The sequence below is a fragment of the Ziziphus jujuba genome, chromosome 6 (genome assembly GCF_031755915.1).
Source record: "Ziziphus jujuba cultivar Dongzao chromosome 6, ASM3175591v1".
Taxonomy (NCBI): domain Eukaryota; kingdom Viridiplantae; phylum Streptophyta; class Magnoliopsida; order Rosales; family Rhamnaceae; genus Ziziphus; species Ziziphus jujuba.
The window spans coordinates 26,152,187-26,211,434 of NC_083384.1; the positions used below are offsets into that span (position 1 = coordinate 26,152,187).

Here is a 59,248-nt window from a genome sequence, read left to right on the forward strand (position 1 = left end):
ACATTGATAATTTATATATATATATATATATTATTTTTTTAATTTAAAATTAAACTTATATGTACTACAATTCATAATTTTCCTTCATAATCTTAACGAAATAAGACAATAAAATAAAGAAAAACAATTTTTTCTTCTTACTCTTATCAAATTATTGATGGAAACTACACTTTTTGTTTTTGTTTTTTTTTTTTCCTTCCTTTTTTGAAGCTGTGTATGATCAATGCACGGTTTCCATAAAACTTAAAAGCCGACAAAAAGGCATCGAACAAATTTTTTTTTTTTTTCCCGGTCCAATTTCAAATTGCAAACCTTGCTCATATTTAATTTCAGTAGCTGCTCTTTTGATTCCACCACTTGTAAGGGCCCACCCACCCACACCAGCTCTTTTTGTACATCAGAGTTTGTAAAATTAAAACAAGAAAGCAGAAAAAGCAAACCCCATGTGAAAAAAAAAAAAAAATCCAAAAAGTTATACATTATCATTGTTTAATAAAATCTATTAGAGAATAATTTTTAATAAATTTTGTTTGTTAGATAGATATCATCTATATTCTATGTCATATAAATTTCAATTGATAGAATTATTGAAGATGTTTTTATAATAATAATTTAATTTATATATATATATATATATATATTTTAAATCGTCAATATTAAATAACAAATAAGATCTGTATAACAATCAAAATTTTTTTTTTTAGAAATTTAATATAAATCTATAATTAAAAAGATATATTTATCATTGTTAGTGTCATTATGAATAGTACCAAATATTATCACTACTACCTATATGTTTATGTCGCATGATTATCTTAACAAATTCGTTTATGAATATAATTAGCATTTGCCATATCAACATATAGAGATTCCATCCATAATGATAACAAATAGATTTTTTTTTTTTTATTATTATTGATAAATGAAAATGGGCTTCCTAGTGGGATTTACTAGCCAAAGAACTACTCCAGTTATTGTACCATTGCTTATTATCTTTGCAACCAAAGATATGCAGTCTTTATAGCCCCTTCCCCACAGCGATTTGTGCATGATGAAGTACATTACGAGGCACAAATGAAGTTTACCAAGATTGAATCCGCAAGGTGATGAGACAATCATTTTCCTACCATGCTTACCCTTCTTAATGAGTATCATTGAAAACAAATAAAGAAATTATTTATAAATTGATAATATGAATGCATTGAAACTTTATTTTAGGAAGAGAGTTGGAAAAAAAAAGATTGAAAGAAAGACAGACGTCAGAACTGAAACAATAAGAACTATATTGAAGTAATAGCTATCCAATCGAAACAACAGATCCTGTTAAGACATGAGTGACTCATACAAGTATATATCTATATATATATATATATATATTCCAAATTGGATATGATTATTGTGTAGAAAAGAAGAAAAAATAAACATAATGATTATAAACATAATAATAGCAAGCTAAAGTCTTCGCTTCCCTGTATGAATTTTTCTCCATTTACTCTGATGATATAAGCTGTTACTATTATAATTATTATTATTTAAGAAACTTTGCCAATTGATCACAAAGAGAAGATTGTTAGATAGGGAGCTTTTTTATTTTTATTTTTAGTTTCTTCTTGATAGCTATTTTTAGTATGAGAAAAACAATTTAAATCTAAATATGATAAGGATATTTCAAAGTTTATCCAGATTAAAATATAAAAATAAAAATTCTGAGATTTTAAAACGAATTATTATTTTTTTTAAATGAAGGCATATTTATTCTTATCGAATAGCTATTATCAAATTCAAAAACTTAAAAATCAAATCTATAGAATAGAAATTATATTTATTCCATAAATCAAGCATGCTATTAATGTATTTAGGTTTTTTTAAATTTATTAACGGTTAAACAAAAATTACTTATTAGTATAGATAGAAAAATAAATTTTAATGAGAATGTATGCAGAATATGATGTGTTATTATAACTTTTATTGTATGAATAGAAATATCTTATATATCAGGACGGTTTTGATTTTCTGCCGAGGAAAGTGTTGGAAACGTAAGACTTATGGAAACAAATTCCCAAGTATTGTATCATATGGTATATATGTTCCAATTCTGTGAATATTATCAATTTTTCCTCTGCTTTTGTGAATGAAAAGCACAAGCTCTCTTGCTATAAATAGTATGTGGAACTTTTAGCATCGTATATTTAATAATTACAGTGTCATTAGGTAGAGATGACTATTTAACTCAAATTCAATTAATTCCAAATTAAAATGTGTAGGGTTTGAGTTTAAATTTTCATTAGTTCATGAATATTCGATTGGTTAACCACCATATCCTAGATGACCAAAAAACAATAGTAATAACCTTTTAAAGGAGGGCCCTTTTTTTATATTTTTTTTATAACTGTTATTGTCATTGTTATAGTCTTGTTTTTTAATTTTATTTTCATTAACTACCATCTAGTTAGTTTTTTGAAGTTCATTACTTGGACAATATGGCTTTAGTGTATATCGTTATGAGCTACCTTTCTTAAGAGGTCACGATTCGAGTCCAAAAGCGTACTTTAAATTTTCATTGGATCACTATTTGCTGGGTTAATCACCATACCCTAGATGACCCAAAAACAGTTTTTTGTTACTGTTATTTGTTTTGTTCTTTTTATTTTTATTTTTGATTACTACTATCTAGTTAGTTTTTTGAAGTTCATTACTAGGACAATTTAACTTTAATGTATATTGTTATGAGGAAAATTTCTTGTTAGGTCACAATTCGAGTCCAAAAGCTGTTGGCATTTTATTATTTTGAGAAACTTATCATAATTACAGGTGTAAAGCATCAGTCCTTTCACCAAAAGAAAGGTGTAGAAGATTAGTTCTGAATAATATTGTAATATAATAAAACATTGTTAGGTTTTGGTGTTTGAGTAAAATTGTTGGGCTTTTCTTTTGTTTGCAGAAAGAAAGTAAAATTATAGACAAATAGTTGACCCACAAACTGATGTATTTGTTGATACTTCATGAATGGACACATATATCATTCTAGTAGTGACATGTAAGTACAAAATAGCTATCAAGAAGAAACTAATGGTGGCACATAAATTTGATAACATCACATGTTTCACAGAAATAACTAAGTTCTAAATTTAGAAAAGCAAATATATATTGAAGCCAAGATTAAGAATATTGGTGCATAATTAAATAAGGAAGTCATGTGATGAAATTCATGTACAATCTCTAAAAAAAATGCATAAAGAAATTATAAATGATTGCAACTACTACTTAGAATATTAAATAACAATTCTTTGCTCCAAATAATAATATTTACTACTTAGAATATTAAATAACAATTCTTTGCTCCAAATAATAATATTGATTTCAACTACTACTTAGAATATTAAATAATAATTCCTTGCTCCAAATAATACATATTGATATTGTATTGCATTGTTTATTATCGTATTTTAGAATATGGAACATATTGGTCCTCGAATGTAAAATAGATTGATAGTGTTTATTTTCAGGCAGGGAATATTGATTCACAGATCTGTGTAACCCACCAGATATGTTTTAGGTAGCATGTGGGGTTGTCGGATGGGACTACATAATGGATAGATATAAATATAGCATGTGGGGTTGTCGGATGGGAATACATATAATATATATATATATATATATATACGACTCAAATCATAATTTTAATATCATCATTTATATTGTTTTTTTTTAACATTTTTAAATCACAACAATAATTAAAATTTAAAATTATATTTATTAATTATTAGATTTCAATAAAATTTAATTTTCATAAATAAAATTTTAGTGCGTTATTAAATATCTAAATCTATATTTGATTATTTTTAAAATTTTAAATTTTAATATTTAATATAATTTTAAAACTAAAAAAAAAAATTAATATTAAAATGATCATGTGATCATGATATGAAATTGATTGTATATATATATATATTTGGGTAAAATACATTATTAGTCCCGAAGCTATACTGTCATTTACAAGTTGATCCTGAAGAATTGTTTTTGGCATTTTAGTCTCCGAACTCATTAAAATATTACACCATTAATCCTTCTATCCAAATCATATCTTTTTAGAGACCAATTTATAATATAAGATATAATTTGTGATCAATTTATAACGCTTAACATAATTTAAGCATTAAGTGTGATAATGGATTAACACACATTTAATTTTCAAATTATATCAAGTGTTATATATTGATTTCCAAACTATATTTTATGTTATAAATTGGTCTCTAACATAAGATTTGCACATGCATGTAATGGTGGATTTTGGACGGGCTAATTCTAAGGGACTAACAATGTAACATTTTAACAAGTGCAGGACTAAAATGCAAAAAAAAGAAAAATAAATAAATAAATTGTTTAAGGACCGATTTATAAATAATGATATAGTTTGTAGACCAACTGCCTGATTTACCCTATATATTATCAGTAATATATTAATGCCAATGTATAGTAGTCATTATTAATATTTTGCCCTGAATGTATAGTATTTATTTTTGTATACCAAAAACATGCATGCTAATATTTTCACGCACTACCATTACCACAGTACTAAAATTGTGCTAACATAAAAAATAAAAAAAAATAAAAAAAAAAGAAAAAGAAAAAGAAACTTTGTTATAAATTTATAAAATTCTCTTAGCTCTTGTTCACTTGCAAATTTTTTTATTTATTTTACTTATTTTAGGTGGGAATTTGAGGATGTTGAAATCCAAAAATTGTCCATCTAAGAAACCGTAGATTTTGCCAATAAATTATCTTCCAAGAAAAACTTGTGAATGTTTTGATTGCAACACTTTGCCTTTGTTCTCACTAATTTTTTATTAAAAAATTCAAATTTAAAATCATCATATAAGGGAACCGTTATGGAGTTTTTCTTAGGTCTTCTTTGGAAAGTATTAAACTTAGTGGAAATTTCAAATTCTCTAATAAAGTGAAATTTTTTTTATATTTGTATAATTTTCAAAGGGTGTATTGTGTTCCATGAAAATTAATTCTCACAACTCAAAAAAAGTATGGAGAAAAGTGTTATAAATATATGAATAAATATGAACATTACTGAAATCAATAAGGATATGTATTATTAAGAGGTTTTATAATATTATGTCTCCATCATCACTTTTATTAGTAAACCTAATCTTTGTCTATGTAAGGAGAGATTTGGATATACATAACTAATAAATAAAATACTACGGTTTCCTCTTTATGTTCTTTGTGTCTCTAATTCTTTGTCTCTAATCCTCTTTATATCTTCTTCATATTTCTTTATTTTATAATAAATAGTTATTTATCTAAAAAAGTATTATTTTGAGATTATTTGAAAATCTAGTTTTATATATTTTATTAAAAACAAATTTACCTTCTATTCTAAAACACAAATTATTTTAATTACTTATGACCCTAAATCTTGCATCACTAATCAAAGATTAAAAAAATATTTTACATGAAACTAATTCTCATATATCAGTTTTCTCAAAATTTTGACACTTCACAAATGGGTATTTATTAGAATGCACATTTTTAAAAAGTTGAGTAATGAGATATATATATCTCTTTCTGTGTCTCTCTCTATATATATATATATATATAATCAAGCTCATATCAAGATAATTTGATGTTGTTTTAGCTTTTGGATCATATCAAAAAATATAATTTAAAGTTTTAAAAGTAATTAAAATAAAGAATGCTAGACTTACTAAAATATTAATCAAATTTGTTAACTAAATAATGTGACCGGTGATGTGTCAATATTTATTTGGCTTATTTTTTTAATTTATTTTTCCTTCTAAAGGTTTACTTATCTATATTTAGGTTATATGAATATGCCAACTAATAATATCTTAATACAATCATTTAGAAAATAAATTTGATAAATATTTTGATACTTGTAGTATTATTGATTAAAATATGAGTTTACTGACATATTAAAACTTTATTTGATAAAATTGAATATCATTTATATCTCATAATTAATAAATATAATTTTAAATATTGAATGTTAATGATATCTAAAGGTTGAAAAAGGGAAATTTCAATGTTAGTCCTGATATTAAAGACTTCATTTGAGTTTAACTATATATATATATATATATATAATTTTTCTCTTGTCCAAAAAATTTTCTTGTACTCATATAGTAAAATACAAGGCATAGAATTACATGTAATCCAAGGTCTCCAAAACAAAATTTTATTCAAGATTCTAGGGTGAGAGAATATTTATATACACTAAGTGATAAAGTATCATTATTTTATTAATTTATATCTAGTTATATTTATTTTTTCAAATATTAACTTATCTATACTTAAATTATATTAATTTTTTAGTTAATAAATTAAATAAGAACAATGCTAGATGTATCAACTAATCTACCAAAATATTAATTAAGTGATAAATATTATTATATTATTGGCTTATATTTAATTACACTTATCATTTAAAAAAGTTTATTTATTCATATATAGGATATATTAAAATTTCAACCAATAAAATAAAAATATGTAACCTTAATTGCCATGTCATTTTAGTAAAATATTCCATAGATTAGTTGATACTTATAACATTATTCTTCATAAATATATCACCTACGACCATATAATCTTAATAAATATGTAAGTAGACTTTTTGTTACCTTAATATATATATATATATATATATATATATGTATGTATATTATCACCTGGAGAATTATTTACAGATCATGTCTTAATAGATTACTGTTTTCCTAATTATTGCAATATTGCTTAACAGCATGTGCTTCTTAACAGATTAAAGATATCACGATTCATGACACATTAATTTTCTCCATATAAGAGCTATGGCATACATTCTATTGTAGTATATAATCTATTTATTTCGTAGCTGATATTTTGAAGGTTACGTACCAACTTTTCTATCTTCTATTTTTCAATGATTTTTTCTTCCAATAAATTTTCATTGCACTTTTGAGCTTTATTATAAAATAGGTTTTTGATCTCTATCAAGCTCTTGGGACAAAAGGTTTTATTTAAAAACTAAAATGGTTGGTATAAGGTCCCATCGAACTAGAAAAATTCGCAAACAAAGGAAGACAAACGCAAAAGATAAATCATAATTAAACTTTGTTTTCTATCTGTGAGCACTACTATGAAAATGACTCAAATAAGTATGCTAAACAAATAATATACCACATTTCCATGTTTTTTCAATTATTACTTTTATTTCATTCTTAGTGGAAAAGAGCATTTCTAGTTTAGATGACAAATGGAATTTAATTTCAAAATATCCGTATTAAAAAAGATAAAACATTTATTTATTTATCTATGTGTGTGTGTTTTCCATATAGATATGATTAAACTAAGCACAGACATCATTGTCATCTTAGAGCCAGGGATGTTGATCCTCTTTGGAGCTTGTATAGCGACCCATTGTTGGATATTTTATATTAGCTCAATTTATTTATCTTCAAACCCTGAAAAGTCTTTGCCTGCAATGACGAATCCAAACTTTTTTTACAGTAGCACCATCGTACTTATTACTTCCTAAATTATTGATTAAGATATACATGCACGATATATTTTGTTAATATATTATATTTCAACTAAATAAATGAGTTACTATCACCATTTTTTTTTTAATTTTCAAAAACAATTCTTTTCTAATTTTTCTATAATTTTTTGGAGAAAATAAATTTCAATGGTTTCGTGCTGATTTGACATTCATAATAAATAAATTTCAATTATTTGGTGGTGATTCGACATTCATAATAAATTCACAACAAATTCATATACAAAACAAAATCATATTAAAATTTTGTTACAAAGTAATGAACCAAATTCATTGATAACTAGAAAGAATAAATTAACAAAAAAATTGGTTAAAAAACTAAAAATTGTTAAATCAAGAATTAAAACGGAAGAAAAATAACAATTAAATGAGTATAAAAATTAATAAAAAATTAAAAAGGAAAAATATTTGAGGGGGGCATTTTGAATGTGGCAGTGCTCATTGGTGTCTTGTGTAATTGACCAAGTTAATATAATTATAACAACAAAAAATAATAATAAAAAAATCCAAAAATACAAAACAAAAAAATAAATAAATAAAGCTGACAAAATTAAGCAGCTTGGTCGTTGTTCAAGACAGAGAACCCAATGAGTCTGCTTCTTTCCATGGATGAATTAAGATGTCCGTTTATTTGTTTTTTTTTTTTTTTTTCTGTACTCATTTATGCATGTTAATATGAATTTAATTATTATTTAAAATTTTTTATTGATAAAATTATCCATTAGATTAATAGTTGAAAGTTTTATATTAAAAAACAAATGTAGACAAGAATGAAAAAAATAATAATTAAAAAAAATAAAAATAGTGCATATGTGCAAGTCTCTTTCTTTTCTACAATAATTGGGTTTTCATGACCCCATTCCTTCACCAATACCGACGCCAATAATAACGAAATTATTTGCAAAAATGCATTTGGTCTTCCACAAGAATGGGCTTGCAAATCCTTCAACCCCACCACCAGCACCTAGATCGCACTTTAATGTTTTCTGATAAGGATATTACTTTATACAATGAATAACAAAAAAGAAAGACAGAAAGAAAAAAAAAAAAAAATGGTGACCCCCATAATTTAAAATGCACACCATGTCTGTCTATGCAAAATTTGGTCCAGTTTCGGGTATTTGTTGTATCCAGTCTATATGTAAATTGAGAAAAAAATAAGAAATAAAAAAAAGAAGAAGAAACTTTTGTGATTTTGTTCCACCTAAAAATAGTATTTGACATTGTATCTTTGATGGCTTTATGCAGAAGGTACCTCACTTAAAATCTAGACACCAGTGCCTTTATATTCTAAGGAGATCCTCTTATTACAATTTTGGATTTGTTTGAGTTTATTTCAACTAGACACTTATTTTTCAAAATTAAATTTAAATGATTGATTTGATAAGTTTTTTTTTATTTTTTTTATTTTTCCAAACTTAATCGAATCTAAGAACTGAAAATATATTTTGAATGATTTTACTACTAGATAAAACCTATAAATACTTAACAGACTTTTTTAATAAAATACTATTAGATCAATTAAATAAAAAATTAACCATATATATATATTGTGATTTTCTTATTCAGAAAATTTTTCTCTCTCCAGCACACCATATTAACATTGATGTAACAAAAATTTTTTGGATAAGAAAATCTTTGTATATATATATATATATATAGAAAAAATTTATGATGCAAACGTTCGTATTTTTTTATCATCCTTAAGGTAACAAATTTTTGATAAAATCATCATTTATATATAATAATATTGATAATAATTTTTTAAAAAATTATAATCATTTTGGACATCCACAGAATAAAAAAAAAAAAAATGCAGTGCAGTATAAAATAACCATATATATATATAGAGGACAAGATTACGGTGCAGACAGTCTACATACGGACTAACACTAATGCTTTTAAAAAAAAATATCAACTTTATTATGTATGTGTAAAAGTAAATTCGATATTTTTTTTAAAAAACATCGACTTTGATATTGTTCCGTATGCAAACCGTATCCTAGCTTTACGCGTTATATATATATATATATATATATTCTCCTTTGAGAACACTTTTGCCCCTATTTACCTTTCAAAGACTAGTTGTAAAGTTCCTTAATAATGCCATACTTTCCAAATCAAAACTTTTCATAATTTTTCTCAATAATACAAGTGACAACCAACGTTCTAAGATATGCTGTACACAACCTTACAAAGATATGCATGTGCTGTGGGTATCACGTCGAAAAGTAGAAAAACACAAACAACTATTTGTGTGAGGCAACGTGGTCCGACCCTTTTTTGTGTCTTCTCCAACTTTGAACCTAACCTTCAAACTTCATTTTTTTGTAGCTACTCCAACTTTAAAACCTAACCTTCAAACTTACCTTTGTGTGAGGCAACTCATTTGTAATTTTCTTTTTTCTTTTTTTTGGATGAATATAGACTTATTGGTTGCGTAGCTCAGTGATGGAGACCAATCTGAGATCTATCAATTTTCTTTTTTTGGCAGAAACCAAGAATAAAATATGGGTGGTTTAAAATATTCTAGCTAAATCCCAATCTATCAAATTGTTAGGGAGGTAGTAGAATATATTCTCTATCTTATTCTACTAAAGCTTTTGAATACTAAATTATATAACAGTATGTTTTAGTCATTAAAAAAATTGAATGAGATTTCCATGTAAAAAATAAGTAAATTTAAACCTATAAAATAATGTAAAATTAACCCACGTTGGAATTTGAATGACAAGTAGAATGGCCTTGAAAGAGACATGCATTGTGGATCCCCAAGTTTTAAAATTATCAAACTTTCAGAGTTCTGTTTGCAAATGGAAACAGTTCTACTGTTTTCATAAAGAAATAAAATGATATTTCACTTTTTCACATATAATACAAAAGTTTTTTAGTATAGAATTTGAAATTTTCTTTTTAGATTTCAAACACCTTAAAAACAATATAAAAGTTTTTTGGATTTTAAGCCAACTATAGTTGCATCATGGAGTTGTAAATATTCTATTAAAATTTTAGCTCAAAACATTGATGTAGCAAATGAATATTGATGAAAAACTTTGAAATCATAATTAAACCTCTGGATAATTAATTACTCACCATGCATGCATATAATATATATATATATATATACACACACATATTTTGTTTACCTAAAACACAAAAATTAAAACAAAAACAAACAATAAACAAACAAAACAAAACAAAAACAGGCATAGCAAGTGAAAAGGCTGGACGGAAGCTTGAACCGAATAAATGATTCCATCGTCATTTAAAGATACAATATGAAATTGGGTTTTAAAACCTTCACAGGCTTCTCTTTGCTGCTTCAACTAGATCTTTTTTGCCCGGTTTTGATTCAAGGCAACAAAGATGGAGTTAAAGGAGCAAAAAGAAGCTTCAACAAAGGTTGTATACCTTATGAGAGAAACTAACGAAAGCTAATACATTCACTACCCCCCAACCCCCAAAAAATAAAAAAAGAAACCCAAAAAAAAAAAAAAAAAAAAAGGCTTCCTTCTTTTGAAGCCATGGAAAAAGGTATGAAAGCTCCAAAACTCATCAATGAGTCAAAAACATTTTTTAGTTAGAGGAGCAAAATTCATCTGCACCATTTTTTCCTCTTTTTGTGGTTGGGGATGTCGAGTTGCAGCCCCCATCCAACCTCAAAATGCAGACTCCATTTTGGAGGTCAACCAAATTAACAGCATAACCATGTCCACTGGGATCCAATCTAGTGACAGCCAGCTTCCTCAAAACCCTGTTGTGACAACTTCGACCAGTAGCTTTTTGCCCTTACAGGAGCTACAATCTCGAGAGCACCATGAACACATTTGTGGTACGAAAAATCTTCGGATGTTCCATCTGTTCTTAACAACATAAAGCAGCGCGAGTTTTCATGATCAGGGTGATTCACAACCTGTATAATAATAGGTAGAAAAAGCATCAAGAAACTCCATGGAAGCAAAACACAACTTGAATAATCATCCGTATAAATTTCACAAAGAACGCAGCTATGGACCATGAATAGCAACTAGTCCTAACACAATTTCCCTCCTTTTTCAATTCTTTTAATGATTCTAAAACACAAAGCTTACACCAAATATTTTGTTTTAAATTTTCATTCTCATCTACCTTAATGTCCTGAATTCCAGCACCAACTTTAACATCTCTTCGGGGATGAAAGTATAAAGTCATCATCAAGGTTGACTTGTCTGCATCATCTAGCTTGTGATCTATGGGATACCTACATCCACAACATTAAGAAGTTAGGGAGTCCAGAGAGAGAGTGAGCCAATGAATGAATAAGGACCAGAAATTTTCAGGAATCATTAACAAGATCCAGTACCATACAGAGACATTAATCTGAGATAAAATTTTTCGACTTTTGATGCTCTAACTAAACTTCTTATTTGAATTACAAGGTAAAATATATATAAAAATAGAAAATAAAAAAATAAAAAATAAAGAGTTCCATTTAGCAAGAAAATACATGTAAACTTATAAAGATAAATTACTAAGCGAGGCATCAAACACATCACAATCATACAAATATAAGTAAACTCTACAAACATGATGTGTCACTTACTTGTGCAAGATATGCTTCAGTTTATGTGACAGATTCTGAACATCTTTCGGCGTAAAAAACTTTCTTATGAATGATTTTGCAATACCCAATTTGGTAAATCCTTTCGAAACAGAACCACCAAACCCATATAAAAACTGAGTATCATATTTGTTGGATGTATGATTTTGATCAGTAGACATTTTAATTTCATTCTGTTTATCAGAACTGATTTGACTACCCAGCAGGTCATATACATCAGCAGGCTTTGCAATTTCATGTCCCTGAAGAATGATAAATATAGTATTAAAAAAAGAAATAAAAAGATGACCATTGAAAGGCTAATACTACATGTGAAGAAAGGTGACTAGTAACCAGAAAAGTAGAATGTTACACAACATAAGAGGCAAAGTGATAGATTTCTCAGCATATTGCTTTATTAAATTGAAACAACTCTAGTAAACCACAGCATATCGAGAATACAAATCTTGTTCTATATATTGTAGACTAACTTTAGATACCACTTGGAAGTGATCATCGGAAACAAAGAGGGAAATTTAGCTAACACAAACACTTAGCATAGCATCTAGAAATGTGACAAATAATAGAGTGGCACGAACTACCAGCATCAAATAATAAAAATCCCCTATTTTAACCAGCATTTTTGAGAATTAGAAGTTTGGATCAACTTACAAATTCCAAATGCTTAAGTAGGTTGGAACACCGAGATGTGAAGTATGGATTTGAAGATAAAGGTTTTTATTTTCTAATGCAACAAGTTATTTTGTTTTTGATAAGTGATATAGTTATTTTCCATATAATCAGTGCATCAAATCCACTCCCTAAATCCTGCTTTCACTTATCTAAACCAGGAATATTCATGGAAACCCCATATCTTAATTTAATTGGAAGTCTTTCGAATCCCTTAAAAGCATCCTCTAGGTTTATAGGGTGCATTGGTTTATTTCTATTATTGGTAAGATCAATATAAAAACCACATTACCATCCACCAAGAAGTAAGATCTACCTTTCCAGAATATATAATATCAAACCGTCCACCGGTCCCCATAGCAGGCACCTTTCCCCATGCTAATGCATCTAGACTACCCTGAAGACGATCTGTGACTCCAGCCTTTGCGGCTTTGATAAAGTGAGCACCAGGTGTCTGCATCATAACACAGAAAGCATACATGAATTACAAATATCTTGTTTAATTTGGAAACGCCATGACAACATTAGGTTAAATAAATATACATATATATATACACACACACACACACACACAAAGTAAAGCAATGAATATGAGAACTAACAGAAAAGCATGCTCGCATAAAGGGTGATGAAGAAGATGCATGTTCCTTTTGCTGTGCAATGCCTTTTGCATTCAAGCCAACAAACTGTCCTGTAACTGACAGCGAATCCGCAACAAGAAGCAAATGTTCGGGAAGTATAGTCTTCCCAATATCAGATATTGCCGACTCCAAATTCTGCAAATCGAAATGCATTGATGAAGTTTAAATGTTGTATCTAGTTATTCTCCCTCACCACTTAATCCAAAGGAGAGAGACTAAAAGAAAAGAGCAAAGAGAACTCACATTGAGGAAATATTTCCATCCAGCATCTATTCCATAGGAAACACAGAATTCTTTGATATTATCTGGATGACTACGAGACCAATCAATCATATCCATAATCGGGAGAGAATCATTCAATAGCATACTCCAAGCTCTTGTTCTACTGGTGCTTCCTGACATAGACACTCTTAAGTAGAGTTCACCAGAAGAACCATGAATTGCTTTTGATATTTTTGGCCTATCCTTCCATAAAATATCAACCTTTTTGATCTCTCGGAATCCTAAAGAATAAATTGCAATAAAGAAAACATAATTAACCACCAAGTACAAGTGCAAGAAATATGTGTTACTGATAAATTAACTTAAAGAATTCATCTCATTATGTCCAATTTCTACAAGATTCAACAATTTAAATAAGGTTGACACTAGATTTTATCCTTGCCTTAATGAATTATGAGTAAATATGTCTAAAAGAATAACATGAATTTACAACATTGTCTATAATCACTATAAACCTTTCTTCTTCTTTTTTTTTTTAGTATTGAAAACAGAATTCTGGTATGGAAGTTTTCATTAGATTCATAAAGCCTAATGAAGATAATTTTGCGTTTGTGCGATTTATGATTTATTAGCAGCCCCTTTAACAATACACAAATTCTAAAAGTTGAACCATTTCATGACAGCCTCAATGGTCTTTGTTATACACTTTCCCAAAAATGTTCAACACAATTTCCAATAAACTTGTAATTTTAAAACTCATTTAAGCTATTGAACATGTATTCATCTAGCAGACTAATTTCTGTGTCCTAACTTTATAATAGAAGGATCCTCCCCAGTATGTGTGTTTGTATGCTTATAGTATTGAAACACCCATTAAGCAGATTTGAATCCCACAAGTGACTAAAAGTACATTGTTAAGCTATCACCAATCCTTAAAGCTTAACTTAATAGAAAGTGGATAAAGTATGTACGTAATAACAGACAACAAAAACTAAACATGAATCAACAGAGTGATTGGGTATTATAGTTTCTATTAGGAAAATCCATTACGTTTGATAAATACCCATAAAATGAGATGTAAAATAAAATAATTGTGCATACGATATAGAAAACTGATCCTAGGATTAAAGACCACATTTTTCAGTCAGAAAACGAGGCAAGTGAGTCAAATATAAGGCAATCCTGTACCAGAAATGCATGTGCCTAAAGTACTCTCTAGCTTTAGGCATGAAATTAAAGAATTAAAGGACATATTCTTGTCTATTATTAAAAAATCCTAGAGGCATAGGCATTGACTGCAATTTCCAAGAGAAGATAAAACATAGAGACCGCTCACAACATACCTTTTATAACAGTTCCAAGCAGAGAGGGAATCACCACATTTTGAACCATATCCAACTCTATCGAAGAATTTTTAGAGTTTTCAGGTATACTGACAACGATACAGCAAGGATCCTTATCTTTCTCATGTGTGTCAGCTTCAGAACAGTTCCTGTCATTTCATCAGCCAAGTCAAAAAGGATGAAAAGCTCCAGGCAGGATTCGATAATGTTCTCATAGATGAATAGCACCTCAAATCTCCCATGAATTATAGATACAGCAAGTTGCAAAAATCATTTTGCTAAGATGACTTGAATGAATAAGGTGCAAAAATAAAATGTACAGCAACAGTAGAAGTATTGAAGTAGGGACTTCAAGAAATCAACCCAGCCAAGAGATGGAGGGAGTAAGTTAAAAACCTTTAGAGTACAACAGTGAATTGATCTTGTCACACCCAGTTAATTTGAATTTTTTCTATTAATACATTTCCTGAATAAAAGGCAGAAATTTATGCATGAATGGAATTTAACTCGTAAAAAGACAATTGGACACTTCAAAAAGTTCAGAACTTAAGCAAAAAGTGGTTCTAGTGAAGAGATTTTAAGAGCCTCATTAGGGACCTATCCACTTGTAAAATAGTAACTGGGAACTACTATGCAAGTTGATAGAAGGAAAAGTATATCCCATTAAAGACACAACCAAGCTCAACTGGAGAAAATTTCTTCACTTTCATAACTCAAATATTAAAATAGATAGGCAGCAATATAACAGAAAAGTAAACTAAAACTAAATACAAATTAACGTCCTAAACTTTTTCCTATAATATGGAGTATAGAACATACTCCCAAGTATATATGGATATAACAATACAATCTTCAGCAGTTAAGAAGTAAATCCATAAACGGATAAATAAACCCTTGGTAAGATCAACTAAAATACCTAAGGAGGAATAGCTTACCTGTTCATTATCTGCAACTTTGAAAAATTTGTTTTTGACTCTGTTTGGGCAGACTTACACCGTAGATGAAGGGAATCAATTATAGAATGCACATTTAGTCTTCTTCTTCTCAGTATGTCCTGAAAGGTATTATAAACTTATAACAGAGAATCAAATATGTGTAAGCAAAGAAACTTTATAACTTTCCAGATTATACTACCTTGCATATATGAAAGTGGCAAACCCAAGGACTGAGACATGTCTTGCTTCCGGTCTGTGGTGAGAACCTTATACCAGCAGAGAACAAGTGACTTTTAAACTTTTTTGCCCCAAAAAAATAATAAAAAATAAAAGAGTCCACCAACCTTAATGCAAAGGTTCAAGAAAGAAAAAGAACTAAGCAAATATAAATAAAATAGAAACTAACATTATCATGACAGTAGAAACAACTTCTGAAAATATTAGTCCCTCCAAATGATCCTTGACCTCTAACGCTCCATACTCAAAACCATGTCTCTGTCTTCCAAGTTCCTCAGACAGATATAGTGACATAGTTTGGTCAGCACTACTTTTTTTTGAGCCGCATTCCAAGACTCTCTGTATGATGAAATCACTCAACATCAGGCAGGCATTTCCAGAACAGTACAGTAATTGCATTTACTCAACTAACAATTATATCAAGCGCCCTAGCATTTCCAACTCAGAGTAACATTTACATCACTTAAAAACGTGGAATCTTTTGTTTTGCTTGCATATCTAGAACACGGAAATGCTATCATTTCTCAGCCCCTACTATAGATTTTTTGCTATCATTACAATAGCTCTGAATGTTCCATCCCCACTTCGCTCCCCCTCCCTCCCCAGGCAGGGCCAAGAAAAAGGAAATATATCATATCTTGTGCGAGAAAACTTAATAATACATTCCAGCAATACAAGTGTTAAGGTATGTGTTATTACTAGTAGAGTAAATACATGCATTTCCTACCAGAACTCATTCACCATAGAATCAATTATAATTTTGAAAATCCACCCTTGTGGATGTTAAAAAGAAAGCAAATATGTTGGTCCATCCTATAATAAATATCACCCAACCTTCTCTTCATCATGCCATTCTTTCTTTGTTTCATTTTTTTTTTTATTTTTTTTATTTACTCATTTAGTGATCTTTATGAAGGGGGAAGTGGAGGGGAAGGGTTGGTGGGGTCTAGGGAGTACTGGAGTGGAAATGTGGAAGAAAGAATAGTGCTTTCTGACGTACTTCTTAAAATTGTTGAAAATGTTGATTTGGCGGTAAATTTCCAAATTGTTTTAAAAATGAAAAATGATTGTCATTATAGTCATTGGCCTTCCAGTGAAACATATAATAGTAAGTTCAATTGAGAGGCTACCTCATGACTTCCCCCAAAAGAAGCAATGAAGCAATTTATATAGTTGCATGAGAGAGAGAGAGAGAGAGAGAGAGGAAGCACCTTCAGATTTAGCAGAGGAGAAGTTTCAAGTACACTTATTGGCTGATCCAAAGCACTGTATGCAGCTTCAGAAATGGCACAAGCAGACAATGAACCAACAGGTTCACTACCTAATACACTGCAAACCGGAACATCACTGCTATAAGCAAACTGAACAAGCTGGTTCCCATACGCATTTCTCACCGTTCCATCATAAGCAGCATACAAATCACGCAAGAAGTACATAAGCCTTCGGTGCAGAGTCCCAGGAAGTTCAGCATTGTCACTGAAAGAACTATCTCTACATGTAACTGAATGAACAAAACATTCTAATGGATTTAAGCCAGAGAGGAAAGAACTTTCAACGACGGCACAAGGGATGTAAGACTTGCAATATTTAGGAGAAGCATCCACCTTTTGGGTTAAACCACATGCCTTGTGATTATTCCACGCAATACATGAGAGCTGATGGGGAAGCCCAAATGATAAAGGAATCAGGGAATGTTGCAAGCCAAGACACATGCAATTTTGAACTAATTTCAGCAAATTCCCTTTGCTTCCAGCCTTAAACATAACCATCAGGGAATTGTCTTTACCTCCATATTTGTAGGCCAAACTTTGAATATCCCTAAACACTTGCTTGAAAGCATCAATAGAAACTTGGCTAAGTTCAGCCGATGTCTGCTTCTTATAGAGCAAGTATTCCATCTGAATAGAAACATTCCGTTGATTATCCTCTGTATTATTCTCTATTAGGAATTCCTGAAAATAATTGACTAGCCGTTTGAACGCACAGGTCTGCTCAGCTTCTTGCAGACCAAAGAAGATTTCATCCATCATCTTTTCCCGTGAGTGTGAGTCAGCAGTGAGGTATAAATCTGCGAGAGAAACACTCAAGCCCCTCATTGACAACCATTCACAAAGAACTTCCTGAGCAGCATGCAAGATGTCAATTACATGACCGAGGCAATATTTTATAAGACTTTGGAAAAGGTTGCCATCTATATCACGCAACCAAGAAGATCCTTCAGAAAAAGACACAAGCTCCCCATTTCTAATACAAACACCATTTGAAGCATCAACATAATCAAAGCCTGAAGGCAGGAGCATGCTGAACAATTGCTTTCCAGTCCAAACTGGACCATCAAGTGACGGAGCTTTAATAATTGCTGGCAACATCCGTTGATGCAAACAGAACATTTCGAGCTGTTGCATTTCAAAAAGATTCAAAAGTACACTATCCTCCATTATCAAATGAGCAGCAGTTAAACTGTCTTGACTAAATGAAAGCAGGTTCCTACCACTTTGCCTATTAGTTAATTGCCTGTCTAAAGCAACAAGCTCCCTGAGCTCAACTCTGGTATCAACCGATTGAGGGACATAGCCATGAAGGCAATCACCATCAAAATCACCACGAAAAGGAGAGCAGCATATTGGGTTTATTGATACAACAGATGTTATTGGAAGTACCTTAACAGATAGAGCTATAAGGGAATGCTGATGTATGGAAGGAGGCCTATTTATCAACAAAATATCTCCATCACTTAGAGGCCTATAAATAGTGTCCCCTATATGCAGTTCATCGGTAGGGCGTACACGGACCAATTTATTATTTCTTCGAACATAGATCTCTCCCTTCTCAATAAGGCGTAAATTCCAACAGCCATCCGACTTGTCCAAGTTCCATCTGTTCAAACGCTCGGAAACATGCATTCTCTCTGCAATATGACATGGTATGCCAATTTCATTGAGCTTTATGTTTGGATCACCAACAACAACCATGCGGAAACAATGATCACTTCGCTTCCCAAGGATCACATCTTTGATCCACCTCAAACCACATGTTTTAGAAGGAGAATCTCTAATGCTTTTTTGCTGGCCAATAACCAAATCTTTACTTGGATTTGGTCCTATGCTTAGCTGTGATGTGAGTTAGAAGCATTATCATAAGCAGGAAGCTTAACGTTTAAGTATTTAACCAAGATTTGCAAAAATAGAAGAAAAAAAAATTATTATTAAAAAAAAAAAGATATCTCGCCTTGGAAATTTTTAGACAGTCTAAAACACGAGAACCCAAATCATTTGCTGCTCCTCTAAAATCAACTAATTTTTTATATGCCCTCGTCCGCTCATCCTAAAACCATTAACCAGGTACAGTGAGCACAAGAGAAAATAAATGAATAAAAGTATATCAAAATATATGATTATCATATACTAAAGAAATCAACCAAGAAGTAGAGAGATGAAAATATTTCCTTACAAAAATCAATCGTTGCCCATTAGAAAATGAATTTATAAATTCTGTCACACGATGAGAATTTGGAGTTACAGGGAAACAGTTGAGAAAAAGTGAATCTGTCCTTGCAACATATTTTTTTATGAAGTCAGGATCAATGGCATTCAACAAATAATGGACCTGGACAAAGAAGAGATCATCAAGAATTTTATCAGTTTAGCTAAGAAAAGAAAAGTTAGATAGTAATATAATAACCATCAACTATAAACAAGCTAACTTCGTAAAGACGATTTGTAAGAAAACAAAGAGGCCAAATTTTCAATAAATTGATTTGGCAGCTCTACACCTTTAACTAAATCCATTAGAAGCCATATAATTAAGTTTCTATGTGCTTTATTATAAATAAAAGGCACTAAAAACTAGATGAAAAGAAAAAAAAAATCAAGTATGTGCAAAATCCTAACTTCAAATGGACAAGCACTTGAATGCTCTAACAGATCCATATCAAAACAGTCAAAGAAATGTATATCACACACAATCTCACATGTATACATGCATTTATGCAGAATTTTGCTTTCTTAATAGGATTTGTAAGCATAAGTACATCTTTGTGCATAAATTGTGATAAGCAAGTACCTAATTGGTACTTAGTTTTACAAAAGTTGACCAAAAAAATTTTTATCTCCAGCAAAATACCATAATGAAAATAACAACATTCACCATAATCCAGAATGAATGCTCAAAATTGCCATGTGCACTTGTAAAGAAGCCAAGCTACCTGGGCATGTGAAAGAACTCTCTTGTTTGGTTTCATACAACTTTCTTCTTGTTGTGCATCCTTTGGAATGAAGTCCCAAAAATCATCTGTACTCTTGAATTTCTCTAGCAATTTGTCATTTACCTCTACTGTAATTGTACTTCTGCTAAAAAGATCTTTTGAGGAAACTTTAAACTTCATGGTCGATGAACTTCCCTGTTGATTGATTATAACAAGATTTATGAACCCATAAAACTAAATGAGGACAGAAAATTAACTTAATGGCCCAACAAACTTACAATGCAATAGCTGCAACCTGTTGGCTGATGATAACCAGTTATGGAATTAGGGCCCTGCTGCACGCACAATAAGAAATATTAAGAACTAAAGAAATAAACACCATCACCAACAAGCATAAAAATAGAATACGAAAAGTCTCAACATCATATTTTCTGCATATTAAAATCTAACTAGAGATGCATACCCCTCTTCCTGAGTACAAGAAAACAGAATATTTCACCATATTTGATGATCTATAACCACAATATATGTCATTTAAAGAATGATAACATTGCACAAGTGGAATCAAGTGGAGAATGGAATGAATAATTGATTCTAGTGTTTGATTGACACACAGAATCAAGGTATTAATGGTGACTGATTCCACTATGGCATTTGATTAACCAAATAAAATACATATCGAGCATGGAGAGAGAAGAGAGTGCAAAAAGTAGAAACAACTAAAGAGGAAATAAAACAGAGAAAGGAAATAAGTGGTTAGATAAAATTGACGGCAGAAATAGCATTTCTTTTTTCAGAAAAAGACATATCCCATTGAAAACTGAAGTATGTTCCACTCCCCTTAACCTTGATGGTTAGATATTGTTATTCCCACATCAATAACAAAGGTTCAAGGTAGCAAATGGAGAGAAAAAAGAAGGTTACATGCAGATAATAAGGATCCTCTCTTTCCTTCTACACTGACAAAATATATAATTTGAAAGGAAAATAAAGTAAAAAAATATGAAGCTTACTAGAATTCAAAATCATAAAAAATCTAAAAAAAATATATATACTTGTTAACAAAAATGCAACAACAGCTCCATCGAACCAAATTAATTCTGAAAAAAAAAAAAAAAAAAAAAAAAAAAACAAACAAACAAACTTTTTTCTCAATAGAAAAAATGATAATGCTAAGATACTTTATCAGTTTATCAATATAACTTAGATAGTGTGACATACTTGACCTTGACCTGACGACTTTGCCTAGTAGATTTACATCTTGGGCAAATCTTGTTTAGAATTTGTACAACTTCCGATAGGAAGTAGGGATGGAGTATAGTGAATGGAAATTTGATGTGCCCAAAATGACCTAAAATGATCAGAGCATGTTAGATCAATTTCCATAAGCAACATTAGAAAGAGAAACTTGCTTTTACACAACATGACCATCCACACCTTCACAAGACTTCAAATCACTTGCACCACATGTAGAGCACTGAGAAGATGGATTTGGGACACCCAACCTAGGATCGGTGACTCCATTGGCAGCATCTATAGATATAACAGACATCTTCTCCTGTTCCCAAAAAAAAAAAAATATATATATATATATATATATTGAAATTTCACTAATTTAGCAAATGTGTCCTAGCATATTCAAAACACCTAACCAATTATCTCAACAACAACAATATGTCACATACACATGCTATTAAGAAGAAATATGATAATAAGCAAACACCTTAAAAATAAAGAACAAATGGCATTAAAAATATAAATTTAAACATGGAAAGGGTTCAGATATCAACTGTAACTTCAGGAATAAGTAGCTAAACCAATAAGAGCAGTACAACTAACTATAAAATAAGGGAGCAGCAACAGAACATGTGTCAGAGTAACTTGTTCTAAATTAACATATAAATGGGAATCTGAACCAAAATACAGGGTAAATATACCAACTTAACATAAAAAATAAAAAAAATAAAAAAACTCATTTTCTTTCAAAATTTTAGAGGAACAGCCAAATATGTTTAGACACAGAGGGTTATGCATATGCTGCAAGTATATACATAGTTGTATGTTGATATCTGTGTGTTTTAATGGATAACAATACAGACACAAACACCGAGAGAGCAAGCGCACGCGAGAGAGAGAGAGAGAGAGAGAGAGAGAGAGAAGTCACAAATCTGTAGACTAACAAAGTAGATCTTGGAAGGGACCCCAATCTATCCAAATGAGTGATTTAAACTTAAGGGTAGCTTATAAAGCATGGTAAAGCAACTTGCATTGGTCCTAGAGCCTAGGCAGTTTGCCAATAGTGGGTCGAGAGTGTCTCACATCCCAAACTCACCTCTATCTAATGTCTAATTTTTTTCCCAATAAGAGGGCAGTTGCATATTACCTACCAGCAGTCTACCAAAGTTGTGAGATCATTTAAAAGTTCAATCCACATAGACAATCAAGTTTATATTGAAACTAGAAATGAAACATCAACCTGAAAAAAAATAAATAAATAAATCCGCTGCTGGCTTCCCCAACCTCATACTCATCCTAACCCAAAATTATCTTAATCCCAATTTACTCTCTATGGGAGTTGGTTAGAGGAAGTCAGCCAATTGTCCGCCCATTGACATTAATAGAAATCTTACATCCTTTCTTCTTTTAAATATATATACACATACACATACATACATATATATATATATATACACATACACATACATATATATATATATATATATATACACACATACACACACACATATTAGTACAAAAATCTAATGAAATGCAAGGAAGTGACTTTATTTAATTTTCACTTTCGAAACTAGAAACTAAACAGCAGACTTATTATTCAAGAATAGAAAAGTTCTTACAGTGTCTGCCTGAGTTGAAACATAAAAGGTTAGGCCATCTATGAGAGCCAATGGAACCTGATCATCCTCGTAGAATTCACTGCCCATGGCGTTTGATAATCTAAAACCTTCACAAACAATCAAGCCACCTGCACATTAGCCAGGACATTAAGAAAAACAGTACACAACTGCAAAATTTCACTAGACTAAATATTATATATATATTTCCCTCGTGGGCAGGGGGAAGAAGGATATGATGATGACTTTCCATTACAAACTTGATATCAGGTCTAAGCATAACTAACCTGAACCACTTACCTGATAAATACAAAGGTGAATAGGGGAAGTCATAAATGACCAAAACTGTCAAAATAATTTAAGCATTTATAATTTATGATCTTTTCTTAATAAATAGATGGATCTAACCATTTGATGTATTGAACTTTCAAACTTATTGGTTGTGAAAGTCCTTTCTAACTAAGGTCCTCTTTGTCCATTTGTTAAGAGTCAGCCTATTGAACTTTCTGTCTCCAGAATTTCAGTTATGCCATTTAAAGTTTCTTTATTTATCAGCCAAAAATACTCATATTATCTTTTCCTAAATGTCCACATAGAAAAATAAACGAGTACAGATCATAAATGATTATTGACGAAGCCTGAGTGTGAGGTAAATAAACATGTACAAACAAAATATTTCGCGTTAATCTGCTCAATTGCATAATTACGGCCTCATAGAAGAAACACAGCTTCAGACGAGTAACCTTAAAAATAAAAAGCTCATTCCAATTAATTAATTTGAAAGATTCTGGAAATAAATTTTTACTTAACATATAGAAGGTCAGTGGCTAAATATAGACTACATATCCCATATAAAGATCAAAAAGAATAATGAAAAAAATATATGATCTATAAACTATTTATCTTTGCCTTTTATAGAAATCATGTCAACAGCTTGAGGTAAAGCCGCAAAACATACAAACTACAAGGGGTACAAATGTGAACACAACTATAGAACCAATGGCATAAAAGTTGTGGTTCCACACAGATACAGTGTGGCAGACATCAATATTTCCAAAATTATCCTGTCTGATACAAAGTCACCAAGAACAAGGCTTTCTTTTTCTTTTTTTAGAAAACGAGAAAAAGTTACTAGTACAATTGGACGTGTATAAATTTACTCATTTCTATTCTCTTGAAGAATACATGGTCATGTCTGTAGTCATCACTAGTCTCTAAACAACTTTCCACAGAAGCACATAAAGGTAGTAACAATAGATAAAATACAGTGCCAACTTTCTTGGAATACTTGTGATTTGCGACCGCTTAATTAAGGTAATGCCAAGGTCAATAAAAGTCCATATAACATAATTTTTTAAATTGAATAGAGCATCCACCAATCATGAAAATGAACCAGATGCCAGCAATCAACAGAGGTCAACTAGGAAATATTAGTTACATAAAATCCTATTAAGGATGTTAAATGCAATGTCAATAGAAGAGTAGTGCCATAGATGAAAAAATTGTCTGCATCATAGCTGGATAATACAACACCTAGACATGGAAAAATTAAGCATCAATGCCAAAGTTGATAAATGTTAACACAATTTTCAAAAAGAACATAGCATCCATTCCAATCATGAAAACGAACGAGATACCATCTAATCAACTGAGGTCAACTGGGAAATATTAGTTACAAAGAACCCCTATTAAAGATATTAAATGTGATGTCAATAGGAGACTAGCTGAATAACAAAACATGCCATATACGACAACATCATCTGCACCTTACGAAAATTATCAACATGGCCATGGGATTTAGTTTTGAAACTCAAAATATCACAATATGCACAGACCGATATAGCCTGCAACTTGAAAAAATGAGCTCATTCCTAAATTGTTCAGAACCAAAAAACCAACCATACATGAGCACTGTTTGATCAATCAATTATAAGACACAACATAACTTTAGTGTCTACATGGAAGTTAGAATTATGAAATCATAAAGCCAGTTGTGTGACCATCAACCCATTATAAGGAGTCCGAACTCTTCCCTGTTAGTTGACCAAAAAGCAGTTTGCAATATCGCCGTTATCATAATTGGCAGATGACCCATTCTAGAAACATAATTCCCTGCTTTCACTATCTCAAAGTCCAAACACAAACACATCTTTTCATGTATGAACTCTCTCTCTCTCTCCCCCCCCCACCCCCCCCGCGCGGCCCCCCCCTCTCCCCCTTTATATATATATATATATATATATATATGTATGTATCATGTATGTACCAAGAAAACAACATTATCGCCTTAAACCGGAAAAATTTAACACAGCCATCGATTAGAACTATCAGAAACATAAAATTTCTATTCACATTATGTAAAATACATTCTTTAACCCCTTGAGATGAAAAAGAACATGCATGACACTGATCATACAAAACTTTCAAGCAATATAACAAAAACCAATCAATTTCACAAGAACCAGCAATCCAAACGCCAAATAAAAAATCCCCAATCAAGCAAAATAAAACCTAGAAAAGCATATTAAAACCATTCAAAACTAAACCGCCCCAGCCAAAATAATGAAGAAACAGAACATGATCATCATACATTACTAAGCATATACCAGTAAACATTACAAACGCACAAAAAATCTTAACGATTTGAAAAAATAAAACCGAAAAAAATACCAACTTTTCTGAAAAAAAGAAAAAAAAAGAAAATGCTACCTTTAAGAGCTAATCGCCGCGTATAGGTGGTAAAACAAATATATTGGAAGAATGGGTGTTTAATGGGTTGTTCTTAGAACTCAGGAATAGAGACGGAGACAAAGGCAATATCTTTGATAAAAGCGAATTGGGAAGAAGCTCCAGAGACTTGGTCTGTGAGAGAGTAGAGAGAGAGTGAGAGAGTGAGTGAAAGAGTAGGGGACCAAAAAAAAAAAATAGAAACGCCGCCGGTTGGTTGAACTGGGCAAAAGACAGACACCAACTTCAATGAGGACTGGTGCCAAGAAATTTGTTTTCTCGGGTTGCGCTGCAGCATAAATAGTTCTTCTTTTCTACTTTATTACGACCTTGACCCTTTTAGATTTCTTTTACTTTTTCTTTTTTTAAAAATTACCTATAAAATGGTCAATCGTTCAACACAAAAGAAAATACCTGAAAAGGTGAAACTTTTTAGGGTATTTTATCAGTTTTTTCACTTTTAATTGTAAAAAAGCTACAACATTGTTTTTGAGGTAACATATTGTAAAAGTTTTGCCTTTGTTATGATTAATTACTTTATAGTTAAATAATATTTTTATTTGTGTCTAAAAAAATTAATTTGATTTAAACAAAAAAAGAAAGAAGAAATAAGTTTGGAAGGTAATTATCAATTTAAAAAAAACAAAAAAAAAAAAAAGAAATTCAGATCATTACTTGAAAAGAAGCTACTAGACTAGACTATCTTAAATGTTGAAACTTTTGAAGGTAAATTATCAATTCTTTTCTTATAGAGAATTCATATTATTGTTTGAAAAATGTTAGATTGTTTTCGAATTATCATGTTCATTTTGGTACTTACAATGGCATTAGATTGGATTAAATAAAAATTATATAGTCTTGCATGAGATTAGGGGTAGTAAATCGTATTGGTGGGTTGTGTTTTAGTTGATCAATTTATAATTATGTCGAAATTATTCAATTCTAACACACTCCATTTATTAATCGTGTTAAAAATCTTCAACCCAAATACAATTCATTTAATAAACAGACAATCTAACATGATTTATAACTCGTTTATTAAATAGGTCAATTTGGATCAACACGACTTGTTTATACAAAATTGAGTCGCTTATACAAAATTGACTCGTTACATGAAATTGATATAACCAAATAAATTAACTTGTTTAAATTAATTATTTCATATAAAATAAAAATAATTTAGCCATTATTAATTCTAAATTAAAATATATATGTAAAACTATATAATTATAGTTACAAGTTCCTAATATAACATATAACATATAATATCATAATATAATAATCTCTTATAATAGTCAAATATTTAATATGTATGTATAATAAACCTAATATTACTTCTTTAAAAATAATATAAAAAAACTTTATTAATAATTATATTTTTAAATTTCTACATTTCTAATATTTTAAACATATTAATTGTTAGTTTTTCAGTATCCATAAATCCATACATGTATTAAACATATTATATTTAAGTAAATAAATATTATTTTAATAATTTTTATTCTTTGTTTTTTAATAAATAAATGAAAATTAATAATACGACTTTAAATAAGTTTATAATTTAGTAATAAAAAAGTATTAATTAAAATTTTTATTAATGGTAAATTTAAAATTATAATTTAAATAGATTATAATCATGTCGAATTGTGCTAACACATTAATCAACAGGTTTAGTTAAATAGTTCAATTCAAATCTATTTTGAGATCCAAAAATGACATATTTAATAATTATATTAAATGAAAAAATTCAAATTTAATCTAAATCATAATAAACTCAAATCTGCTAACTTTATATCTTAATCATATTATATTGTAATGGTCTAAATTGCCACCTTTATCTGAGGTATCAATTGGACTAGACTAATTTTTTTTTATATAATGATTAATAGGTGTATATCATTTCTTATATAATATATTGGTTTTTGAATCAAGGAACATGATTTAAATTAGATAAGTTATTTATCTAATATTTTTTTTGAAAAAGTTTAGCTAATTAATTTATTTTATTAATAATATTAATTATCAAAATATTACATGTATTAATCTAGACATCTTAAGAATTTCCCACATATAATCATCATCGTTTTGAGTTGTCTCTTTTTTGGTAAATGCCTTTTTGAGTTGTCTCGCTAGACAAGTTTTAATCCGTACATATCTACATTTTGTTTGATGAATGCCCATATACATACATACATGGTTTAATTATCTAATCTCTTTTGAACTATTTTAAGTGCTTTAAATTATCCCTTTCAAAATTGTCTCAAATAAGAGTTTAGAACTATTTTAACCTTGTTTTATGTTTATCTCATGTGCCAAACATGGCTTTAGGGTGCTGTTTTATGTACATGGCTATAATTTATCGTTATAACTTTCTTTTTTCTTTTTTTCTTTTTTTTTTCCCCTTTTTTGCTAATTTGTTGATATAAATGGAAGGAAAACATGTTATTTCTTTTCTTTTCTTTTTTTTTGGCTGAAAAGATGTAATTACTTTTAGATAGACTATTTCCCATTGAAACGAATTACAATATAAGTATGAAATTGAAATCTAAAACAATGCAAAGAAGGATAGTTTTGTTGTGTGTTTTAGATGTTTTGTAATGTTGTTGGTTTTTTTGTTTCTAGCGTTATTATTTTTTTTTTAACTTGATGATCTATAATTTGTTTATTTTAAATATTTATTAGTAATAATTAATATTTATTAAGCATATCAATGTTAAAGAAAAAAATATCAATATCAAATTGAACATAATTTCAAATTCAAAATTATATTAGTTTTTAATTTTTATTCTATATTCTCTTCAAATTTATAATTATTTAAGATATATAATAAATTTCAGTTACTATTAATTAACATTAATACAAATTTAAAATAAATAAAGAACACCATTATTCCCCCAAAAAAAAAAAAAAAAGACACCATTATTTATTTATTTGGTGGTTGAAAGGCTAGTTTTGTTATTGGTGTTATACATGAGGGTAAAAGCGTCAAAAGAGTTAAACGACGTCGGTTAGCAAATAAAGTGGGCAAGGAATTGGTAGCCAGTGGTTAAATGCTTAAGCGGGTAGGGCGCATCAGGGCCTTTTTGGGTCAGAAGAATTAAAAAAAAGTTATTTACTATTTTACCATTTAAGGAAAAAGCTACCTATTTTTGCACACGTGAAGGGACACGACCTTTTATTTACCTATTTGCTTATCCCACTCCCACCGTTTTGCTATGTGCAGCGCAAAACCACTGCCTATATTTGATTTAGTGGAGAGGATAGGAGTGCAAAGAGGGATTTGAGGAGTGGAAATAGGAAAAATACTGTGACGTTGCAAAATTACCAACTTGTACTGACAGTGGTTCGGAAAAAAATGGTGTTTACGTGGGACACTTCGCACGCATGCAGTGGAATAAAGACACGGAAAATATTGTTTGTGAGAGGTTAAAGTGGGTAATCTTTTTTAGTTGATGAGCTAAGCCTCTTTTTTTGTGTTTTTTTTTTTTTTTAACCTTTTCTCTTTCTTTGTCAGATAAAAATGTCATCATTTTATATTTTTTATTTGCAAAAGAAAAAAAAAATAGCAGCATTTTTAAAATTAGAATAATGTATGTTTTATAGAATATGTAGATGATATTAATTTTTTTAAAAAATATATTATGAATAATGATTTTTTGATATGTAAGAAGGATTTGATAATATTTATGAAATCGGGAAAAAAAAAATCAAATTTTATTGAAATCTTAACTAAAATTATGAGCTCCAACAAATTGGAAAGTGTGCCTTACATTCACAAATATAAAGTTTGTTTTGATTTTGTTTTGTTTTTGTTTATTTTATTTTATTTTTTACCAACTCAAAAATTAGCTTTATTTTTCCTTTTCATGAATGGATTTTTTCTTTTTCCTTTTATATCTGGTTGAGTGATTTGAAGCTGAATCTTTGCTATAAACTGTTTGCATGTGAATCATTCACAACAGATCAAAAACAAAAAAAAACAAAAAAACAAAAAAAGGTCAATTATTATTTATAATCTTTAATGCCCCCAAAAAAAACAGAGTAAGTTTTATCATTATTATTACAGGAAGATTATAATTATTATTACGGGAACAAGGATGCATTGTTCTTTTCCTTGCCCCATACCCCAGCAAGGCCCACCACCCCACAATAATTTATGGCAACTGAATAATTGGATTGTATAATAAAGGAACTTTTTGACGGTGACCAAAGCAAAAACTTAGCCAATGCCAACAACTCCCGCCCCACAAAGTATCAAACCTTTTCCCACTCACTGAATGAAATGCTATTAATTTGATAACAAAATGTGTGGTTGAACCCCTTCCATGCATGCATATTACAATTTATATTACATATATATAATTTTTTTTTTAAATTTATCTCCTAACTTATTTTAAAAGAATATATTTTAAAAAATACATACGAATGTGAATATTAAAAGTAGATTCATATAATTTTATAAAAATATATATATATTTTTGAACAAATTACATCCCATATAATTTAAATTTATGCTTTTGTGGATATAAATGAAAATACTCAACCATTTGAGTTACCCGTTTTATTATATATAATTTTATAAATATTTAAATATTTACTTTTCTATATTAAATTTCTTATCTTCAAGGATTTAAAAAAAAATGTAAAATTAAATATATTTATAAATATAGTTTGAATTTTTATTGTATATATTATCATGTCAACTATAAAAAAACTGAGAGATAAATTTTCAGGAGATAAGTTTTTTCTTTTAAAAATGCAAATTATTCCCTTGTTATTTTCAATTAAAGATTTATGGAATCCAAAATCTTTATATATTAGAACCCAAAAAAAAAATAAAAAAAATAAAAAAATTTTGGATGGTGACCATAGGCTACTTGATTCAAGGGCTGATGTTTTGATATTTTTTAGATATATTATCCATAGTGTGGGACTTTAAACAATTGAGTTAATTTGGCAAACCTATTAGCAAAATTTGAACCAATAACCCAGATGTTGTTGGGGACGCCTTCTCACTGTTTAGCCATCTTTTTAATGGGGGCTGGATTCAAAGTTTAACCAGTTAACTCGTTGTTTGGTAACGTTTATATTTTTAGTTTTCCATTTTTCTTTTTAGAAATTAAATATACATAAATGATAATATAATTACAAAATAAAAAACTTTTATCAATATTTTTTATAAATAGTTTAAAATAATTTTCAATTTGGTATTTGATCTTTTTTTTTCCCCCTCTCTTTTTATCTCGTAACTAGCTTTTATTTCTTTAAGCTTATAGATATCATAGGTGAGAAGTCTAAACTTATAAACAAACCTATTACATACAATTAAAATAAGACCTTTAAAAAAAAATGAAATTAACCTAAAAATCAAAACATAAACTTTAAAAAATGATAATTTTTGGATTTTCCAGTTTGGAATCTGTCCTTTTTTGGGTGGAAAAGAATATCAATGTAATGATCCTATTATATAGATTTTCATGGTGGATAGGAATTTCGCAACAATAATTGATAAGGAAATGCACTAATGTATTAAAAATTGCTTTTTTTATTTATTTTTTTTTTTATTTTAATGGAAGTGTATTAAAAATTGCCAGTCAAACTAAAAAGCTATATGTGGAGGATGTTGAATCTGTCACAACTTAACTTTACTAGTTATAGCTTTTTCTTTTTTTTCGGTTGATCTTGGTCATATATGCTCAATTTATTTTATTGGTTTGATGTGGTGGTAGAATCAACTTTTCTCGAGCTTTTCAACAAAAGCCAGATAAAATTTAAAATATGCTTAATATTTTAATTTGTCCCGAACAAAAATTTTAGGGGAAAAAAAAAAGGACAAACAAACAAATGTAAATTGTCTTATTATTGAAGCAATATGCATCAGTATACGAGAATATTGTTGGAACAACCACATGTGACAAGCATATATATATATATATATATATATCATGTGACAAGAATATATATATATATATATATATATTCATATATATGTATATTTTATATACAATGGAATTTTCTTTACAATAAATTAAACCAAATAATAACAAGAAGATCCCTCCTCATTGGGAATAGTTTAGTGGCAAAAACAGTAATTCATATGACAAAGTTGTTTAATTTGCTAGATATCCTATTGACAAAATTATTATTTTTTTCATACAATAATTTTAATTTTGAATCTTTGTATCTTCAATTTATATATATATATATATATATATATATAATATAACAAGAAAAATGAGGAAGAATTATTAAGTAAAATAAATTAAGGCTAAAAAGAGGAAAGGATATAATAGATATACATATCTAGAGAATACAAACACATGTCAGTCATAAGACTCAATATTTGTCTTATGGACATGCAAAATTATACGGACATGCAAAATTATCATAATCCCATACATACTACCGCATAATATCGTAAACTTGTGCATACATAGTCCACTGCAGCAGTGCAATAGCGAGCAAAATTACTACTAATTTCTTTGTAAATGTAAAACTTCTATTTTAATATATATATGAGATTTGACCTAATTATAAAAAATTTTCTTAGGCATGTTATGAAACTCGTTTATAACCCCACTGTTAGAATTATTTTGTTAAACCTACCTGCAGGTAAAAATGCATTCACATATTCTAAAATATATATTATGAATTTTAATAATTAAAAACATATTAGAAAATGTACAAAATTTTGCTTTTATTATTATTTGTTCGTTTTTTCTATTTCCTTTTTTCCCCTTTTGCTCTCGTGGCAAAACTGTTATGAATATGAATGTCCATCAACACAGTATATATAAAACTCTCATATTTATTCCTATTTATATGACATAATTTCTTAACTTATTTAACTTTGATTGTTATCATTACTATTTTCTAACCTATGTTATTGTATTTGTTTATATACAGAGGTATAAGATCAAATAAATGATGCATACAATAATGTGGACTTTCCTTAACTATTTCTCTACTATCTGATGTTATACATTTTATCATGTTCTTTCTATTCTTGTTGAGATTTAGTTAGTTTATAATAATTTTTTTTTCTTAAATAGTTAGTTTATTATCAACACAAGTCTCTACCGATTTGATTTTGGTTAAGGTAAGGTTACTGAATAATTTATGTTGAGGTAAGAACACCAAACGGTTGATATAAAGGTGATCATATTCCATATCTCTACGGCATAATTTTTTTTTTTTTTTGGCTAAACATATTCTCTACCATGTAGATTTGCCATACATATTGATGCATATCCATTATCATATTGTTTTTATTTAATATGTCATGGTAGATTATGAACTGTGTATGATTATATATATAGATATATTGTTTTTGTTTAATGTTTATATTATGAATCTGGATCCTTTTGTCTTTCCCCTTCTTATACTTCTTTCTTCTTTTAAAATTTATTCATGACTAAGTTACTTTTCACATGTCTTGATTTTCTTGCCTCTCATTTGCATTAGATTACTGCAATCTATAACTCACGCGAATATTGTCAAAGATATTTGCATCTCTTTGGTTATCTCTCTACATTCTCCTCTAAAGCTTGCTAGCTCGTTATGTGATATATATTTGCTTTATTGATTCTGATTTTTTCCATTTTTTTGCCCTTGGTTTTTTAAGACTAATTTGACTTTAATCATGTGGCACATTCTCCTTTAAAGCTTGGTAGCTTGTTATGTGATATATATCTTTATTTATTCTCATTTTTTTCATTTTCCATTTTTTTGCTCCTTGTTATGTGATATATATCTGTTTTATTGTTTTTGTTTAATTGTTATAAAGAGAATTGAAATTTACTATAATCAATTGATTATAATATTAACCAACGAATAAAGTCATCCTTGCGGGATTAGACACATTTAAGGACTTTGGTTATATTTTTATTGGAAAGAAAGGTTTCCATTATGTATGATTGGGTACAAATTATTTATGGGCCGTTTATATTATAAAGCATAGTCACTGAATCGAGAAAATAAAGCATCCTTTGAGGATTGCCGAATATTTCTTATCATTCCTTGAAATTAATGTTATATTATTATCATCCCTAAAATGGGTGTTATTAGATATGGTCATTCAATATGAGAATCATGTAATATACAATTACGGACATACATACTTCCTCCAAATATTTTCATAAGGAAAGCAAATTTCATGGACATTAGACTTTTGAAAATTGAAGTGAAATGTTATTGGTTTTGTACTTGTTGTACATTCAAATAATTTATTTCCATCAATCAAGTCTTAAAGGTAAGATGAAAGTAAATAAAAACGATCAAATGAACATATGATTAATTTTAAATGCAATGGTTGATCTTGAAAATTAAATATTGGGCAAATGGAAGTATCTAAAATTGATTTTGGAGATTTTATGAGACAATAGAATTATCTTTCTTAAAGAAGTATTTGTTATTTATTTTTGTAATGTGATTTTATTTTATATAATCTAATTTAATATATTATTTTTTTATTATTAAAGTTCTAAAAGAGCAAAAATAATGTGGTATCTAATGATTTATATAATTGCAAAAATAAAGTGCTATATCAAAAAGATATGTACATTGATTAAATTTTTTTTTCTACGTCAAGGTTTTATCCCATTAAGTTTTCCTAATAAGGTATTAATACGGCAATTTAGTATTCACATGCATTAGAAGTGCTACAATCAAATCGAGAAATACATTGATTATACTCTTTTTCCTTTATTAATGTTTTTGTCCCATTGTATTTTCCTTATAAGGTTTTATAAATGAGGTAGATTGAAATACAGATGAATATTATGCTCTTTTCCATTGTTATGGTTTGTCCATTGGGTTTTCTAATAAGGTTTTAAGGAAGCATATTCTATGTGTGATGGGCATTCAAGGAGAAGTATTATGAATATGAATTTCCATCAATACAATATATATAAAACTTTCTCATTCTTATATAGATGACATAATTCTTATAACTAATGTAACTTATATTTTAAAATTCATGGCTATCATTGTACTTTGTAACCGATGTCATTGCATTTGTCTATATATAAAGGCATAAGATCAAAGGAATGATGTATACAATAATATGGAATTCTCTCAACTATTTCTCTACCATCTAATGTTTTATATTTATTGTGTTTTTTTTATATATATATATTCTTGTTGAGATTTAGTTAGTTTATAACAAAAACACTTATTTTTCTTTTCATTTTTCCTTATTTTCTTCTCGTTCATTTTTTTTTTTCACTTGAAAGCTTACCTATTGTTAAAAATTAAACCATGGTGACTGCTTCACCATTTTTTTTTCTTTTTCTTCTTCCCTGAGTCTTTCTTCCTCCTCTTTATTTTGCTACTTTCCATTGCATCTAGTAAATTATAGAGCAACTTGGTTTGGATTTAGAAATATAGAGCAATTTGAAGTTAGATGAAGCTTTACCCATGCAATCACCATAAACAGAGTAATGAAGAAATAGCAATTGATTAAAGCAGAGCAAACATGAGTCACAATGATGATTCAAAATTTCATATTTCCTTTTTTTCTACTTTTAATGGGGTTTATTTTATTTTTCTTTAAATTTCAGAGATCATTTTTAGGACTACCTTGCCCTTTCCTTGGACTTCAGACGTGGCAGAATTCCCAGAAACAATTTCTCTCTATTTTTACTTGGTTCGAAGGATATAAACAAGCTTTTATCTGATCATATGTGGTGGGTCAGACCAGTATCAATCCACTACTCTTTAAGGTTTAGTACCACCAGGTTCATTTCAGAGACAACAACAATGAGATCGATATCATCAACTGTTTAAGTGATTTACTCCACTATTTGTACCTCTTTGTTCTTTTTCTTTTTTGGCAACCTATAGTCTGCTACTTTGTGACCTATCTTATCACAACTGAAGCACTTACCTTAAAACTTAGCCTTATTGGAGATTCATCCTTTAGGCCCCCAGCTTAGAATTTCTTGGAATTTTTCCAATGTTTTTCTCATTCTTGGAGTTATGACTACATTCCATAATATTGGCCTTAATGTCGGCCTGCGAAAATCTTTTATCAGATCTTCTATTGTCATCTTTGGTATAAAATTTACCAATAGGAATCCCCACATCCATTTCCTTCTTCTTATGTTTAAGATAATTCTTGAAGTCTTTCCAACTAAGAAGTAGCTTATTAATTATAGATGCTACTTGAAAGGCTTCACTAATTATTATCCCTTCAGAATGAATCTCCTAAATGAACACTTGTAATTTATGTACTTGACTCATCAGAGGCTTTGAATCCACTATTTTAAATTCCAAGAACCAACCTACTATAAACTTTTTGGCACTAATATTCTCTGTTTTGTATTTGTGATCCAAAGTTTTTCATATCTCTTTTTATTATTTTCGTGTTATAGTACATCCCGTATAAAGCATCTGATAGGCCATTTAAGATATAATTCCACACAAGTAATCAGAATGCCTCTATGCATCCATTACCATGAGTGTTTCTTTATTATGTTGTTCATTACTCAGAGGTGCATTTTCAGTCAAAAACCTCACAAGGTTTAGGGTGGTCAAGTAAAATAATATCTTTTACTGCTATCTTTTGAAATGTGCTTCATTATATCTTTTCGATCGCTGAGCATGATTTGCAAGTATAGCAACTAATACAGGAGTTAGCATTTAAAGCACAGGAGTTGGAGTTTGCACTTATACAACATGCACAATTGACCTCGTATGAAAAATCACATTATCTTATCTACTTACCATATTTATAAAATCACAAAACACAAATCAATTAGTTGTTGTTCTAAACCCCAACAAACTAATTAAACCCAATTTCCGTTAAGAAAATACAACAATGTGATTTTTTCTGGATTTTTCTTTATACACCCATAAAATATTGTATACACCTACAAAATTGCTATAGACACCCCAATGCTGACATTGTTGCTGACAACACACAACACATTGACATCATCCATCGACATCATGCTTACCTAGGATGCGGACGTGGTATTATGCTGATGTGGCATGGTGATATAGTACCATAGTGATATGTCATGATGACATGGCATGCTAACATCTTGATGATGTATCATAATGACATCACCATCTAATGTCACTGACAGTTACACATGACTTTACCGCTACACGACATGTGGCACATAACGTGGTACCCCAATTCTTCTCTTTTGGGCCAACATCTCACAGGTCAAACTTTTGGTATTAGGCCTTGCACTTAGGCTGAAACTTCAACCAACTTATACATGGGCTGAACTTTAACATGATCCGAACTAAATACAACTCAGTAAAACTTCATACTACAGCCCACATGCCTACGTATAAATAGGTTCACACAGATGGGTTGATTAACCCAGAACCCAACCCATGGATCCACAGGCTGATCTGTCTTCATCATCCAGTCGGATAATTCTTGACCTATTTCATTGGTAAATGGGTCGACTTACTCAGTTGGATTTTTTTTTCAACTATTTTTGTGTTCTGGTAACAAAAAATCACCAGAAAGTTTCCAAAATATACATAAAATCATAGGTAATCAGATTATGAATATAATTTTTGATAAAAATAAGGAAAAGATTATACCAACTCAATTTAAAGAACCACACGTATGAAATTTTTTTTTTCTTCCAAAAACCAACAAATATAGATTCATATATGTGTATATACTCTTATCTACATAACTGGAATCAAACCTAGATGCAAGTATAGTATATAAATGAAGGAAAGAATGAACATATATATATAAAACAAATTCTACAGTGTAAAATATAATCCAAATCATGCATAATTACTCAATCAAACATATAAACTAAATATAAAATATCTACATGAATAATATCGAGATATATAACCCATAAGACACAGTTAACAAAAATAGATATACATATACGATTAGTGAGAAAAATTATCTTCAGAGTGTAAAAAATTACAGAACTACGTATTAAGAATCAGCAAATAACCTTGTTTATAAATATATACTGATCTATATACATGAATATATATAAACAAATAACAAATACTAAAATGCAGATTAAATATATAAATACAAAATATGTGCAAAAATTATATTAGAATTTCCAGAACATGTATCTATGTGATTGAATTATTGATTTAAGGCCTGTGTAATACCACAATCTTTTTAGAACAAATTTTGTTCCACCAGTGTAGATGGCTTTGTGACATTCATCTCTAAGGATATAACAATTGACTTAGATTTTGGACATGACACCACCAAAATCTTCCATTATGAACTATTATATACCTAAGCTTTACCACACTTACAGTTTGCACACAATGCAAACAAACAGCAAAGCACATCAAACACTATTCCTTATCTCAATTCTTCTCTATATGCCAAATGAGAGCTCCAAAAGGCTATATATAGCCTTATAATACCATATCTGAAAAACCTAAGTCAATACAATCCAATTAAAACCCATAAAGCACTCATCAATGTCAAAATATGCCATCAATTTCCATCAATGTAAAATGTTAAATCATTCAAACCAAAAAAGAAAGTTAAAACGTTACATAAGCATTGATCAATTATTAGTCCAAAATAAACTATAATATAATACATACTGATGCTCTTTATATATATGTATTTACACCTCTTTATATATATATAGAATTGCTATAGTGGGAGAAATCACCCATTGAATGGTCAGCAATATATATTTCGTAATATATTGCGAGATATGCAATAATAAATTTTTACTATTGCACATCCTGCAGCTTATCGTAGTATGTGTTTAGACACCACTTGATAGACAATTTCTTCCATAATAACATTCCTATATATATATAAATGCATATGAGTAGACCATAAGTATATATATATATATATATATTTATATTAGTGTATGCTGTGTGTAAAACCTTGCTAGTGTGCTTTACAGAACCAGTTATATATACGTATATGTAAATATATGCGTGTGTGTGTTTGTGTTTATTTAAATACTATATAATATATAAAAGTATATGATAAGCATCACGTCTCATCCTCATATTCTTCCAATTTTCATCCAAAACCATTAATAAAAAAATAACTTTTCTTTCTTTTTATTATTTATGATCCTATCAAAATATTAATCAATACCATATGGAACTGTTATTTAAAAATATAAGATTTTTTTACCTTTTATTGGTGGAATTAAAAAATATATATTTTTATTATTATAATATTATATAATTGATTAAAGAGTATGAAATTTTTTACCTTCTACAGATGTATCCAAAAATATATAAAATCTATTATTATAAAATAATAATAATAACAACAACAACAACAACAACAACAATAAATATAATTAAATTATATTACAAAGATTCAATATAGGAAAATTAATTATTTGCAAAGTTTATCAAATAATATATTTGATTTAAATTTGAATTTTATAGGAAAAATATTATATAAATATATTTGAATTCGAATTAAATTATATAAATACATTCAAATTTAAATTTAAATTTCATAAATGAAAAAAATAAATAGGACATTTTTTTTATTTGAATTCCATAAATAAATAATAATAATAATAATAATAATAATAATAATAAAGTTATAATAATAATAGTAATAATAAATATAATTAAATTCTATTTTAAGGATTTAATATAAGAAAATTAATTATTTGAAAGTAACTAAATAAGAAATTTAAATTTTATAGATGGAAAATATTATATAAATATATTTGAATTTGAATAAATTATATAAATACATTTGAATTTTAATTTCATATATGAAAAAAAAATTAATAAGCAAATATTTTTTAATTTGAATTCCATAAATAAGATATAATAATACTAAAGTTAAAATAATAATAATAATAGTAATAACAATAATAATAAATATAGTTAAATTATACTATAAGGATTTAATATAGAAAAATTAATTATTTGCAAAGAATCAAATAATATATTTTTGAATTGGAATTTGAAATATATAGATGGAAAATTTTATATAAATACATTTGAATTTGATTTAAATTATATAAATACATTTTAATTTAAATTTAAATTGTATAGATGGAAAAATAAATAGATAAATATTTTTTAATTTGAATTTCATAAATAAGTTATACTAATAATAATAATTAAGTCATAATAATCATAATAATAATAACAATAAAAATAATAATAAATATGATTAAATTATATTATAAGGATTTAATATAGGAAAATTAATTATTTGCAAGGAGTCAAATGGTACATTTCAATTTGAATTTGAATTACATAAATGAAAAATATTATATTAATACATTTAAGTTTGAATTAAATTATATAAATATATTTAAATTTAAATTTAAATTTCATAGATAAAAAAAAAACAAATATTTTTTCATTTAAATTTTATAAATAAGTTATACTAATAATAATAATAATTAAGTTACAATAATCATATAATAAAAATACAGTAACGATAATAATAAATATGATTAAATTATATTAGAAGAATTTAATATAGAAAAATTAATTATTTGTGAGTAATCAAATAATAAATTTGAATTAAATAAATGAAAAATAATATATAAATATATTTGAATTTAAATAAATTATATAAATACATTTGAATTCCACAGATAAAAAAATAAATAGGTAAATATTTTTTAATTTGAACATTATAATAATAATAATAAAAATAATAAAAATAAAGTTATAATAATAATAATAATAATAATAATAATAATAACAATTAAATTATATTACAAGGATCTAATATAATGAAATTAGTTATTTACAAGGAATCAAATAATAAATTTGGATTTGAATTTGAATTTCATAAATGAAAAATATTATATAAATATCTTTGAATTTAAATTAAATTATATAAATATATTTGAATTTAAATTTAAATTTCATTAATAAATATATAAATATTTTTTAATTTGAATTTTATAAATAAGTTATAATAATAATAATAATAATAATAACAACAACAATAATTAAGTTATAATAATAATAATAATAACAATAAATATGATTAAATTATATTATAAAGATTTAATATAGAAAAATTAATTATTTACTAGGAATCAAGTAAGATATTTGAACTTAAATTCCATAGATGGAAGAAAATAATAGGTAAATATTTTTTAATTTGAATTTCGCAAATAAGTTATAATAATAATAAATATGATTAAATTATATTATAAAGATTTAACATAGGAAAATTATTATTTACTAGAAATCAAGTAACATATTTGAACTTAAATTCCATAGATGGAAGAAAATAATAGGTAAATATTTTTTAATTTGAATTTCGCAAATAAGTTATTATAATAATAATGATAATAATCATAATAATCATAATAATAACAATAATAATAAATATAATTAAATTATATTATAAGGATTTAATATATGAAAATTAATTATTTGTAAGGAATCAAATAATTCATTTCAATTCTATAAACGGAAAAAATTAAATAAGTATGAAAATTGTATGTATATGAGAAAAATTATATAGGTAAACACTTTTGAATTTGAACTCTATAATTGAATAATATTATATATAAAGGTCAAACTTTTAGTTTTTGATAAAATCACAATATAGATTGAAAAAAAAATTAAAATCCAAATGTGCTTAATAACAATAAAACTTTTAAATAAATTTTCAAATATGGTCGGACATATTAATTTTATCAACCAGATCAAAACTAATAAGACACTTTGAATGTTCAAACTTTGAATCTTAAGACTTTAAGAGGTCTCAAGCTTTGATAATAAATAAGATATTAGTAGTGTTGAAATGGTTTTAATGAATGAACATTTTTTTTTTTGTTACATATCATTATTATTATTTGTTTCAGTATATCTAATTTCTATTTATTTTTAATTTGCTGTTTTAAATTATTTTAATTTATTTTTTATAAGAAATAATATATATAATATAATTTAAAATTTTGTATGTAAACATGCATGTAATATATAATAACATCAAAACTTAAATATTATTATTTAATTATTATTTATATATATAAAAGTAAGTTAGTCAGTAAAAAATTTTTCTACATGTCATCATTAAATTTAAATATAATCAATTATTATAGATTATTTTTGAAATCATATATTATGATTACATATATTGTGCATCGAACAGGAATTAATGCAACTATAAAATAAATTTGGTTGACTATTTAAACATTATATAAGTATGCAACGTGAATATTGGTAGGTATAAAGTTTATATATTTTGTAGTCTATTTTATATTTACTATTTGCTTATTTTTGTAAATTGTTATTATTTTGAATGAAAAGGCTAGTGATTTAGTATTTTCCTTTTCTTTTTTTCCTTTTTTCGGTTAAAAAACTATAAGGTGGATTTTTTAGCACGTGGTAAAAACTCCACCTACTAAATTTGTTTCTTTTTAGTTAAAATATAGATAGATTATTTAATGGAGTTTTAATGGATCCACGTTCATGGAAATTTTATTCGGACATGATTTTTTAAACCTTGAAGATTTGTATTGAAGATTAATTCTCTATTATTTGTCAAAGGGGTTTGAAAAGATGCTAAATTTCTGTATAGCAGTCATTCTATTGATCATATCTAAAGGTATAGAAATTTTTTTTGAGCAATTCTGGTTGAAAATTTTTCTTGATATATTGTAGATCGCTCTGTAAAATTTCATTGTGTTTGTTCGACCGATTAATATCAATTTTAATTTGAATTCAGCACAAATGCATAGTTTTTACAAACATGCAATCCTGGAGTAGATTTGAAAGTTGAATACCTTTTTCGGTACAAGAATGCTTAATATCTTACATGGTTAGAAAGCTGATTCATAAAGTTAACTTTTCCAAGTGGTTTCAATTAAAAGTAAGTAAGTTTGATATTCCAAAAGGTGTTCTAAATTCAGGTTTGCAGTGAAGAGTATAAAAGGACTTTGAAGATTTAATGTTGAAATTGATTGAACTGAAAATTGAAGAATTCTGTGGGCTTATGGATAATGTAATGGGCGGCTAGAGCAGGAATTGAGCCTCAGTGTTGAAAACAAGTGATAAATCGAGAAAATGGCCCAAGCTATCATTTAATGGGATTTTAGGCTCAAAGTTAAGTTACTTGGTGATTAAGTAACTTAGGAGTTGGAGAATTAAAGGGCCAACAGGATTTTTAATTATTATTTTGTATGTTAGAAAGAGGAAAAAGAAAGGACCTAAGTTTGAAAATTCGGCACCTATGTGCCTTCACCACCAGAGTCTCAAGCTACCTTCCTCTTTCTTCACCCATTGAAGCTTTTTCAAATACTCAATTGTTAGGAAATTTGCATGCATTAGAATGAAAATGAATAGCTAATAGTGTATTTGAAACCTTAGTGCTTCATAGTCACTGTTTTTCTTGTAAATCAATTTAATTGTTTTCTTAGTTTTTAGTTGCTTTAGTTTTCAATTGTTTTTAATTTTAATCACTACTATAGCAAAGTGCTCTTTAATTTAATTGATATAATAATGAACTGAAAACAAATTATTACCTTTGGGTTTAACATCTTCATTTTACTCACTACTATAATGCTTGATTTATGTACTTGAGAGTTGAAAAATATATCCACAATAAGCTTTTGCACTTTTATCGAGGAATAAATCAGTTAATTTTGATCTGATTAGAGTGCTAATTAAATTTTCTCTTTTTTTATTTTTTTTATTTTTTTTGTGTTTTTAAACCTTTGCTTTTGAATTCGAATTAATTTGCATATTAGGATTTATTTTACAAACTTGATTGATCACCTTATTTGGAATTAACTAGTTTGATTCTTAGCCTTCCTTATGATTTTTTATTAGTTTGATTCTTAGCCTTCCTTATGATTTTTTATTTGCAATTTTGTTTTATTTTCGATTTTGGCATATTTGGTATTTGAAATTTGTTTCCATATTCTTTCATTGATTCTTGCTTTTGTTGCATATTGAAATGGAAATTGCTTTGTTATTAATTTTTGTTCAATTTTTACATTTGTTTATTTATTAACTATATATTAAGAGTTAGGAAAGTACATTCCTTTGGTTTTAGTTTAAAAAATTGCTTTATATATAGACAGAGCTGCACCTTGATAAAAATTTTGTCATATTTGCATTCTTCTCTTTATTGCTATCAAATAAGATTTAAATTTGCAAAATTTTGGTTTTCGTTGCTTTGTCTTAAATTTTGGCTATCATCTATAGTAAGCTTTTAATTTTTATGTTTTTGAATTTGTTTTTCTTTGTCTTATACATCATTGCCACACCTTGCTAAAAATTGGAGAATTTTTTTTCAATTTTCGCTAGTTGCTTTGCATATAGAGATTGTGTTTGCAAAGTTTTTTGTTTTTGTTTATTTGCATTATGCTTTAGGATCACTTAGACTTCAATTTTTGCTTTTGATTCCCACGAAATAATTTTTGTCAGTTTAAACCTATCCCAGACGCACCTTTTTATAAAAAAGAAATTCTAATTTTGCTGATAAATTGATTAACCCGTTTATTCTTAAAATGATATATCTTTAACAATCATAAGTAAAGGAAAAACTAAATTTTAAGATTAAGAATACAAAATATTAAAAAAAAAGAAAAAAGAAAAGGAAAAATAGAGAGAGTAAGAATACAAAATAATCCATTACTCAATTAGAAAAAGAGAAACTAAAATTATTTGGTCATTTGACAGCAAGGAAAGATGGAGAAATGAAAGTGGGGATAGATAATATATCTTTACCATCAACAAACCACTATTTTAATTTTTATTTTTTTTTCTCAACACAACAAACTCCTAAAATTTTAATTATATTTATTTATAACTAATACTAATGGCTAAAATTGTAATTTAGCAGTTTTTTTTCCCCTTTCCTTTCACTTTTCTGTCTAAACCATAAACAAGAGGAGAGAAAGGTTAACAAATTTGGACATTTTATTTTATAACCCCTCTTTTAGTAAAATTGAAAAACTACCATCATTTTCAAAATTTATAATTTTAACTTTTTTTAATCCAAAATGTCTTTAAAAACAAAATGTACATTTCAAAAAACTCATATATATTTTTTTCTTTGAAGGGGTTTAAATTCAAAATTCTTTCAACTCCTTCAAAAATATGAGATTAAGAGTATAATGTCTCAAAAATAGATATTATTTCTCAATTTTTTCTTTGGAGGAGGTTTTTTTTTTTTTTTTTTTAATTACAATTTCTATGAAAAATTTTTCACGTAAGATTTAAATCATGAACTTGAAGATGTATTCTCAATGCTTGTTAATAGGCCGAGCCTACAAGTGCTTCTTTGGAGGAGGGTTACTAGATCAAATTTTTCTAAATTTTTTCATCTTTCCTTTCTAACCTACACATTCTTCTTATTTTCTATTCATACCATACCAAATAAACGTCAAGTCTTAAGTTAAGGAGAGGAAAGACAGTATTGGTGCTTCCTAAATTTAGTGTGTTTGATAGAAATAATAAGGTAATGCTTTTTTTGTTTTAAGGATAAAAAAAAGCATATTAATTTATATATCTTTTGAATTAATCACATAACTAATAGTAATAGAAATGTCCCTTGATCTAATTAAAACATAATAAATGCCCAAAATTTTTCTAATTTATTAAAAGAAGTATTTTTATAATTTTTTAAAACAAATATTTACTACTTTTCTATTTGAAATATTATTCAATTAAAATATTAAAAATAAAAATACCACAACAGAAAAAGAAAAAAAAAAAACAAAAAAAAACCTTTTACTACTAAAATACCAAATAAGCCCTTAATTATTTTCCTTGTTGAGAGAGATACCTCTGGTGTCAACTCTAACAAAACAAAAATTCTTCAACCAAAAAAATAAAATAAAAAAATAAAATAAAAGTGGAAAAAACAAAAACCTAATTGAGAATTATAAGATGTAGGTATACAGCTAATCGTACTTGGGGGATATGATATGCTGACAAGCCCCCATCTTTTCCAACCAAAATAAATTCCCTTGCCAATGGCTTTCACCAGGGGTCCACCTCATTGCACTTCCATCTCACAGCCACTAAAACCAATCCACGTGGCCACAACAATGATTATGGGTCCCACCATGAGGAAATTCTAGATTTTATAGTGACATAATTATCATACACCATCCAACAATTGGTTCACTCTGTGGGTCCCAAAAACCCAGTCACCCCAATCAATATAGCTAACCGCCTTATTCCTTTTTTTATATCCCCTTCCACTAAAATAAAATAAAATAAATAAAAATGCATAATTATTATTTGAAATTACACAAAAAATTAAATAGAAAATGCTGTGTCCAGTTGTAGTGTTATAAAAGCTGAAGCAGCTTGCCACGTGACCATGAAGGGGTAGGTATGTAATTATGATACTAACTTTTTGAGAAGTCAAATTACTAAATTGGGCTCCAGGTTGACACGTGTCGGGTATAGGTGGAGAGAGTGCATGTTTTCTGAGTTGTAGCTTGCAGATTCAATAATTGTAAGTGCTATTGAATTGTTGTTGATGGAACTAGAGAGAGAAAATAGAGAGAGAGAGAGAGAGAGAGAGCAATTTGAACAGGTGAGAAATCCAGGACAGGTTTTGGACTCTGGCGAACGTTTTTCATTTTCTGCGTAGACTTGTTCTAAAATGGCTCTCAGACCAGGTCACTCTCTCTCTCTGTGTTTTACAGAAAGACTGCAAAATGTGAGTCTTTTGGAGGGTGTATATGTGTGTGTGTGTGTGTGTTATTGAACTAGTCTTTGGCAAAAATCAGAGCTTTGAAATTTTGATGTTATGGGTTTTGTTTGAATTTTATAATGAATGTTGATTCTTTCAGTTGTATGAGTTTTGCATGTTTCTGGGTCTTGTTTCGTGCTTTGGATTTGTCTGGCTTTACTGGTCAACATAAAATTATGCTTAGTTTTTGGGATTTGTTGAGAGTTTTTCTCCGAGTTTGAACATAAATGGTTGTGAGTTTTTGCTTGTGTTTCTGAGTTTCATAGCTGATCTGAAAAGTTTGCTTGCTTTTAAATTTTTTTCAGAGTCTGTAAAGTTAAAGAAAATTAAAACCCAGAACCCTGGGATTCAAGAAAGTTATTTGAAATTTGGTAACTTTATGTTGTACTTCAGGTGATTACTATGGAACGTTGAACTTGGTATCCAAAAGGGTCATGTAGTAGTACAGCAATATTGTTCACGATGAAAGTATACTATTTGACTTTAGAGATGTATGGGGCTTATTTTTTATGATCACTATTTATAGGCTGAATGTGAGTGATGGTGATCCAAGAGCATAAGGTGTTTGGCATGTAAGTTGATATTTCTAGTAGCTCTTGGATAAATAAAATCTGTGTTAGATAGGTATGGACACAGAAAACAGTGAAATTATTAGCCAGCTTTCAACCCAGTCCTGTAATTGTTACAAAGTGGCAAACCTTGATGAAACAATTTTGGATGCAACCCAAATCTCAAATTTGAAAGATCAGTACATTCTTGGTGAGCAATTGGGATGGGGGCAGTTTGGTATCATTAGGGCGTGCTCAGATAAGTTTACGGGCGAGGTTTTGGCTTGCAAATCAATTGCCAAAGATAGATTGGTCACTCTCGATGATGTGCGTAGTGTCAAGCTTGAGATTGAAATAATGACTAGGTTATCTGGACATCCCAATGTTGTGAATCTGAAGGCAGTTTACGAGGAGGAGAATTATGTACATTTATTGATGGAATTATGTGCTGGAGGGGAGCTTTTTCACCGGCTTCAGAAGCAGGGGAGGTTCTCTGAGTATGATGCTCGGATTATTTTTAGGCATTTGATGCAAGTGGTTAAGTTTTGTCATGAGAATGGAGTTGTTCATAGAGATTTGAAGCCAGAAAACATTCTATTGGCCACAACATCCTCTTCCTCACCAATAAAGTTGGCAGACTTTGGTCTTGCTACCTACTGTAGACCTGGTACAGTTTTTATCAATGTTCGTTTTCCCCTTTGCTGTTTGACATATTAAGATCTAGGTCCCTCTACAAATTTGCAATATACTTGTATTGTGATGATCTGGTTTTGGTTTCCACAGGGCAGAAATTGCATGGCACTGTGGGAAGTCCTTTTTATATAGCACCAGAGGTACTTATGGGCGGTTATAACCAGGTTGCTGATGTGTGGAGTGCTGGAGTTATTCTTTACATACTTCTTAGTGGCATGCCCCCATTTTGGGGGAAGACTAAGTCGAGAATTTTTGATGCAGTTAGAGCTGCAGACCTACGGTTTCCTTCTGATCCTTGGGATCACATATCTGCATCTGCCAAGAACTTGATTGCTGGAATGCTTTGTGTTGATCCCTCCAAGCGGCTAACTGCTGCGCAGGTTTTAGGTAAGTCAATATGTCATTGTTGTACGGAATATAAATATGCCTTAACGTTCAGTCATGTTAATTAAAATGTATTGAAGAATTGTGCAATGCTGGCCCTGTAAAGAGCTTCATCTTTGATAAGTTGCTTTATGACACCATACTTGTGTGTTGATATGTTTTGAAGAGAGCTATTTGCATTATGGGCCCATGATTGCCATGATGCCATCTGGAATCCTTTTCCTATTCCTATGACATAAGTATATTATAATAGAACTTTAAATAGTGAGTGGTGCTAGAATTAAAGCAGTTGTTATAGTTTGATTTCTCAGATCAATAACTTAATCCTCTGGCACTTCTGTTTGTAACTTGTTTTAACCTTCTAATCCAAGCTTTATAAACTGAAAAATATTCCAAGTTTTGGTTATAATATATTAGTATCCTATACAGCTCATTCATGGATGGAGGACTGCGCTCAAGTAACTCAAGAAACATACAAGCAGGATAGCCAAGTTTGCAGTGAACTAGAAGCAGGTGGAGTTTCTTTTTCTACTCCATTCATTTCCAGGACTCAGGACTATAGCTTCAGCAGTCGACCATCCACGATGGATGATGGGCAACTGTGGCAATTGCCTGTATTAACATGCAAATCATCTTTATTGTCTTTCCAAGTTGATGATGACACTCCTTGCTCTGCATTTGGAGGGTTTTCTTTTAGCAGCTGCCGTGAATCAAGTGCACTGGAGTTTTCTTCCTTAGTTCCATCAATGCCAAGCTTTACCTTTTCCAATCCGGCATCTGCAACGGGGCCAGGAAGTATTTTGGGATCTAAGGCTGAAATACCATCGTTGGATGTAACTTATGCAGGTATACATTTCTTATCCTGACTCATTTGTTTAATCAAGGACTACAGTAGGGAAAATCATAGTTTTCCCTTCAAAACCATCCGGAGTCCATTTTTATGTATTTTATCTTCATCACTCGATAAATTTGTCCATCAAATCCTAAATTTATATATATATATATATATATTGGAAATGCAGATGCCATTATGGGAAAGTTACTTGTGTTGCCTGATTCATTCTCTGTTAAGCATGGTGCTGGAGGCATGGAGCGGAAAGAAATACGTAAAGGAGGGACCAGTGGGCTTAAGGTTGTTGGCATCCACAGCAAAAGGAATCACACAATTGGACTTGGTGAGCTTAATCAGCTTGATATAATTGTGACTGAATCAGTTATCCGCTGGGCATCATGTACAGATATTCCTACAGCTCCATCACTTAGATTATCACTTGTTTGCTAGAAGTTTGGATGTAAAGCATCTGTACCAGCCTCGAGGGAAAGATTATTGACACTGTTTCTGACATGACCAATAGCTAGTAACATAACTCTGAAATTGATGAAGAGGTTGGTCAATCTGAGATTCTGAGGAGCTGAGCTCGGGTGTTTAGGTGTTTTCTGCCTTGGTTTATATGGGGTGATATAGAGTGATGATGCTTTTCTGATATTCTAGGCTTTCAATGAGTTGGCGTCAGAAATTTGCTAGGATTCTGGCATCCATAATATGAGTTGGACAGAACATTCAGTGTCTGATTGTTTAAAATTTTGAATTAATGTTTTTGAGATTTAACATATATAGCTACACATGAATGCACACACATAAACATGTACATACTGATATGCTTACTTTGTATCACAAAATAAATATAGAAGAAATTTAAATTAATCTTAATTTCTACTCCTTGAATTTGTGTGAATGGAGAAGATTTTTGAGTGGCCTAAAGCTTCTTGTTTCAGCATTTTTATTGTATGGACAACTTGATATTCCAATAGCAAGATTTTGGGCTTTTTTATGTCGATATAATAAAAAAGATTCATACATTTTTTATCATGGGTAATTTTTCTCAAATCTGACATAGCATGCATTCGATCAGAGTAAAATTATAACCAGGTTGTTAAACATTGAGATCTCACCTGAAAAGCCAACTAAGAAACTTCAGCCAAAATATGATTAGCATTGATCAGGTTGGACTGGTAATGACCAAAAAACAGAAACAGACAAAACAAAAATTGAGTTTGGGTTCGCACGGTGGAAATTTTGCTTGTCATTGTCCCTGATATCTGCCTTATTTGTTGTTTCACATCGTCAGGCTAATTATAATAGACATTGAGCCAAATTGTGGCTTTACTGGCTCTGCTTTGACCTTGAATCCCGGAGCTTTTTTAATTAAAAGAAAAATGATTGGTAGGTTGGCTCTTGTTATAAAATGGGCACCTCACCGAACCGGCAGAAAAATAATAATAAATAAATAAAACCTGTAGAAATTAGCCTCTATGTTCATCAAAAGCCAATATATTAAGCTCTCGGCTTCTCTCCCTGAAAGACCTTTAATCTAAAAATGGAAAGAAAAATCATCCTTGAAGCTTAAAATAAAGACAAAGAAAGGCAGAGAAAAAAGAGTCCGTTTAAAACTTGTTTGGGATAATTTCTGCCTCGGTTTCTTTACAGTTTTTAATTTTTTGAAAAAAAATTCTAAGAAGCTATATGTTATTGGTTTGATTTTAAACTTTATTTGAGATCTAGAAAGCTCTTTCAAAAAACTATTTCAACATTCCTAAAAGTTAAAAACAACGTTTTGAAAGTCATGCCAAATAAATAACAGTTCAAAAAAGTTATATTAAACAGGAACTCAAAACATTATCAATCAAATTGGGAACCTACAATTTTACAAATTGCATATCACTAATGACAACTCAATTTTCGCTACAAAAAGTATGCATATTTTCTTGTAACCAGATCTAAGACCGACTCTTTTTCTTTTCTTACTACTTTTCTTTGTACACCAAGTATTGAAAAAATAAATAAATAAATAAAATACAAATCAACAATGGATCAGTCAGGACTCTTACAGGCACAGATCAGCAAGGAAAACTCAGCCCTCTCATGCCCTTTCCTCTCGAGAATCTTCTCTTCCAACCATAACCTGCTATGCAACCCGCTTCTTGTCCTAAACATGAAAATAGCATACCCACCAATAGTTGGATTGAAAAACCAGTCATGGACATCCCACATCATATCCACCAATAAACCATCTAAAAATATTGCGTGGTTACCTCTGAAATTCCATCTTAATCTCTCAACTTGAAATATTACCTTCTGATCAATGAAAACACAAAATACAGAGCTCTTATATCCTTCATATTCTCTCCCACACTTGATCACAATTTCATGTTCTGTTCCTGTATCACAGAATTTTGCCTTGGTTGAATAAACAGCATTACCTGAATACTGCTCACTTCGAGAAACAAGTAAAAATTTTGCCTTTTGAATTCCTGTTTTCATTTTCTTCATTTCAAATATTTCATCATCATCCTTGTCACCTAAAAGCAGACCAAGTTCTGAGTCAACAAATACGACGAAATAAAACCCATTGATTGGCTCTGGTCCTTTATCATACATAGCAGTAGAAATATCCCAGAAAACTTCAATCTTGAAATTGCAAAACTGGAATGCTTTGTTGCCTTTTTTCTTTTCCAGTGACTTAAATCTGGAAATTAGCTTGGATTGAGAGGAGGGTTTCTCACTGATATTGATGTTGAGGCTTTTTTGCCATGTCAGCATGATCAGGAGCTGCCTTGAAGTGGAGAGCTCGGCTTTGTAAATGCATGTGACTTCATTTGGGATTGAAGGTTTCAGTTTTGAAGTGAGATAGGATTGGTTTGAGGGCCCTGAACAATAAGAATCTGATATCTCAATCGCATGTTCACTGTAACAAGTTGCTATGCTCCTCATATCGGAGAAAACCACTACAAATAAAGGAAAACAAAGAGAGAGAGAGAGAGAGAGAGAGAGAGAGATGGTGTTTCTCTTTCTTGCCTAAACTAGAGTAAATGGAGAGGCTGAAGATTACAACGGCAGGCGTATTTCTCTTTTCTGTGGTTTTCTTGCGTGTGGATTTGTCTCTTCTATCACACAATATAATGCAGAAGAAAAATTAGCGAAGACAAATCCAGGAAGAAAGTAAAAGCACATGTTACTTGGTCAGACCGCTAACCTTGATATATAATATTTCTTCTATGAAAATTGAAAGAGATAGAAGAACTCCTTTCTTGTGCAAGTTCATAGAAATTCAGTAAATAAATGGGCATAAACTAAGGCCTGACATGGAACTAGTTGTACTCCTAATATAAAAATGTAATCTAGTTTCGTGAATGATTTTCTTTAAGAGAAGTAGTGATAATAATAATAATAATAATAATAATAATAATAATAATAATAATAACAACAACAACTAAATAAATAAATAAAATTAGAAGCATTGATGTTAGAGTAGTGGATGATGGATTAAAGCTGACTTGGGATGGTATTAGATAATAGGGTTGAGAAAGTGTTGGTGATCATGATAAATGCTTGATAGGGATAGTCCTCATCAATAAGTCCAACAAATAAAAAAAAAAAGAAAAAAAAAAAAAGAAGAAGAAAAGAACAGCCTTTAGATTCAACGTTGTTTGGTCAAATATCTATCTACATCTACAAGATGCAAAACCAGATGGCTAAACTTCCATTCCAATTACATAAAAATAAAACTTACAGTTTGATTTATGAAGCTAAAGTTTCCATTTTGAGAACGAAAAAATGACAAACATATTAACAGCCAAATATAAGCTTTTTATCATTTCCCCTGCTGGGAAGCCAAAATGATAGTACTTGGGGTAGTTGGCAAGAAGTTGGTAACTGACTTGGATTCCAATTTGTAAGGGCAGTCTCGGGATCCATCTGACAACAACTACCGGATAAAGAACTCTGAGATTTTGTCAACCTCAACTTGTCTAACCAACAAATAAGCTACTGACAACGAAAAGTAGCAGGTTGTAAAATATCCATAAAATATAAAATATTATATGACATATAAATTGATTTTTAGAAGAAATCCTCCAAAGCATTTTCACCGGTGAATGGGGATCGTAGGAGCAAAGCAAGTGGCATAAGCTATATGTAGAATAGACTATCTGTTTTCCATCTCAGAATTCATAAGATGCGCTTATCCCCTTAAAATTTAGAATAAGAATGAATAGCTGTTCAATAACCAAGCAAACCAGAGTTCACTCAGATAAGGCAAAAGATATAGCTGCTGTGATTAACTTAGGCCTTGGCTTAACTAAAGAAGAAAAAGTAGGAAACGAGAACCCATCATTGTTTAAGCTGCTCTTCAACCGTCTCCATTGACCATATACATATAGAGACAGAGGAGAAATAATACCGCCCCATTAGTAGCAGTGAAGGGTAGAAGCATCAAGAATAAACAATCAAGTCCAGTCCATGTACGACAAGCTCCGGCTACCCCGTGTTCTTCATAGAACTGGGAAGGTATAAAAACAATGGATGTCAAAGGAGTTCATATTAAGGAAATGATATAGTAATGCGATTCACTTCTTCCTTGTTCCCTGACAATTCGTCATTACATTGGTGAAGTTGGAGTGTTTTGGAGTGATCTCCTAGCAATAAAGGGGCAGACCCAAATTATAATCCACATTGAATGAAAATGACACTGCGCAAATGCATGCAAAACCTTTCATACGGGATTCAAGAAAGTGTTTCCTTCAAATACTGTCAATTTATAAAATTCAAATTATATATAAATTCAACACTTCAAAATCATTACACAAGGATTCTTCTTCACTATCTATCGTTAAAAACAAAGACAAATCTCTAATAGTAATCAAAATCTCCAAAACTTTTGCTTTTGTTTTCACAAATAAGGCATTTCTTGATGAAGGAACAAATACGAGCAGCTAAAATATTTAGATGATTACGAAAAGACTGGAGCAACAGGAAGATTAATGACTCATTCTTCCATAAGTTGAACCTCTGGCTGCTTCTGTGAGACCTTGACTTTGATTGGAAGAGTGAGAGATGGGTCTTCTTTGAGAAGAGCTGGGGCTTTAACCAGGCTGATATTCTGTTCCAATTCCTTCTGTGCCTCTCGGAGTTCCTTGGCTTTCTTCCCCGTCATCCTGAAAAAGATTTCCCATTTACATGTCAAATGATACTCTAGACCCTCGTTCTGCTTTTCTACAACTAACGAAAAGCTAAAACAAAAATGGTACCTGCGCTCAATGTATTTGGCCTCCCTAGTGGCTCTGACTTTATCAATCTTCTTAATAGCCTTCAGAGTGTTCTCCGTAAGATTCCTATCATATCTCTCCGGCCTATTACGCTTCCTTTCAAATTCAAAGGTTGAATCCTGGAAAATAGACAAGAAAAAGAAGCTTGAAAAACCACCCAAATCTTTATCGTCATGACTATTGAATCTATCTATCCAATCCAATAATGATCACAGATTAATATAATGAAAATGAGTATTAAACCTGAGTCATATCCTTTCCGTGCAACCGCCTGTATGCTTTAGTCCATTTTACTTTACGAGGATTCCTCTTCATCTTGAAGTTCTTGTGGCATTTAGATCTGCAAAACCGAAAAATCTGCACAGAGATGCACCTGTCAAGACTCAGTATCAAGATGCACTACAAATGCAAAAATTAATATATATGGCAATAGATGAAGAGCTACAAAATGGACCAATACCATTCACGAGGCATCCAACCCAGCTTTAATGGTAAAAAAAAAAAAAAAAAAAAAAAAAAAAGATTTGATCGAATGCATTGGCTTAACATTTTCAAAGATAAAATACGGATTACACTTTCAACATCCATAAACCATCACAGTTATAGCACATATGACAAATTCCCACTAGCTTCAAACATATATACGGAAATATAAAAATAAATAAATAAAAAAGCAGAGAACGTTCAAAAGCAATCAGCAGCAACCCCTCACACCTACACACACAAGATACCATGACTAGAAAACCTAATATAAAAAACACATATGCCATATCAAAACAAAGACAAGTCAACACACTACGTCTTATAGAAGGCGTTCAATTAAATTTAAGGACCAAGAAATCCATAAACAAAACAAAAACAGCACCTTGGCATCATTGCGGACAAACTGAACACCATGCCCTGGATATACAGTAGATGAACAGAACCAACACTTCTCTAACCTCATCTTATTTGATTTCCTGCAGAAAAACAGACAAGAGAAAGAAAAAAAATTAATATTAGATGTCCTTATTAGCTGCGTTGGATTGTGGTTTCCTGAAACCCAGTTTTTCAGTTCCCAGGTATCTCATTCAAATAATATTTTATAGATTATGGGCAAAGGAAGAAATCAAAGATTTCTCATTCCTTAAAAAATGATTGAAAACAGAACTGAAAGTGAAACCCATTGTTGGGACAAAATTTTTCATTCAAAAATAAAAATCAGCAATATAATCGATTCAAATAAAAACTTAGAACTTACTTGGAAGAGAATACTCAGAACACAAAATTCAAAGAATGAGAGTTCAAGAATCTATAATATCAAACTCAATGCATAACAATAAAGAGATGAACTTTCAAATTAATAAACAAAGAGACTAGGAAAATACTAAATAAATTGGCAAAACAAAGGAAAAAAAACATAAAATCCATTAATTAAAATTCAAAGCAACGACCTGAAAAAGCCCAAATTTAGGAAAATATCACCAAGAAACTTTGAAATCAGAGGCCAAAAAATTAAAAATAAAAAATAAAAAATAAAACACAAATAAGAGAGAGAGAGAGAGAGAGAGAGAGAGAGAGTAGGGTTTACCAGAGGCTGAAGCCAAGCTTCCGAGAGAGAGAGAGAGAGATTAGAGATGGAGCGGCGGCTGATGAATGGGATTGAGAAAGCTTTCAGACCAAAAGGATTTGTTTTAGTGTGGGAGGGAGCACAGGTGGTCGGTGATCCCTTCTCTATAAGGCCAATATATAATTGACACGTTTATTAGTTTTCATATTTTTATTTAAAATAATTACATTTTAATATTGATGAAACCACCACCTTCCTCCACAAATTCCCTTTATTTAAATTTTAATAAGTGTTAAAAAATTTAATTAACTGAATCAACCATATTAAAATATAAAAAAATAATTGTATTGAGAAGAAAATATTTAATTGGGAAAAAATATTTTTAGGTGTTAAATATTGAAAAAAAATTAAATGGAGAAATTTTTACTCGACAAAATAAGTAAAAAATATATATATATATATATTCCACACATTTAACTGGGGAAAAGTTTTTAATGAAAGGAAATTGTAAGCGGAAAAATGGAGAAAAAAATATATATTTGTATTTTGTAATACTTGACTAATTTATTAAAAGAATAATAATTATCTCTTAAAATAAAAAGTTTATAAAATTTTTAGTTTCTTTCCAAAGTTTATAATATTTTTTCATACTAAAATTTTGGGGAAAAAAAAAAACTTAAAATTTTATAAACTTATTTAAGTGAGTACTATTATTCTTTTAAAAAAATTAGTAAAATGTTAAAAAAATACAAGTATAATTTTCAAAAATGAAAATAGTAACATGTACATATTATATGGATTCAAAATAAAATAACAAAACATAAAGATCTATATATAAATATATATAAGAGTAGTCTATTGATTTTTATAAAATAATGTCAATTTTTTTGGGAAAAGTAAAATTTTTATAAAAAATACATATTTAATAAAAAAATGCATATGTGTTGTTTAGGTGATTAAATGGTGAGTTTTTATATTTTATTTTGCTTTTTTGTTTTTTTCTAGTTTACTAATCTATTTTATTGAATTTAATTGGAAAAATGGAAAAAGAAAAGCAAAAAAAAGCAGGATATTTAAGTGTAATTTTGGATAATTTATGTTAATTTTTAAGGTTAACATGCACTTTACTACCCCTTATTTTCACCTTGATTTTACTTAGTTTTTTAATTTTATATTTAATACTTTCTATAATCAATTCCATGAAAACCACACAAAAACTATACAAATCATGTCATGTGCTACTCCAATGATCACTTATTTTATTTTATTTTTTAACTTTATCAAAATTTTCAAAAATATTTTGAGGGAAAAAAATAAAATTCCATGTGTCACCTTATCAAATGAGGTCTTCATTAAACTCATGCTTTCCTCTAGTATCCTATCCCCTAGCCTTGACTATGCGTTCTCTGCCTTCTTTTTTTTATTTTGGCTTGAAAGGGTTGTTCTAAAAGGAGGAGAGTAAAAACACAAAAACCCAAATCCGGAAGTAGCAAATAAGCCACTGTCCTGATTTGCAACCTCAGAAAATGTTCATAATACAAAAGATGAGAAACGCCACCTAACTGACAATTCTAAAAGCACCGTCTAGTTACTAAATGAGCTAACTTATTATTATTTTTTGGGATCCAAGTAAAGAAGATGGAGTCAAAAGCAGAACGAAGATCTTGGATTTTGTTTATAAATCCGGAGGTAGACCAGTGAGAGTAACACGAGAGAGGATCATTGAGGCTGTGGATGAGAATTTTAGAATCACTTTCGCAGTAGATATTACGAAACCCGTGCTCAGCTTCCACCTGAAGAGCTGAGAGAATGGCAAGAGCTTCTGCTGCTTCAGGGATTCCAACGTTAAATTTAAGAGACTTGACGTTGATAACTCTTCCCTCATGGTCCCTCATCACCACTCCAATACCCGCAACCCCATTTTTAACAGAAGCATCGCAGTTAATTTTGATAAAACCATGTGGTGGCCGGTTCCACGTAGCATGTATACCCATCATTAGGGTGGAATTGAAAATTGGCACTGGATTCTCTTGTGCTCTGTGAACCTGGCATATAAAGATCTTACTTCCTCCTCGAGTAGGGTTCTGCGACCTTCAAAAATAAGGCTATTTCGAAGCTTCTAGAGGGAGACAAAGATAAGCATAGAAAAGAGGAAAAAGGAGCTTTCGTCTTCGGGGATAACTGGCAAAGTACCACACGGATGGGATAAGAGATTCAGGTAGTTTTCTAAGTTGTCGAGCTGATGGTGCTCCCATTTTATGCTCCAAGGTGAGGCCAATCATAGGGCCCTAGCAGCGCTACAGTGTAAGAATAAATGGACTTCATCTTCTTCGCGCTCACAACCATGCGGACACCTAGATTTATCTATCTCCCAGTGACAAAACCTTAGATTTGAGAGTATCGGAAGACCCTTACAGGCCAACTTCCATATAAAGAACTTTAATCTGTCATGAATCTTGCTTTTCCATAGATAGTTCCACCAAGTCGAGCCTTCTTCATCGATCGGGTTGATGAATTTATATGTCGATTTAACTTGGAACTGACCAGAGTGAGTGCCGCTCCACACTAAATATTCGCCACAGAATCTCCATCAAGTAATCGCTCCAGTAGCACCCTATTCCAGCTTTCATCAGATAAAAGGAGTGAGTCAACCATTTCAACCTCTTCCCACCCTGAATAGGATACCCTTAGCCAGCATTGGTCGTATGCTCAGCAAGCCTTTCCAGTACCAGGAATCAGAGTTTCTTCCCTCTGCCTTCATGAAGGTGCTTGTAGGAAAGTACTTGGCTTTAAGGGCCTTCACCCAAGCTAAGTCCACATTGGTCTCAAGCAACCAGCCAACTTTGCATAGTAAGGTACATTAACGTCTTCCATCCTTCGAACCCCCAATCCTCCGAGCTGTTTTGGTATGCACACTTTAGACCATGATACCGGAGTGTGGCCATTTCTTGACATATGGTTGAGTTTCCAGAGAAAGCTTCTAGCCAACTTATCAATTTCCCTGCACCTAACTCAGAGGGAGCTTGCAAGAGGACATAGTGTAAATGGGAATGCTTGTGATTACGGACTTCACCAAGACCAATCTGCCTAACTGAGAGAGGAGATTGGCTTTCCACACTACAACATATCTAGGATTTTATAACATATAATTATAGCATATTTGAATAATGTTGTTGATAATATAAAATAATAGTATTTTTACTTAGATTAGAATGAATTAGATAAGATTTTACTTTTTAATAGCATTTTTTAATATTTAACAGCATTATCAAAAATTAATAAATAAATAAATAAGCAAAGGATATGCACGCCTTGTAAAATACAC

General features: G+C 29.5%; 4 protein-coding genes across 18 annotated transcripts; 1 reads left to right on the forward strand and 3 right to left on the reverse strand.

The window, feature by feature from the left end:
• Window positions 1–10,783: 10,783 nt before the first annotated feature.
• On the reverse strand, window positions 10,784–26,269 carry LOC107434888 (DNA-directed RNA polymerase IV subunit 1). 6 transcript variants are annotated; one of them, XM_025067693.3, is made up of 19 exons: window positions 25,980–26,269; window positions 23,274–23,401; window positions 21,856–21,976; window positions 21,645–21,769; window positions 20,697–20,753; window positions 20,419–20,613; window positions 19,665–19,820; window positions 19,443–19,538; window positions 17,426–19,324; window positions 16,384–16,553; window positions 16,177–16,243; window positions 15,978–16,096; window positions 15,043–15,191; window positions 13,721–13,980; window positions 13,439–13,612; window positions 13,153–13,290; window positions 12,150–12,409; window positions 11,696–11,807; window positions 10,784–11,425 (listed from the first exon to the last, which is right to left on the reverse strand). In XM_025067693.3, exons 2-19 carry the CDS (start codon window positions 23,358–23,360, stop codon window positions 11,366–11,368), a joined length of 4,245 nt encoding a protein of 1,414 aa, XP_024923461.3. In that variant the 5' UTR covers window positions 23,361–23,401; window positions 25,980–26,269; the 3' UTR covers window positions 10,784–11,365. The 6 variants fall into 6 exon arrangements, with proteins under 6 accessions (XP_024923461.3, XP_024923460.3, XP_015901884.3 ...); XM_025067692.3 differs by having other exon boundaries at window positions 10,784–11,480; window positions 23,274–23,380; window positions 25,980–26,268; XM_016046398.4 differs by having other exon boundaries at window positions 10,784–11,480; window positions 20,697–20,750; window positions 25,980–26,268.
• Window positions 26,270–46,411: 20,142 nt separating this feature from the next.
• On the forward strand, window positions 46,412–49,974 carry LOC107434884 (calcium-dependent protein kinase 26). 2 transcript variants are annotated; one of them, XM_016046390.4, is made up of 5 exons: window positions 46,412–46,611; window positions 47,038–47,859; window positions 47,976–48,272; window positions 48,699–49,115; window positions 49,292–49,974. In XM_016046390.4, exons 2-5 carry the CDS (start codon window positions 47,271–47,273, stop codon window positions 49,549–49,551), a joined length of 1,563 nt encoding a protein of 520 aa, XP_015901876.3. In that variant the 5' UTR covers window positions 46,412–46,611; window positions 47,038–47,270; the 3' UTR covers window positions 49,552–49,974. The 2 variants fall into 2 exon arrangements, with proteins under 2 accessions (XP_015901876.3, XP_015901878.3); XM_016046392.4 differs by having other exon boundaries at window positions 46,414–46,570.
• A 944-nt stretch (window positions 49,975–50,918) lies between these two features.
• Window positions 50,919–53,735, reverse strand: LOC107409286 (uncharacterized). Of its 8 annotated transcripts, none has more exons than XR_009639462.1 (5): window positions 53,510–53,721; window positions 52,126–52,214; window positions 51,403–51,977; window positions 51,159–51,256; window positions 50,919–50,966 (listed from the first exon to the last, which is right to left on the reverse strand). XR_009639462.1 is itself a non-coding variant. In XM_060818562.1 (5 exons), exons 1-4 carry the CDS (start codon window positions 53,515–53,517, stop codon window positions 51,168–51,170), a joined length of 801 nt encoding a protein of 266 aa, XP_060674545.1. In that variant the 5' UTR covers window positions 53,518–53,721; the 3' UTR covers window positions 50,951–50,966; window positions 51,159–51,167. The 8 variants fall into 8 exon arrangements, 7 of the variants coding, with proteins under 7 accessions (XP_060674541.1, XP_060674545.1, XP_060674542.1 ...); XM_060818562.1 differs by having other exon boundaries at window positions 50,951–50,966; window positions 51,363–51,977; XM_060818558.1 differs by having other exon boundaries at window positions 50,935–50,966; window positions 51,159–51,977.
• Window positions 53,736–53,863: 128 nt separating this feature from the next.
• On the reverse strand, window positions 53,864–56,073 carry LOC107434882 (probable ribosome biogenesis protein RLP24). Of its 2 annotated transcripts, none has more exons than XM_016046387.4 (5): window positions 55,945–56,073; window positions 55,240–55,333; window positions 54,618–54,731; window positions 54,357–54,493; window positions 53,864–54,263 (listed from the first exon to the last, which is right to left on the reverse strand). In XM_016046387.4, exons 2-5 carry the CDS (start codon window positions 55,318–55,320, stop codon window positions 54,095–54,097), a joined length of 501 nt encoding a protein of 166 aa, XP_015901873.2. In that variant the 5' UTR covers window positions 55,321–55,333; window positions 55,945–56,073; the 3' UTR covers window positions 53,864–54,094. The 2 variants fall into 2 exon arrangements, with proteins under 2 accessions (XP_015901873.2, XP_060674548.1); XM_060818565.1 differs by lacking the exon at window positions 55,945–56,073 and adding an exon at window positions 55,615–55,638.
• Window positions 56,074–59,248: the final 3,175 nt, after the last annotated feature.

Bases quoted from the DNA above. Each gene is read 5' to 3' on its own strand.
- LOC107434888 (XM_025067692.3), bottom strand. From the start codon at position 23,360: ATGGGCAGTGAATTCTACGAGGATGATCAGGTTCCATTGGCTCTCATA. The intron at 21,977-23,273 runs GTAAGAACTTTT...TTTTGGGAACAG, and splicing joins TTTCAACTCAGGCAGACACT to GAGAAGATGTCTGTTATATC. The intron at 11,481-11,695 runs GTAGATGAGAAT...ATTATTATACAG, and splicing joins CTGGAATTCAGGACATTAAG to GTTGTGAATCACCCTGATCA.
- LOC107434884 (XM_016046390.4), top strand. From the start codon at position 47,271: ATGGACACAGAAAACAGTGAAATTATTAGCCAGCTTTCAACCCAGTCC. The intron at 47,860-47,975 runs GTACAGTTTTTA...TGGTTTCCACAG, and splicing joins TGCTACCTACTGTAGACCTG to GGCAGAAATTGCATGGCACT. The intron at 49,116-49,291 runs GTATACATTTCT...TTGGAAATGCAG, and splicing joins GTTGGATGTAACTTATGCAG to ATGCCATTATGGGAAAGTTA.
- LOC107409286 (XM_060818558.1), bottom strand. The intron at 51,978-52,125 runs GCAAGAAAGAGA...CTTATTGTTCAG, and splicing joins CTCCATTTACTCTAGTTTAG to GGCCCTCAAACCAATCCTAT.
- LOC107434882 (XM_016046387.4), bottom strand. From the start codon at position 55,320: ATGAGGTTAGAGAAGTGTTGGTTCTGTTCATCTACTGTATATCCAGGG. The intron at 54,732-55,239 runs GTGCTGTTTTTG...ATCTCTGTGCAG, and splicing joins TTGTCCGCAATGATGCCAAG to ATTTTTCGGTTTTGCAGATC. The intron at 54,494-54,617 runs GTTTAATACTCA...TCTATTTTCCAG, and splicing joins ACGGAAAGGATATGACTCAG to GATTCAACCTTTGAATTTGA.